Source organism: Bufo gargarizans, chromosome 6, assembly GCF_014858855.1.
Source record: "Bufo gargarizans isolate SCDJY-AF-19 chromosome 6, ASM1485885v1, whole genome shotgun sequence".
NCBI lineage: Eukaryota > Metazoa > Chordata > Amphibia > Anura > Bufonidae > Bufo > Bufo gargarizans.
The window spans coordinates 244891320-244963408 of record NC_058085.1 but is presented as its reverse complement, the minus strand read 5'-3'; the positions used below and the strand labels follow the sequence as shown (position 1 = coordinate 244963408).

The 72089-nt window shown below is 45.3% G+C and overlaps 1 protein-coding gene across 1 annotated transcript; it reads right to left on the bottom strand.

The window, feature by feature from the left end:
- Positions 1-22457: 22457 nt before the first annotated feature.
- LOC122939831 lies at positions 22458-54195 on the bottom strand. The gene is made up of 7 exons (XM_044296010.1): positions 54069-54195; positions 39595-39807; positions 38097-38210; positions 30055-30111; positions 29463-29675; positions 24875-24991; positions 22458-22907 (listed from the first exon to the last, which is right to left on the bottom strand). Exons 2-7 carry the CDS (start codon positions 39796-39798, stop codon positions 22842-22844), a joined length of 771 nt encoding a protein of 256 aa, XP_044151945.1. The 5' UTR covers positions 39799-39807; positions 54069-54195; the 3' UTR covers positions 22458-22841.
- Between the last annotated feature and the right edge of the window lie 17894 nt (positions 54196-72089).

Here is a 72089-nt window from a genome sequence, read left to right as displayed (position 1 = left end):
CACAAATTCATATCTGATCTCATAGTGTCATATCTGCCAGATACTCCTGGGTCAGAACTGATTATAGATAGAGTACACTGTGTACCAAAACCTAAGTCCCTACCAGTATCTGCAGTAAGCCGGATTGTGACTAATGCACACTGGCGCAAAATTAATAGTTTTTAGTTTGTGACGCCAATTGCAATGTACGCAGGTTATAGTCTCAGGGCCCTTTAAGATGTTATAGCTCACGTACCAGGTAAGGAATGCCAGAGGGGGATAATGTCTCTATGTAGTGTCAACGGTGTCTCCTACCTTGGTACGGCTGGACTCCTGGATCCTGGCTCACTTGCAATAAATTGAGTGTTGTTAATAGGAGTAATGGAGGAATAAATGAGATCCAGACTTATATGTATAATGCAACTTGTCTTTACTGGATGGCAACAGAAATCCATACGAGTTACAGCGATAGTCTTTAGGTCCCAGCAGGTATCGGCAATGTATGGCAGGGATCAATATCTCTTCTGCTCCTGTACTATATGCCTGAAGAATCTGGCAGGTATCTATCTTCTGCTCTGTCTGTCTTCTGCTTAGTGTGGGCCTGACTAGCTGAGGAGGAATTTGGCTTCTCCTGGACTCTGGATAAGTACTGACAGGACTGCTCGCAGGGAATGATTCTTCCTGGAGATCTGTAGTTCTGGAGGTGTAGCTTGGTTGTCCACACTCGAGGCTGAAGGGCTCAGACTGGGAAGAGTGATCCTTGGCCTCAGCCGAGGCTGGATCCTAGGTTGGGATCCCTGTAACTGGGAGCTCCTATTAACACATCCTGCCCCACACACCTGACATGTTGTAACGGGGAAACAGGAATTTAGTGACATACTCCAGGATGTTACATACCCCCTTACTTTAAGTTAAGCCGTCCTTGGCTTATGCTAGGAGGGTGAAGAAATCAGCTCTGGGTACCCAATAAAATACAAAGTGCTGCGTGAAATACATATAATGACATACTTAGACGAAACATTAAACGGCTTTCTCAAGGTTCCTGCCCTCTAGAGTATGGTGTCCAACACACAGTTTCCTTCTCTTGGTATAACCAGGTAACCTAAATACTGCACAAAGCAAACATCACTGACTGACTTTGTATGTTCTGGCCCTAAAACATCAAAGAAAGCATGGGGGTGTCTTTACTCCGTAATCCTGCCATTGTGTAATGCAATGCCCGCAAATAGAAGGGTGGCTTTATCCTGTATTCCCTTCCCTGCACCATAGCGTGAAGAAATTTGGCTTGTAGCACGATCACTATGATGACTGAGGGGAAGCTAAAATATGGCTCTAAGGTTTGAGGCACCTTACCTTAGGCAAAAGCTCAGAAGGGGAGGTACTTATCATCTCCGTATCTTCTGGCAATGTCACAGGAGGAGGGTAGCTTAATCCCGTCGCTCTCCTGGAAATGAGACACCTCTGGATGGGAACAATCCTGAACATTTAACAAGCGGGAAGGAGCAGCCTAGGGCTTCTAACGATTCCCGAAGCAGCAGGGGTACCTGTGAAGTAACTGGATCTGCCTGGACTTACCATTTGGTCCTACCCTGTGTACCTATGGGTATATATCACCGGGTGTAGGCCATTAGTTTACACGTCCCTATGAAGACAGTCCGTACAAGGAGGGGAGAGAACAAGAGCTGTAAAAAAGGCACACTTTAAGTAAGTTGCTACATTTTTGTTAAGTGCAATGGTTAAGTGCAATAGTTACAATTAGTGCATAAATTCACATTGTGGCACCTAAAAGGAAAATACACACAATGGGCATGTTATCTTAAACGTTGCATAACTTGCAAACTGGTACTTAGTGCAAAATATTAAATAGCATAAAAATCACAAAGAGCTCAGGTATCACGTTTGAGTATTTTCCTTGGGTGCAAGCTTTTATGTTGAAATAAAATATTTTATAAAAGGTAGTGCAAATTTTAATACAAGATGAGGCTCAACAATAACTTGAGTCCTTTTTCCTGGAAGTGCTTAAAGTTGTAGAATCCTCTGGAAACTGATAAAAGTCAATTTGTAATCCACAGGGATAAAAGTTAATTGTAATCCAAAGGTGGTATAAAATGTCATATAAGAGCAACAAAAGGCTATCAAGTAACCTGAGAAAGGGGATAACGATGAACTTGGACATGAGGAGGTTAAGTGCTGTTGGGGGGAGTTCTAACGGAGCATGACCATCAGGGTGAGGACTAACCAGGCAACCTGAAACAAAAACGTTAAAACCACAAAAGGCCAACAGGTCCTCACCCGTCAGGAATCAGTCCACGGAGTGCTCCCAAATGTCACTGTTATTTTTTTTTTCTTATAGGGGACACCTTTTACAGAAAGGTATCCAGCTCCTCCTCACTACTGGAACTGCTGAACCTCATGAGAGGATTCTCCTGCCTCTGGTGGTAGCTCATGGTAGCTGCCGTTGTGGTACGCCACTGCCCTCTGCTGGTGGCTGGCTGGAAAACGTGGCAGTGACACGCCGTAGTCCGGAATCTCCAGCTGGCACAGAGGAGGATAAAACCTCTGGCTGAAGGGGCTCGGGACGGGTTGGAGCGGCTGCCTGGGGATGCTTCCAGGGCAGGACGTATGGTGGCATGACATACGGCTGTACCTTGGGGTTAAATGGAAGGACAGAATTGTTTATCTGTCCTACCCTCAGGGTTGGTGGTGTGGCCAAATCTGGTATGAGCGGTGCTGGCTCAGGTTGGGGTTTCTCCTTAAATTGCATACGGCCGTCCGGGGCTTCTTGGAGGCATCTCACCTTGCCAACAGAGCCTGGATCTTCCTGCCAGGTCTCTGAGACGATGGCAGGGGTGAGCAGCTTTTCCAGCAGGGTCACGCCGGCAGAAAATGAACCCTGGATGGAACGCATAGGAGTGTATTCGACCTGGTCTCCCACGTATAAGTTGTGCCGGGCCTGTGGCAGGTAGTGTCGCTTGACCGAGTGACGGCCCACAAACACTTCCGAACCGGAGTAATTGTCCTGGAGGAAACCGACTCCTCGTTCCACTGAGAACTACAGGACGTTTCCGGTTCGGCAAATCAACTTGGGATCCCCTGGCTGGGGGTCATCCACCACTTGTTTGACCCACTCCTCGACGGCGGACTTGTATTCCCAAGCCGTCTGGGCGAAAGCGGTAATTTCGTGGGGCACCTCGGGGTTCAGGCTTGCAAGCTTGGCAGAAGGAGCACTGGGCAGCGGAGTGGATACGCCAGCCGCCTCCGCTGCACCAGTAGGCGACGTCAGCCGTGCAGGCCTGGGCCTGGTGGCAGTTGCTGGGGTCGCAGGACGCGGTGCAGGGCCGACATGGACCGGGCCGGGGCCTCAGAGAGCGTGGCAGCTCCTACCTCTAGTTGCGGCCGGGCGGCCGGTTCCGATGCCTTCTGGGAGCCGTCAGGGGGTGTGTCATCTCCGTCTGGATCACCGTCTTGTCGATGGCTGTGGTAACTGTGTCAGAGGCGTCCTCTGCGGGAACAGGCTTGACGTTGACTTCCATCTTCACTAGCACGTCGTCTTCCGCGGGGGCGCTTGACTTGGCGGAGGGATATGCGGCCTCCGGGAACTCAATCAAGTCCGATTCTTTCTCCGCAGGGACTGGGATGTCATCAGCGGCGGCCTTCTCTGGACCCTCAGGGATTCTGGTCAGGGTAGGTGACACAGACTCTTTAGCCGCGGAGGGATCCACTGCCTCCGGGCCGGTACCAAAGATAGAAGGTCCGTGTCGCTTTAGCAGCTGGGAGACCTGGATCTCCAACGGGAATTCTGGGTAGACTGGCTCTCCCCAATGGACATCTGGTTCCACTTAGAACGGGGGTACGCAATTACTGCCTCTTTGGATGAGCAAACTGCCAGATCTAAAGGTGGAGCCCAGAGGGAGGAGTCTTTATCACCTCGGCTCACAATAGAAAGTTCACTGGGGGCAGTCTCTATTTTTCCCGCTTCCAGGGGGGCGTATTCGACATCTTCACGCTCTTGAGGGAGAGTTACTAGGTTTTCCCGCTTCTGGGGGCCGTATTCACAATTTTCGCACTCTTGACAGGGCATTCTTTTCTTTCGCCACCTCTGGGCATGAAGAAGAAGCGCCATTTTAATGAATATGGCGAATTTCACAATGACGAATTAACCCTTTGAATGCTGGAGCGCCCGTTTAGTGCTTTCTGGCATAGCAATACAGCAATACAATCACTTCTCAGGGTCGTTGCACAAGCGGCAGGTCCTGCAATACTGTGGAACATGCGGTCGGGTCCGTTTTAACACACAATTGGATCCGGTTCTGTAGAACAGGGGTGGCACGCAATTCAATCTGATCCTGTTCCCAGTGATGCCAAATATGCAGTAAGCCGGATTGTGACTAATGCACACTGGCGCAAAATTAATAGTTTTTAGTTTGTGACGCCAATTGCAATGTGCACAGGTTATAGTCTCAGGGCCCTTAAAGTGTTATAACTCACGTACCAGGTAAGGAATGCCAGAGGGGGATAATGTCTCTATGTAGTGTCAACGGTGTCTCCTACCTTGGTACGGCTGGACTCCTGGATGGATCCTGGCTCACTTGCAATAAATTGAGTGTTGTTAATAATGGAGGAATGAATGAGATCCAGACTTGGAGTATAATGCAACTTGTCTTTACTGGATGGCAACAGAAATCCATACGAGATAATCTTTAGGTCCCAGCAGGTATCGGCAATGTATGACAGGGATCAATATCTCTTCTGCTCCTGTACTATATGCCTGAAGAATCTGGCAGGTATCTATCTTCTGCTCTGTCTGTCTTCTGCTTAGTGTGGGCCTGACTAGCTGAGGAGGAATTTGGCTTCTCCTGGACTCTGGATAAGTACTCACAGGACTGCTCGCAGGGAATGATTCTTCCTGGAGATCTGTAGTTCTGGAGGTGTTGCTTGGTTGTCCACACTCAAAGCTGAAGGGCTCAGACTGGGAGGAGTGATCCTTGGCCTCAGCCGAGGCTGGATCCTAGTTTGGGATCCCTGTAACTGGGAGCTTCTATTAACACAGCCTGCCCCTGGCAGGGGTGGCTGGTACACTAACTTAACTTCCTTCTCCTCCTCATGAGACAGGACATGGGAACAGCCCACTTCTGCTCACACAGGGGAGACAAGACAGGAATGAACTATTTCAGCCTAGATATACTAAACTGGCTAAGGTCTGCTGAACACATTGCTGCCACCTGCTGGTGTACATGGAAGTTACAGCATAATATATCAAACAGGCCTGGAAAATACATATACAGGGAAATGCAATGTTAGATTACACCAGATGACAATAAATATACACCTGACATGTTGTAGCGGTGAAACAGGAATTTAGTGACATACTCCAGGATGTTACATATCTACCCCCAGGGACGTGCTTGCCAGGATTCATTTCTACCACCTGAAAGAATCCCTTATGAAGGAAGCTCAAAAGAAAAGAAGCGTCATCCCCCTGAAAGATTCCGCAATGTACTCTTATTTACAGATCTTTCCTCAGCGACACTAAATAGAAGGAAGGGGTTTCAAAGATACACCAAAGCTTTGCGGGATAACAATTTCCCTTATAAATGGGGATATCCCGTAAAACTAATTGTGAGACACCTCAGCTCATCACACGTGTTAGTATCCCCACAAGAAGCTCTGAAAGGAACATTTCCCTACCACCAGAGGGCGCCAAAGACAAAGCTTCTGATTCTTCTCTCAACAACTCTCCAGCAAGGAGAAAACAATCCAACCTGTCTCAAGGATGGACCAAAGTAGGAAAATCTCCGTCTTGAACTCTCTCAAAAGGCAATGACTCTATTCCTTTGTTCTTTCAATATAGGGGTTACACACCCTAAATCTTAGAGCCCATTTGCCACCTAAGTGCTCTTATTCCCTAATCCACTTATATACTCCCGCCTTCCAAACCAAGTGAAAGGCTTTACATGATTAAGGTCCCAGTTGGGCCGATTACTATGTTAATTTCCTTTGTTATTGTTCTTATGTTTCTTAATAATCTCTACTTAGGTTACATCCATGGGGACTACCTTCTATATCCAGATCGCTTGAACATCTCCATTCATATACTCGCCCCCCAACACCTTCACTATGTATCGCTTGGGTATTGTACTCTATACTTTCTACGCTCAATTACTCTATAGTATACAACCATACATGTATATGTTTCACATAGTTGGTCTCAGCTTCAGTTTTGTGAATTAACAATATGGCTGATATGGGTATAAAAATACTTTCTGCAAATGTTAAAGGTGTTAATAGTCCTTTTAAAAGCTCTACATGCTGGGCAGATGTGAAGAGACAGAAAGCTGACATGATCAGCTTACAAGAATCTCACCTCAACGTGGCTAATTCTCGCTGATTTTATAACCCCTCTTTCCAACATATTTTCTACTCATCGGCTGTAAATAAAAAAAGAGGAGTTATATTGGGTTTCAAGAATACTATAGCCTTCCAATGTCATAACAAACTAATAGACTAAGATGGTAGATTCATTATCATTGTATGTGATATCAACAACACTAGATATACAATATTGAATCTTTGCGCCCCGAACACTGACCAGCTTAGATTCATTAAACGCACTATTAATCTAGCCCTTGATATTAAGCAAGGTGCTTTGCTAATCTGTGGTGATTTTAATATGTGCCCAGACTCTTCTATAGATAAACTCCCCTCTTCTCCTCCTTCTCACAAAAGCACCTTACTTCAAGACTACCTTTTTAAAGAAGGATTACATGACACGTGGAGAACTTTTCACGCTAATGAGAAAGATTTTACTTTTTTTTTAAACCCTCACAATATCTATTCTAGAATAGATTTTTTGTGATGGATAAGTGGCTCCTTCAAAGGGTGGTGTCTGTGTCTATTGGCAGTATTACTTGGTCTGATCACGCTTTCTCCACTCTCATACTGAATGATAAATATAACAACAGAGTTTATTCTCCTTGGAGACTTAACAACTCCTGGTTGAAGAACACAGAAATGCGCTTAGATATTGAGAAGTCTCTAAAGGTTTATTTCGAGAGTAATGACAATAATGCGGTATCAGATACCACCCTTTGGAGTGCTCACAAAGCCTACATTAGTGGTATTTTGTTAAAACACGCGGCTTTCCAGAAAAAAACCAGAATGAAAATTCTAGATACATTACTGTCCAATATTCAAAACCTTGAAAAGCCCTCCAAATCATCTCTAGACCCCAGCATAACTAGCAAATTAAAATCAGCTAGACATCAGTTATACTTGCATCTACACGACAAATATGAGTTCCACCTTCGCAAAATTAAGACTGACCATTACTTCCACGGTAATAAAGCCTCAAAAATACTAGCAAACAGGATTAAAAAAAGAGAGGCTAAAACTAAAATCCCTTATTTGTTTAACTCCCAAGGGGAAAAGTTATTCAATCCCAAACATATTGCGAGGAATTCGCCAAATATTACACTGACTTATATAATTTGGGAGCCTCCAAAGAAACCTTCCAACCCACGACTGAATCTATTGATGCTTTCCTTAACGGCATTTCCTTACCTGTCTTATCTCCATCTCATCGGCAATTACTTAATTCAAAAATTTCCTCTTCTGAGATATATGAGGCGATACAATCCCTCAAGCATAAAAAATCCCCTCGCCCAGATGGGCTTACAAATGAGTACTAAAAAATATTCTCCCCTATTTTGACCCCCTTCTTGAATAGAACTTTTAACCTGATCGCCACTCAGGGTTACATTCCTAAAGATATGCTGAATGCTCTAATTATCACTTTACCGAAACCCAGAAAATCCCGAGATAGACCAGCCAATTTTAGACCAATATCTTTATTAAATTCTGATGTCAAAATATTCAAAAAATTTTAGCCAAAAGATTCGTAAACATTCTTCCCTCCTTGATCTCAAATGATCAAATAGATTTCATACTCAACAGGCAATCTTCAGACGGAACAAGAAGATTTATAGATCTTATAGATGTGGCTCATATATCTCGAACGCCTTCTCTGCTCCTATCTCTAAATGCGGAGAAGACGTTTGATAGGATCCAATTGGGATTACATTTATAAAACCCTGAAAAAATTTGGCTTTGGAGACTTCTATCTATCTGCAGTCATGTCCCTTTACTCTAATCCTTGTGCCTCAGTATACTCCTCTAGTTTCTTATCCGCCCTATTCAACATTAAAAACGGCACCAGACAGGGATGCCCCATGTCCCCTCTAATTTTTGCCCTCGCAATGGAACCATTTGCGGAAAATATTAGAACTTCTCCGCACATCATGGGCTTATAAATTGGGAACACAGATCACCGTATAGGACTATTTGCAGACGATGTATTAATCGTCACATCTAATCCTATTTCGGCATTGCCTACAATAAACGAAATCATATCCAAATTTGGCGAAGCTTCATTCTATAAAGAAAATGTCAATAAATCCCAAATGCTGGACCTAGGCCTTCCTCCAACTGTCAAACGGCAAATTTCCAGTTCATATCAATTTCCATGGGCTAGCGATTCTTTAACCTATCTAGGTATAAAATTAACCTACCCCACCAATAAACTTTTCAAAGCCAATTTCTGGCTTTTATTCAATAAAGTAAAAGATTCACTTAATAACTTGCATATGAAATCTTTATCTTGGCTAGGCAGAGTGGCCGCAATTAAAATGGTTATTCTCCCCAAGATAATTTATATGTTCCTTAATATTCCAATTGCAATCCCCAACTTCTTTCTAGCAAAACTCCAAACGCTAATCAACAATCACATTTGGGGCAAACTAAAACCTAGGGTGAAAGCAAATATCCTGTACAAACCCCTTTCATCAGAGGTCTAAATGTCCCTTCAATTAGACACTACTATTTCTCCTAAATTCTAGACCAATTTAGATACCTAATAAGAGAAGATCCAACTAAAAAGTGGGTCCTCTTGGAAAAACAATTCTTGGGCGTATCCAATGTCCTATTACATCTATCCTCTGTAGCCGCTTTTGGTTCCAAGTATATCCTCCCCTCATCTACTCTAACAGCGATATCTAAATTATGGTATTCCCTTGCCAGAATAGAAAAGAAAGTTTCAACTTCTATCGCTTCAGCCCCCGTGAAAAAGCATTACCAGATCTATACATTGGTAACTGGGTCGCTTCAGGTATTACAAACGTCTCACAGCTATGGAAGGATGGCTCATTTGTAAACTTCTCCCATATCCATAAATCCTTTGGTATTCCTAATAGAGACTTTTACAAGTTTTTAAGAATTAGACACTTACTACAATCCCCAAAAACCTTTACATTTTCGCCACCTAACTATTCCCTCTATGATTGGCTTCTGTCGTCCAAATCATCAGACAAGGGTATAACAAAAGGATACAATTTTTTAAAAGAATCTCAACCAGACCCTTTGGATTGTATTATAGCGTTGTGTAATTCTGAAATAGGTCCTAACTTATCCGACTCTGATTGGTGTGAATCATTCACAATTACCTCTAAACTTTCTAGATGTGCTGAGCATCTTGAAGGAGCTAGAAAAATTCTCTATAGATGGTATAGAACACCTAATTTATTAAGCAAAATTTTTCATGACCATTCACCTTATTGTTGGAGATGCAATCAAGTCATAGGTGCCTATTTACATATGTGGTGGGAATGTCCCCCGAGTTTCAAGTTTTTGAATTCTTATCCAGCTTTAGCTCATTATCAATCAATCCATCGCCAAAGCTAGCTTTACTGTCCATGGGTTTGGGAGACCTCCCTTTAGATATTAGATCTGTTGTAGGCCACACCATTTTTGCCACCCGTTCCAAAATTGCATCTTGTTGGAAATCTTCCGAAATCCTTAACATCAATAGAATACTTAGAGAATTAGACAACAGCTGCATGTATGAAGGGTCATGGGCCTCTTCCAGGAACGCCAAAGCTCCCTTTACTCTCAAATGGGAAAGATGAATTAACCATAAGTTGTGTAAGATCCCTTTAAACTCATCCATTAGATCGGGAATGCTTTCTACATAGCTGAGTCCTGTTACATTCCTTTATTTATTACCAATCTCAGTTGGATATTGTTTCTTAAATGTGTCTGCTAAATTACTACAAATTACAACTACTGTATCTATGTAATTATTGTAATCTTTTTATATTAATGATTGTCATATTGATTGTCAATACCCTACATTCTTGTACTACCTCAATTTGTACTTGTAACCTTTTCTATAACTGAATAAAAACCTATTGTTAAAAAAAAACAAAAAAACGTATAGGATCGTACATGACATAAGGGAAATCAACAAGGTCCCTGTCCTACAGACCCTGATTAACCCCAATCCACATACCTTGCTGTTACAAGTGCCTTCAAAGGCTTTATGTTAGACTGTGATTGATCTTGCAAATGCATTTTTCCTCTCCACAAGGACTGTCAATATCTGTTTGCATTCAACTTTAAGGGTACACAGTATACCTGGACAGTACTGCCACAGGGTGCCCAGAATTCACCCACCGTGTATACTCAAGCCCTTCAGTCCGTGTTGACAGGGTGGTCAGTTCCAGATGGTATAGTCCTTTTCTTCGGAGAGAAATTACGATACTGGAAACCGAAAATTACTGGCCATAAAATGGGCATTTGAGGAATGGAGGCTTTTTTTTTAGAAGGAGCTTTACTTGAGGCAGCCAAACGCCTTAATCCTAGACAAGCCAGATGGGCCCTGTTTTTTACTCGTTTAAATTTTTCTGTTACTTTCAGACCAGGAAGTAAAAATATTAAGGCAGATGCCTTGTCCAGGAGTTTTAATGCCTTTCAACCTCCTGACACCCCCCCGAAACCCATCTTGCCGGCAAGCATCTTTTTGGCAGTAGTTTCTGTGGATCTTTTCTCTGAGATTCAATGGGCTCAGCAACTTGCTCCTCCACAAACACTGGTAGATAAGTATTTTGTTCCTGAGTGCTTACGTTTTCAATTATTGGGTAAATGTCATGACTCTGTGCTCTCTGGTCATCCAGGTATTGCTGCCACTAAGGAATTGCTGCTGAGGTCTTTCTGGTGGCCCACTTTGTCTAAGGATGTACGGTCTTATGTTTTGGCTTGTGATGTTTGTGCCAGGTCTAAGACCCTGAGAACACATCCTGCTGGTGAACTACAACCACTACCCATTCCCTGCAAGCCATGGTCTCAAATTTCCATGGATTTTATTTCTGATCTGCCCCCTTCTGAGGGAAAATCAGTGGTGTGGGTAGTGGTTGACCGTTTTAGCAAGATGGTGCACTTTGTTCCTTTAAGTAAGCTCCCTGATGCGAAGACCTTAGCATCCTTATTCATTGAAAATGTGGTACGTCTGCATGGTGTCCCTGAGAATATCGTCTCTGATAGAGGCATTCAGTTTGTTTCTGGTTTCTGGAGGGCTTTTTGTCGAAGATGCGACATCTCTTTATCCTTTTCGTCTGCTTTCCATCCACAGACCAATGGGCAGACGGAACGGTTCAAATCAGGCAGTGGAGCTTTTTCTAAGGTGCTATGTATCACATAATCAACTCTTATGGGTGAGATACCTCCCGTTGGCAGAATTTGCTATTAACAATCGAGTTAATTCTTTCACGGGGGTGTCTACTTTTTTTTGTAACAGTGCTTTGCATCCTCGCTTTTTTTCTAGTCCCTCTGTATCCTCACTCAACCCGCAGGCAGATTTTTTTACCTCTAGACTGTGCACAGTCTGGGCACAGGTTTAAATGAACCTGCAAAAGGCCCAGGAAACCCAGTGTAAACATAAGAGACGTTCCAAGGGGGTAAATTTTGTACTCGGCGATAAGGTGTGGTTGTCGACTAAGAATCTTGCTTTGAAACGGTGTTCTAGGAAATTCTCTCCGCGTTTCATTGGACCATACAATATTATTGAGGTTGTTAACCCAGTGTCCTTTAGACTTAAGCTACCCGACTCCTTTTGTATACATGTTGTGTTTCATAAGTCGTTGCTTAAGAGATATGTGTCACCAGTAGTTCCGGTTAAAAAACCTCCTCCACCTGTGGAGGTTGAAGGTCAGGAGGAATTCATCATCTCTAGAATTATTGATGTTAGAAAAGTTAGGAACTCCTTTCAATACCTGGTCCACTGGAAGGGCTATGGACCCGAGGAGAGGTCTTGGGTCCCAGCTACTGAGATCCACGCCCCGAGGCTCATCAAGAAGTTTCATGATGAGCATCCTGGGAGATTTGTACCCAAGGGCTTGGGTCCGGTGGCCCCTGGTAAAAGGGGGGGGGGGGGTACTGTAACGGGGCGGCGAAGGCACACTCGGTCTCCCATCAGCCGCAGACCTGCTGCTTAGCTTCGGGAGCGAGGATCTGTGTTCAGCCTTGTTCCCAGGGAACTGGGAGGCTAGCTGGGAGGCTCTCTGCTCCTAGGTCTGCCTTGAGCGCTGAGCTGATCACTCGGTGCTCAACTTGTCTGTCTGTCGGTCATGTGACGCTGGCCACGTCACATGACCCTCACTCCCTACTATAAATACAGGCAACCTGCTGGCTACAGGTTGCCTGTGATTTTGGTCCCTTAGGCTGTGCATTATTATTGTTATTTAGCTTACCTTTGGATTTGACCCTTGACCCTGCTTCCTGAAACCTCTTCTGCCTACTCCCTGAACCTTGACGCTACCTCTCGGATTTTGACCTCGGCTTGCTTTTGTATTTCGTCTTTGCCTCTTCCCTCGTACTGACGTGACCTCCTGGACTGACCCCGGCTAGTTGACCCGCCTCGCCCTTCCGTTTTTGGTGGTTCCTTGCTTGTTCCACCTCTCTGTCCGCTCGAGTGCTACCTCTCATTGGCTGTCCACTTCCCTGCTGTCTCTATGTCTCTGCTTGCACTTACTCAGGTCAGGAACTGTCGCCCAGTTGCGCCCCGTCACCTAGGGCAGGTGGTGCAAGTAGGCAGGGACCGGGTGGCAGCTCAGGGGGTGCACCTCTGCTCTATCTTTATACCCGTGATGCTACCCCGTGACACTCTCAAATTGGCAATTTTGTCAGCACCTGCACTGGGCATACTCAACTATGACCAGCTTATTAATCTATTCTGCTCAGAGCTGAGGGGCCATCGCACCTCAGTCCTGACACAGAAACATGGAGACAGGCAGCGTCCGGTTGCCTACTTTTCTGCCAGATTAGATCCTGTAGCGCGCGGCGCCCCTTCCTGTGTCAGGACAGTAACGGCAGTGCAACTCATGGTGGAAAAAGCATTATAAATTGTGCTTGATTACCCCCTGGTGGTACAGACTCATGACATTCAAGGAATTCTCAGTCAAGTACAGCCAAAGCACATATCAATGGGCCATCAACTTAGTTTGCAGTGCTTCCTCCTTATGCCTGACTCAATTACATTCAAAAGATATACAATTCTGAATCCTGCAACTTTGCTGCCCATTACAGATTCAGAAATGCGAGAGGGAGGTACAGGGTCTCTCCAGGGAGGTACAGGGTCTCTTTTAAATGGTTTAAATGAAGATGATTCACATGACTGTGTACAATTGATGCAACAAGAAACGTCTGTATTTTCTCATGTACATGATCAACCTTTGTCTAATCCAGATCTTTTTTTTTTTTTGTAGATGGCAGCAGATACATGGGTTAGGATGGCCGATTTCATACTGGATATGCAGTGGTCACGCAACATGAGGTAGTATTGGCTGAACTACTCCCTATTCACATGTCAGCACAGGAGGCTGAGTTGAAGATACTAGCTGAAGCGTGTAAAATGGCAGATGATAAAAGAGCAAATAACTTCACAGATTCCAGGTATGGCTTCGGTATTGCACAAGACTATGGCCCCATCTGGAGGGCCAGAGACTTCCTCACTTCAGCAGGGCAACCAATTAAAAACAAAGATGCTGTGTTTGAACTAATAAACTCACTGTTGCTTCCAGAGGAAGTAGCCATTGTAAAGGTAAAAGCACATACAAGGCATGAAACTGGTGAGGCTAGGGGCAATAACAGGGCAGATCAAGCTGCCAAACAGGCGGGATTGAAGCCTTGGAACTCCGAGGTCATCCCTGTGAACGTCCTGAAGCCGCTGTCTGCACAGGCAGATGAAAGAGAGAGACTCTTGGGTACAGAAAGGAGCAGCCCTGAATGAGCAAGGTCTCTGGGAGGTCTCAGGTAAAATCTGCCCCTATGATGGCACAAGAGGCCCACGAGCCCACACACCGGGCCAAAGGGCCAATGGTGGACACTGTGCTGAAGAAATGGTTTCTCCACAACTGCCAGCAGGTTTGTACAGGGTTGCACGATCTGTGCTCTGAATAACCCAGGACAGGTAGTAAAAACACCCAAGAAACACACACCTAGGCCATTTTACCCATTTCAGAGATTGCTAGATTATATACAACTACCAAAAGAGGGAGTATACAAATATGTGCTTGTGTGTCTTTTCAGGATGGCCGGAAGGCTATTCAATATCGGCTGCAAATGCTAAGAATACAGCAAATAAATTGCTCAGTGAACTTGTCTGCAAGTATGGGGTTCCAGAGGTCATAGAATCTGACAGAGAAAGCCATTTCACTGGGGAGATGATGAGGGAGATAATGGGAGCTCTGGGAGTCACTCAGGCTTTCCACATGGCCTATCACCCCCAAAGCAGCGGCCGTGTCAAAAGATTGAATGGCACGGTAAAACTAAAAATCCAGAAGGCCATGATAGAGACTAGAAAGGCCCTGGACAGAGAGCCTCCCACTGGCCCTGTACTCCATCAGAACCACCCCTGGAAAAGGGTCTGGCTTATCCCCTTTTGAGATATTATTTGAATCTGTGTCCAGACTAGGACTGTATTTTCCTCAACAGTTGCAGCTCCAGACTGACAGCATGGTCAGTTACATAAAGGCCCTCACCCGCAGGTTGGAGCACAATCATAAACAAGTGTTTGCTTCCATTCCAGATCCAGACTCAGTGGGACACACCCCCTGGTGCCTGGTGATTGGGTTGTCATAAAAAGGCACGTGAGAAAGATATTTGAGCCCAGATTTGATGGTCCTTTCCAAGTTTTACTAAAGACTGAGACTGCTGTAAAAGTTGAAGGAAGGACGAGTTGGGTCCATGCTTCTCACTGCAAGAAAATCTTGGAACCACAGAATGAGGGTCCTTCTGTTGGCAGTGGCTCTGACCTTGAGCGTGTTTCGTCCACTAAATGATGAATGGAATAATGCTTTGCTAAGGCACCAGCAGTTGCCGTTTGAAGGATTGAATGACATTGAAATATTGAGAGACTGTTGGATCTGTACTCACAGTCCTGTGAGTTCAGCCAGTATGCCCTATTTCGCCGTGCCCCTCAGTTTTCTGAATTGACTGAACTGGCCAACTCTACTATCTTTTTCACAAGCATGAAGCAGCTTAAGTCCAAAACTAAAAACAAGCAGGTACCCTTACCCATTGCAAGATGGACTGAGCCCCCCTGGCTCCTGGTTAACAGATCAGGGCCAACAGTTGATTATAGCTCTACCCCCTGGAACGATAACATGTGGTGCAATGTGTCATGTTTTCCAAGTTGGTCACACTGTTATTGTTTGCAGATACAGTCGAAAGGTATGTTTTTTAGTCCTCATGACAAATACGGCTACAATGACTCGAACAGCCTGGTGCAGTGTGTTGATGTAGAGCCTGTAAAGGGTGAGAATCTGGCCTGCAACAACCGTACTTTAGTTGATTTAATATCTAGAATAACCTTTTAACTCCTCAGAGAGTCAGGAAAAGGGATCAAAACTGGCAGCAAGTGTCCTACTGGCCAAATTAATAACTTGTTGTTTTATAGTACAGTACGGTGGTTGCAGTCCCATAAAGTATATTCCTAGTCTTTGGGCATAAGGCATACAAGTGGTTGCCCGACTTACTCCTGCAACCTTTCACTGATTGTTGTTATAATCTTGCTTGTAATAGTGGTATATTGTATTCTGCCGTGTATTAGAAGACTGCTTGAAAAGACTGCAGACAGAAGTAACTTTTTACCAATTCCGTAGTGAGACTATGGATGAGCTCGGAACCCCGGTTCAACTGAGCTTTGCACGACTACCAGCAGATGTATATTTCATCCATAAGGTGGAACATCTGGGGTATGTCCGGCCGGATCTTACGGACTCACCATAGTCTCAAATGGGGGAGATGTGAGGGATGAGACTCCATCTTTGTGTCTACAGCAGCTATTTTACATTGTATGACCTTTTTTGAAGTTAAGAGATCAGTGACTTTTATGTGTGTCTGCAGACAAGGGAAGGAGTAACTTAGCCCTCACCTTTGATATTCTCGAGAAATGGAAACTGCTTGGTGTGCTATACCTCTACTTCCTCTATTCTGATAAATGTATTTTGTATAGAAAGTATGCGGTTAACTGACATTTTACACCTTCTGCTTCAAAAGCATTTCTATATGTCCAGATGTTTCATGATAAGTGTGTGGGTGTATAACCGGAACTGGCCTCAATGTGGTATAAGTATTTGCTTTCCATAAGAAATAAACAGAGACTTGCTTGGATACAACCTAGATATTTGTATTAATAAATTCTCCCGAGTACTCGTTACCTATTTGCCATACTAATTTGGAACTCAGCATAAATCAGAGTAGGGGTCTTTGCCCTGACAGGCGCATAGCCAGCACCTTAGCCAATATCTTTATGTCTGTGGGCAACAATGATATAGGCCGGTATGACTCCGGGAGGATAGGGTCTTTTCTCAGTTTAGGGAGAACAACTATAATAGCCTCCTGCATGGATGCCGGGAGCGACCCCACCTCCGAGGCCTCCTGGTAAACCTTCAACAACTGAGATAGTAAAATATCTCCAAACTTCTTATAAATTTCCACTGGTAACCCGTCAGTTTCTGGCAATTTATTATTTGCCATGGAAGACACTGCCGCCTTAATTTCTAGCAGTTGTAGCGGACCGTTAAGTCATTCTCTATCTGCCTCTGACAACCTAGGCAAGGATACCCCCTGTAGATATGATGATATATCTTCCCCATTTCAAATGAGGCGTGACTGATACAAATCAGCATAAAAAGAGCCAAAGACAGACACTATTGCCTGGCTATCAAAAATTTCCCTCCGATCCACCCCCTGTAAGGCAGTGACATACGCCAAAGTGGACTGAGCCCTAGCCACAAGGGCTAGTAGGTGGACCTTCTCCCCCTCGTCATAATACTTTTGCAGCTGAAAAGATTGCTTTGTGCGAGCAAGTTCCCCAACATGCGAGTTATATGCATCCTGTGCCTCCTTGCAGATAGATAAAGACATCTGATCACCCTTTCCCACAAAGTTCACCTCTGTCACCTCTACCCGCTCCCTCAAATTTCCCCAAACTGTCGACTTTTAAGTTTGGCTCTACTAATTCCCTGAATAAGCATTCCCCTTAGACAAGTCTTCATGGCGTCCCACACCACCCCCATCCGCAGCCAAGCCTGCATTCAGATCAAAATATTCCTGTATAGTAGAACTGATATATGGACAGTCAATTATCTGTAGCCAGAATTAAATGTCCATAGCCGCTGAGAAATGGGAACCACGGGTGAGGTGGACAGACGCAGGAACAAGGGGGAATGGTCAGACAGAGCCCTAGCCAAGTATTTCACATCCACCACTCGTCCACTCACCAACAAAGATCCCAGTGCCAAATCAATGCGTGACAAAGCCTCGTATGACCTGGTATAACAAGATAACTAATGTACATTGGGATGTCCGGTGCACCACAAATCCACCAAAGATACCTCCTCCAATAATCTACCAAAGGCTGATACAGGACCATCAGCGTCTGCCCGTATCCCCCCATATCTATCCCAGTAGGGGTGAATAGTATTGTTAAAATACCCCACCATAATAACGGGTATATCTGGGTTATCATTAATAAATGCTAGGGCACCTCTTAACGCTGCACTGCTATAAGGTGGAGGTATATATAGTGATATTAACAGATACTCCTGTGTAAAGATAGTACAGTGTAAGCAAATAAAGCGGCCTTCTGGGTCAACGTTAGACGACTGCACCTAAAAGGGGATGGATTTATGGACCAAGACACTAACCCCTCAGGAATGGCTCGATAATGCAGAATGAAAAGTATGGCTCATCTATGACCTATGAAACGCCTACGCCCCTTCCTTCGTGAAGTGGGTTTCCTGCAAGCATACAATAGCGGGGAAATATGGGTGTAGATAATCCATTACGGCAAACAGCTTCGTTGGATCACCCAGGCCACGCACATTCCAGCTCACTAAATTAAATGCACCACCCATACCTAAACATTAAAAATATGACCCAGCTGATAACATAACATATTAGGGGCATTGCAGATAAAAGCAATACAATGGCAGTACAGTACCAGTATGTAAGCATGGCAGCACAGATACAGAGCATCAATACAGACAAGGTATAAAAAATCCCCTGAAAAAGAAAACAAAAACTAAAACCAGAACCGAAAAATCGTGTCTGCCTAGCATCACCTAACTGGCCGAGGCACAAGTCCTCCATGAAACCAGACATAAAAAACAGCAAAATTCCAAGCTCTCTACTTCTGTTGAACGAGACTATCTCCCGCTGAAAAAGGATACACTTGCTCCGTGGGCAGTTCAGTAGTAGAACAGTAGAGGGATAACGTCCCAACAGGTCACTCTGTGAAAACCGAGGGTGCAAACTTAAAATAAACAAGCGGCTATCATCTCTCCTCCTGTCGCAGCTGTCGTTCGTGCTGGTCAATCCACTAGCTGCATCTTTCTGTGCAGTGAATAAATGGACAGATCCCAGAGCAGCTGTCACCACCAGACATCTGAGAAGCTCTGACAGACGTCCTTCAGAACCTCCTCCTTGAGGTTCCTTTTGTTTTGCTTTCATTTTCTCATCTCGTTAGCCTCTCTCAGCTGTCATGTAGTTGCACTGATTGCATGCCTTTAAATCACTCCCCATACTGCATCACTTTGCGGTTTATATTACTTCCTGGAGTGTGTGCATGCTGATGCTACTACTGAGTCTTCTACAGATAAGTTTTGTCTGTTCATTTGTGTTTTCCTGTTTGCTGGATCCCAGGTGACCCTGACTCCCTCCGTATCAAGTGTAGGGAGCCGGTGGTCATGTCCCCTCACTATTATAGGGTGTTCAGGTGTTATACAGTCGAGGTACGAGGATATGCGATCATCTACCATTGGGATTTTCGCATAGGCTGAGCAGTTAGGGAGAGAGCCAGGTCTGATGCAGGGCTCTCCCTTTTGTTCCTTAGTTTTGGATCCAGTCAGTCGGATCTTCATTTTGTGTCTTCTAGTTTTCTGTACACCTTCCGTGACAGCAGCTACCCGCAGACGTTTCGGGTACATCATAGAATAGGGCACTTGCAGAGAACGAAGTCGCCGCTTGACATCCAAGAACTGGCTCCGCTTCTTTTGGACTTCTGAAAGAACTAAATTTTTTGCCCATTAATGGTGATGTCAGGGCGGTTTCTGGCAGCCTGCAGAATAGCATCCTGGTCCCTGTAGTGAAGTAACTTAATCAGAACAGGACATGGAGCCGCTCCAGGCGGCAACGGTCTGGTGGGGACTCGGTGCGCCCGTTCCACCGCATATAATGGGGAAAGCACCGCTGTGCCAAAAACTTCTTTAAGTCAATTCTCAAAGTAGGGCGTAGGATCCTGTCCCTCAATTTTTTCAGGGATCCCCATAAGTCACACATTGTTACATCTAAGGCGGTTCTCTTGATCGTCATTCTTGGCTATCATACTAAGTTATTGCCTAGAAAACATCTTTCAGTATTGGCTCTGCACTCTGGGGGAATATGGCTCCTCTCCTCCTCTGCCATAACCCCCTCCTCTGCCACACCAACTTCCATCTTGGTCTCCTCCTGCAGTGGTCTTCTCCTTTGCCTGGACTGACTCCTCCACCTCCAGATCCTCCTCCATGCAGGGCCCCTTCATCTCCGGCATCTTCTGTGATGCCCTGGAGTTTATCACAGCTTGCGCTGCTGCCGGCACACCTACTGCCCTGCTCGTCTTCTTCACACTCAGGAGCGTGCCGTCACCATCTTGCACACCGCGCTCGGCACCTCCTGCCGCCTCCTTACACTTTTTTGCGGCTCCTCCAGTCATGGGACCTCTGCAGAGGGTTGCAGGCTAGGTAGGACAATGATATTGAAGCGATAATCGGGCCCAAAAAGGCAGCTGGAAGCCCACAGAGCTGGATTTCAGGCTACTTTGCGGGAGCTCGCACTCACTGCTGCCGCTCACATCTCCGGCCAAGCCACGCCCCGACACCATCATTCCTAGCGAATGCGTTCTATTATCTAAAAATTTGAGTCCATGTCACTCAGTCATGGGGCCACTTTTGTCATGGTTACTGCCACTGCTACCGTCTCCACTCTGTCATGGGACCACTGCTGTCATGGTTACTGCCCCTACTCTGTCATGGAGCCACTGCTTGAATCTTGGGGCACTGCACGGTTAAGTCCATGGCAATAAAATAGACCTGATGCTTTTATTGACCTGTAATACTGACGCACAGTAATTCCACAGCTAACAGAAAGGATTAGCTATGAATCTTGGTGCCCTGCACAGTGATGTTGGCAGCAATAAATTACTACTGCATGTAATACTGATGGCACAGTAACTACAGAACTATGAATGTGGGTGCACTAGAACGTAATGCACACAGCGATACCCTCTCCCTGCACTCTTAAGTTCCAAGACTTAACACTGAGATTGGGCCACCAAGTGGGATGTGTATGATTAGGCATAGTGGACTGGATGTATCAGATTTATTGCCATTAGTGACAAATTAAATTGAATTTCTTGAAGAACTTAAACAAATCTTCCGAATCAAATTTTTCCAAACTTTGCTCATTTTGTATAACCAGGCCCAGGCTGTGCAGTAGTTAGCAGTGATTACATTATTTTAAGTGTGCCAACAATATTTATTTTTGCAACATCATCACTATTGTTCATTGATAAACAATAGTTTTATCATCGATCTTCTGCTTTGTTAACACTGACCATTTTATTATTATACTTGTGCAGAAACTAGCAATTCATGGCGGTATTTCTCCTATGTGCTAATTTATATAACCTAATGTGCTTCATGTCATCTTCTCATAATGTGCATATTTATGTTCATGAAACTGGTTATGTTCATGTAATCGCCTGGTCTACCAGCAGATGGCGGCAACATTGGCAAGGTTAGTTTCCCTGGAGAGGAACCTCCTATTTACATTCCAGCCCTCTCTAGAGGAAGGCAGCAGGCCTGGTCCTGTCTGGACAGGTTCTGTTAGTCCTATGCCAGCCTTATCATTGGAGTTTGTGCACACCCAAGCATAAGTGAACTTGAGGTACTCCAAAGCCAGGACAAGAAGTTCCTAGGATTAAAGAAAGAGACAGACTACAGCTAAACTAAGTTCCAGCAGAAGACGAAAGTTCCTATTTACTCTAGCTAGCATAGCAGACTGAGATTGTTGCAGATAAGTATTTGCCTGCCAGATTAAGCCAATACCTGCTGATGACCAAGATAGCATTTGGAAACGGTTTGGATTACCGTTTATGCCAAGTAAAGCTGTGTTCAACGTTACTACAAGTCTGGACTCCATTCATTCTGCTTATTCATTATCCAAGTTCAACTACCCCTTTTTGCACTGCTTAGGACCACTTCACATCTGGGATTCAACCATATCCAGGTAGGAACAACGTGACACGTGTATACAACATCTACAGAGACATTGTAGGCCACTCTACACCACTCTGGCAATCCTACCCTGGGTACCAACATTACTATCTACAAAGGGGACTCCATGTCCTCATTGCTTAACTGCAACTGGCGTCACGTTTACTTGCTCTATAAGAGAGACATATTTTGTAGAAACCTCCTAAGGGGCAAGGGATCCCCCAAGGTGCTTAGTGGGGCCTTTGCAGCATGACCTCTGACTAAGGCCCTGCTGCCAGGCACACTCAGCCTCATCTCTTCACTTCTCAGCTTTCCCTGTCTTTCCCTATTCTACACAATTATTCTTATTTCTAGCCTTTCCCTTCACTGTCCCTGACACTAGATGAGAAGCTTAATTGCGACTGTCCACTGTCCCTAAGATCGGTTTCTGTCATAGCATAGACCCATCCACACTCATTCACAGCCCAACAGAGAATGACGATCTGCTCGTTCTGCTAGGACACCTCCTTGCCTGCTGAAGAACTGATTGGCTCATCCAGACTGTCAACCTGTGAGCCAATCATGGCAAGCCCTCCCCCTACTTCCATTCAGGGTCACGTGAGCATCCTTCTTCCTCCCTCATGCTTTTTCCAACCAACATGTTCAGTAAAATGGTGCTGCATGCTGTTTTACTGGATTTGTCCGAAGCAAACCTGAAATTCTTCAGGTTCGTCTGGCGGATGAAATTTTGGAAAGATTATAATGAACCTGGTTTTTTTATGGACTGATTTGCTCATCTCTAGTCCTAATCATAAAAATCGGTTCTTTAAATCAATGGCAAAAATTAAAGGCATGTGAAATGGAGATTTGCTTTATTATGTAGTGGGATTACACATCAGTATGTAGCGAAACAAGTGGCAAGTAACAATTATTTATTTGATTATGACAAAACAGAAATGCTACATAATCAGAAACACCAGACTAGTGGAAATGAACCACACTGGATTCCATGACATGGAGAGGAATGATTCAGTGGTATAGCAGGGTAGGTGTATTCTGCAGTGCACATTCTGTAATCATCTTATTGCGATTATATGGTATAATAGTAAACACAATGCTAATGTTGGCACCAACATGCATATATCCCAGCCTTTAAAAAAATTATAATAATCCAACTGCTTTCCCCTTACATTATATGATTTTACAACTATCCCTTAGATCAGTGGATTTTACCACTCTTTAGGCAATGATGATATCATCAGAAGGATTTGGTTTTATCAGAGCATCCTCGTTCTCATCAGTTTTCTGTAAAAGATAACACATGTATGAAACATTATTAACAGTATATCTAATGCATCAAAGAACAGTACAGAGATAAAGCTAATGACGTTTTTATACCTAGGCCTGTAATCATGACAAAACTGAGGGTCCTAATGCAAGAACAATGGGAGACATTTACAAACATTTTTACATTATTTTTTTGGCGTAAAAAACGTTGCATGATCCCTTTTGTGACTATTTGAACACCAGTGTGACAATATTTTCTCAAGGGTATAGTGGGGGGCCTGCTGGGGGCCAGAACATTGGCCCTGACAAATTTACCAACATTTACGCCTGAAAACAGGTGTAAATGTTGGAAAAAGACTACTCCAGCCAGGGCCTGGTCTAGGTTTTCTACCAGGCGCACAGACTGCTGAAGGCATGTGCCTCATCATAAATTGGGCACATCTTCCGCCAGCAAAGCCAACACAAAAGGGGAGTAAAAGATCTGAGTAAAAAGCTGGTCTTTGTAAAAGACCCCCACTCTCTCAGTGTAAAGGCCTCTTTACACTGCTAGATAGAGCAGACGATTGTTGGTTCCGTTGTGGCAAATACCTGCTTGTTCATAAAGGAGACCTTTGCATTTAAATGCAGAGATCTCCTCCACAGTATGGGAGGAACAATCGCTAATGCTATCAAACACCCCTATACAGAATCATTGTTTGCCGGCTTCAGAGTGATGTTTAGATGAAGCGATCTGCTGCCTGCAAACAAAGATTTAGGTGACTGCACAAGTGATCATATTACCCGATGAAAGAGGGTTTCGCTCATTAAATAGGGTAAAGGGCGGCACTTTACACCAGCAGATCATGATTAACGAACATTCCTACGAATGCTTGCTAGTGATTATCTGGCTGATGATCAGCCAGTGCAAAGGGCCTTAAAGTCTGCCTTTGTAATATTGATGACCTAGGATAGGTCTATTATCACTGGTCTGGGTGGGCTCAGCCCAGTTCATTTCAATGGGGCTAAGCCACGTCCAGGCCAGTGAAAGTAGTTGTAACATCACTGGCCTGTGGCAAACAGCGACAAGGCCGTGGCACTACTGTTCTCAAACAGCTGATCAGATGCTGATGATCTATCCAAAGGATAGATCATCAGTAATCAAAAGGTGTAGAACCCCTTAAACTGTGCTGCAGGCACAACTTAATCAGGCAATCTGCTATGGCAGGCCTGGGAGCCTTAACAAAGTCAAGACTGCTATAGCAACCAATCAGATCTCCACAATTTCACTGCAGGGGCTCCGATCAAAAGACAGAGGGAGCCCCCTCCCTCTAACACCTCAGAAGCTGTGGTCACTATTGATTGTGGCATCTGAGGGGTCAAATTACTGGGATTGGAGTAATCTCTGATCCCAGTCATTGCTGGCAGGTGTCTGTTGTATTATATAGTTATGGAGTGCGCTCAGCTTGTGAGTCATCTACATACATCCCTTTAATGCAAATCATGTACATGTATGAGATTTTGCATTACAAGGTTAAAGGAGTTGTCCAACCTTTAACAATTTACCTACTGCCATATGACTATATACTGTACGTTGTAGTGGCAGGTTAACTGTAACCAGATGTATTAAAACATCCGTTCACTTCAATGGGGCTGATCTGATCCTAAGGCTGTGTGACTAATGAACATAAAGACCAAGACCACCTAGACCAAACTGCGAGAAGGTCATGGTGCTCAGACAGCTGATCGGTGAGGGTCCCAGGTGTTGGACCCCCACCAATCAAATACAGATGACCTATCCAGAGTATAGGTCATCAGTTTAAAAAACTCGGAAAACCATTTTAATTATGTCCTAGTACTGTATCACTATGATCACAATGCTGCCATACTGTGAAGATGACATGTAATATGTATATCATGAAGCTGCTCATAAAGGATTGATATTTGCATAACCCATTACTGAATCATCACCAGTAAGTACTGTATTAATATGACATTCTGTCACTTACTTCTAATTTGCAAGAACAGCAAAATGACTTCACTCTGATGCCCACGCTTAGGATTGCCATGCAGAGACCCCAGATCATTATCACCAAGGTCATATATGTCAAGCATTTTATTAGAAACTGAAAATGAGAAAATATATATTATTTTGAGACACATAAAAAGGGGAAATGAACAATAGGATTTTACAGAAATATATATACATACAGTTGCAAAAAAAAGTATGTGAACCCTTTGGATTGATATGGATTTCTGCACAAATTGGTCATAAAATGTGATCTGATCTTCATCTAAGTCACAACAATAGAAAATCACAGTCTGATTAAACTAATAACACTCAAAAAGAATTAAATGTTACCATGTTTTTATTGAACACATCATGTAAACATTCACAGTTCAGGTGGAAAAAGTATGTGAACCCCTAGACTAATGACATCTCCAAGAGCTAATTGGAGTGAGATGTCAGCCAACTGGAGTCCAATCAATGGTATGAGATTGGAGGTGTTTGTTACAGCTGCCCTGCCATATAAAAAAAACTGTTCTGAGTTTGCTTTTCACGAAAAGCATTGCCTGATGTGAATGATGCCTCGCACAAAAGAGCTCTCAGAAGACCTAAGATAAAGAATTGTTGTCTTGCATAATGCTGGAAAGGGTTATAAAAGTATCTCCAAAAGCCTTGCTGTTCATCAGTCCATGGTAAGACAAATTGTCTATAAATGGAGAAAGTTCAGCACTGCTGCTACTCTCCCTAGGAGTGGCTGTCCTGTAAAGATGACTGCAAGAGCACAGCGCAGACTGCTCAATGAGGTGAAGAAGAATCCTAGAGTGTCAGCTAAAGACTTACAAAAGTCTCTGGCATATGCTAACATCACTGTTAGCGAATCTACAATACTTAAAACACTAAACAAGAATGGATTTCATGGGAGGATACTACAGAGGAAGCCACTGCTGCCCAAAAAACACTTTGCTGCACGTTTACAGTTTGCACAAAAGCACCTAGATGTTCCACAGCAGTACTGGAAAAATATTCTGTGGACAGATGAAACCAAAGTTCAGATGTTTGAAAGAAACACACAACACTATGTGTGGAGAAAAAGAGGCACAACACACCAACATCAAAACCTTATCCCAACTGTGAAGTATGGTGGTGGGGGCATCATGGTTTGGGGCTGCTTTGCTGCGTCAGAGCGTGGACGGATTGCTATCATCAAAGGAAAACTGAATTCCCAAGTTTATCAAGACATTTTACAGGAGAACTTAAGGCCATCTGTCCGCCAGCTGAAGCTCAACAGAAGATGGGTGTTGCAACAGGACAAAGACCCAAAGCATAGAAGTAAATCAACAACAGAATGGCTTAAACTGAAGAAAATACGCCTTCTGGAGTGTCCCAGTCAGAGTCCTGACCTCAACCCGATTGAGATCCTGTGGCATGACCTCAAGAAAGTGATTCACACCAGACATCCCAAAAATATTGCTGAACTGAAACAGTTCTGTAAAGAGGAATGGTCAAGAATTACTCCTGACCGTTGTGCACGTCTGATCGGCAACTACAGGAAATGTTTGGTTGAAGTTATTGCTGCCAAAGGAGGTTCAACCAGTTATTAAATCCAAGGGTTCACATACTTTTTCCACCTGCACTGTGAATGTTTACATGGTGTGTTCAATAAAAACATGGTAACATTTAATTCTTTGTGTGTTATTAGTTTAAGCAGACTGTGATTGTCTATTGTTGTGACTTAGATGAAGATCAGATCACATTTTATGACCAATTTGTGCAGAAATCCATATAATTCCAAAGGGTTCACATACTTTTTCTTGCAACTGTATAACAAAAAAAAAAATGAAGTGTACTTTGTTCGTCATACATTGTCACTAGTGATGAGCGAAGGGAGCTTTGGATGTTACATCCGAAGTCGCTTCGTTCATAACTTTGGATCAAAACTGTACGGCGATCCATCTCTGTACCAGTCAGAACTGAAGCCAAGTTCGGTTTCAAGTCTTAAAGCGGTTTTCCACTTTAAAGGGTTTCTGTCACCAGAAATTCCTCAATTAAACTGGCTGACATTAGCAATGTGCTAATGTCAGCTGAACCTAACTAGCCTATTCCTAGATATTGCTACTGCTTCTATAGGCTCCGTTCTCCCACCTCGGTCACCTCCCTCCAAGTCTTGATTGACAGGGCCAGGCAGCGTTCGCATCCTCCTGCCGGGCCTAAATGCATGTTAAATCTCATGCCTGCGCCGTTTAGTATTTGGTGCAGGCATAGTGAAGGAAGGATGCTCCTTGGCTGCCGAGTTCCTTACTGCGCCGAATACTTAACGGCACGGCGAAGGCGTAAGATTTACCAGGGCCAGGAGGATGTGAACGCTGCCTGGCCCTGTCAATCAAGACTTGGAGGGAGGTGACAGAGGTGGGAAAACGGAGCCTGTAAGAGCAATGCCCCCCTCCTGTTCCTAGAGGCTAATTAGCATATTTTAAAAGTAACATTTATGGAGTAACGGGGCATGGATAAAACTAGGAATAGGCTAGTTAGGTTCAGCTGACATTAGCACATCGCTAATGTCAGACTGTTTAATTTAGGTATTTCTGGTGGCAGAAACCCTTAAAAAAATTAATTACCAAAGTTATTCAACAAAGTCACGTGCAACTTCGCGAATAACTTACTTCAGCCCCATGTACAAAAGACCTCAAATTTGACCTAGTCTATGCTTCAGGTAGGGAAATTAGACTGGGGCTGACGTGAACGGTCAATCTTTGTACAGCAAGGTAAGATATGTTGCTGCTATACAAGCAATAGGAAATACCGGTATATAGATAATATTCACTCCTTTTAATTTGTTTTACCTTTGGGTCTGAAATTCATCGTATGAAAGGATATGTAGCAAACCAATATCAATTTACATTTCTAAGAAGGAATATTACAGGATATTATACAGACGTGGACAAAATTGTTGGTACCCTTTGGTCAATGAAAGAAAAAGTCACAATGGTCACAGAAATAACTTTAATCTGACAAAAGTAATAATAAATTAAAATTCTATAAATGTTAACCAATGAAAGTCAGACATTGTTTTTCAACCATGCTTCAACAGAATTATGTAAAAAAATAAACTCATGAAACAGGCATGGACAAAAATGATGGTACCCCTAACTTAATATTTTGTTGCGCAACCTTTTGAGGCAATCACTGCAATCAAACGCTTCCTGTAACTGTCAATGAGACATCTGCACCTCTCAGCAGGTATTTTGGCCCACTCCTCATGAGCAAACTGCTCCAGTTGTGTCCGGTTTGAAGGGTGCCTTTTCCAGACTGCATGTTTCAGCTCCTTCCAAAGATGCTCAATAGGATTGAGGTCAGGGCTCATAGAAGGCCACTTTAGAATAGTCCAATTTTTTCCTCTTAGCCATTCTTGGGTGTTTTTAGCGGTGTGTTTTGGGTCATTGTCCTGTTGCAAGACCCATGACCTGCGACTGAGACCAAGCTTTCTGACACTGGCTAGTACATTTCTCTCTAGAATTCCTTGATAGTCTTGAGATTTCATTGTACCCTGCACAGATTCAAGACACCCTGTGCCAGACGCAGCAAAGCAGCCCCAGAACATAACAGAGCCTCCTCCATGTTTCACAGTAGGGACAGTGTTCTTTTCTTGATATGCTTCATTTTTTCGTCTGTGAACATACAGCTGATGTGCCTTGGCAAAAACTTCGATTTTTGTCTCATCTGTCCACAGGACATTCTCCCAGAAGCTTTGTGGCTTGTCAACATGTAGTTTGGCATATTCCAGTCTTGCTTTTTTATGATTCGTTTTCAACAATGGTGTCCTCCTTGGTCGTCTCCCATGTAGTCCACTTTGGCTCAAACAACGACGGATGGTGCGATCTGACACTGATGTTCCTTGAGCATGAAGTTCACCTTGAATCTCTTTAGAAGTCTTTCTAGGCTCTTTTGTTACCATTCGGATTATCCGTCTCTTAGATTTGTCATCAATTTTCCTCCTGCGGCCACGTCCAGGGAGGTTGGCTACAGTCCCATGGATCTTAAACTTATGAATAATATGTGCAACTGTACTCACAGGAACATCTAGTTGCTTGGAGATGGTCTTATAGCCTTTACCTTTAACATGCTTGTCTATAATTTTCTTTCTGATCTCTTGAGACAGCTCTTTCCTTTGCTTCCTCTGGTCCATGTCGAGTGTGGTACACACCATATCACCAAACAACACAGTGATTACCTGGAGCCATATATATAGGCCCAATGGCTGATTACAAGGTTGTAGACACCTGTGATGCTAATTAGTGGACACACCTTGAATTAACATGTCCCTTTGGTCACATTATGTTCTGTGTTTTCTAGGGGTACCATCATTTTTGTCCATGCCTGTTTCATGAGTTTATTTTTTTACATAATTCTGTTGAAGCATGGTTGAAAAACAATGTCTGACTTTCATTGGTTAACATTTATAGAATTTTAATTTATTATTACTTTTGTCAGATTAAAGTTATTTCTGTGACCATTGTGACTTTTTCTTTCATTGACCAAAGGGTACCAACAATTTTGTCCACGTCTGTAACAATGAAAGTAGAAGTGGTAACCTTGTATTTCCGGATTCCATCTAGGCATCTCTGCAGCTCATAATCATTGTAGCCGCTTGTTGCTCTGTAATATCCACGTCCATTAACAAGATTATAACAGGCTTGTTCATCAGGTTCCATCCAGTAGAAACGATGAGTATCATCAACTGTAATGACCAGTCCCCCAATAGACACACCAAAGTTGACTAAAAGGGAAATTAAGGCAAGTGTCCTCTATGTGGGTAAATTAGAAAAGAGAAAAAAGTAAGTATTACAGAACACACAATAAGGTACCAATAACCTTACTAATATACAGGCCTAAACTAAGCCCCCTAATTATGGGCTTTTTGGGGGTCATTTATGAAACTGATGTAAAGTAGAACTGGCTTAGTTACCCATAGCAACCAATCAGATTACACATTTCATTTTCTAAAGGAGCTGTCCAAAATGAAAAGTGAATCTGATTGGTTGCTATGGGCAACTAAACCAGTTCTACTTTACGCCAGTTTGATAAATGACCCCCTTTATCTCTATTTCCTCACATTTGTGTTCTTAAGCAGTAATGCAGCACTAACTCTGGATACCTACTTTGGAAAGAAAGGCCAACACTTACCCACCATATGTTTGGGAACCTGTAAGCCACAAGATTCAGTAGTCCAGACACAAGAAACTATGAAGAAATAAGCCATAAATAAAATAATGAGGTTTTCAATAACATGACAGGAGAAAAAAAAAAGCTGGTGAATGAATTCTGTCTCATGTGTACGGTGCTGTGTTAATGGTTTATACATCCAGCAATAAGTACAATGACCACATCCTGGTCGCCAGGGTATGTCCTATAACACTGATGTCCATGTTATATAAAATATACAGTACAGACCAAAAGTTTGGACACACCTTCTCATTCAAAGAGTTTTCTTTATTTTCATCACTATGAAAATTGTAGATTCACACTGAAGGCATCAAAACTATGAATTAACACATGTGGAATTATATACATAAAAATATGTGAAACAACTGAAAATATGTCATATTCTAGGTTCTTCAAAGTAGCCACCTTTTGCTTTGATTACTGCTTTGCACACTCTTGGCATTCTCTTGATGAGCTTCAAGAGGTAGTCACCTGAAATGGTTTTCACTTCACAGGTGTGCCTTGGTTGGTTTAATAAGTGGGATTTCTTGCCTTATAAATGGGGTTGGGACCATCAGTTGCGTTGTGGAGAAGTCAGGTGGATACACAGCTGACAGTCCTACTGAATAGACTGTTAGAATTTGCATTATGGCAAGAAAAAAGAAGCTAAGTAAAGAAAAACGAGTGGCCATCATTACTTTAAGAAATGAAGGTCAGTCAGTCCGAAAAATTGGGAAAACTTTGAAAGTGTCCCCAAGTGCAGTCACAAAAACCATCAAGCGCTACAAAGAAACTGGCTCACATGTGGACCGCCCCAGGAAAGGAAGACCAAGAGTCACCTCTGATGCGGAGGAAGACCAAGAGTCACCAGCCTCAGAAATCGCAGGTTAACAGCAGCTCAGATTAGAGACCAGGTCAATGCCACACAGAGTTCTAGCAGCAGACACATCTCTAGAACAACTGTTAAGAGGAGACTGTGTGAATCAAGCCTTCATGGTAGAATATCTGCTAGGAAACCACTGCTAAGGACAGGCAACAAGCAGAAGAGACTTGTTTGGGCTAAAGAACACAAGGAATGGACATTAGACCAGTGGAAATCTGTGCTTTGGTCTGATGAGTCCAAATTTTTGATCTTTGGTTCCAACCACCGTGTCTTTGTGCGATGCAGAAAAGGTGAACGGATGGACTCTACATGCCTGGTTCCCACCGTGAAGCATGGAGAAGGAGGTGTGATGGTGTGGGGGTGCTTTGCTGGTGACACTGTTGGGGATTTATTCAAAATTGAAGGCATACTGAACCAGCATGGCTACCACAGCATCTTGCAGCAGCATGCTATTCCATCTCGTTTGCGTTTAGTTGGACCATCATTTATTTTTCAACAGGACAATGACCCCAAACACACCTCCAGGCTGTGTAAGGGCTATTTGACCATGAAGGAGAGTGATGTCGTGCTGCGCCAGATGACCTGGCCTCCAGTCACCGGACCTGAACCCAATCGAGATGGTTTGGGGTGAGCTGGACCGCAGAGTGAAGGCAAAAGGGCCAACAAGTGCTAAGCATCTCTGGGAACTCCTTCAAGACTGTTGGAAGACCATTTCAGGTGACTACCTCTTTAATCTCATCAAGAGAATGCCAAGAGTGTGCAAAGCAGTAATCAAAGCAAAAGGTGGCTACTTTGAAGAACCTAGAATATGACATATTTTCAGTTGTTTCAGACTTTTTTGTTATGTATATAATTCCACATGTGTTAATTCATAGTTTTGATGCCTTCAGTGTAAATCTACAATTTTCATAGTCATGAAAATAAAGAAAACTCTTTGAATGAGAAGGTGTGTCCAAACTTTTGGTCTGTACTATATATATATATATATATATATATATATATATATATATATATATATATATATATATATATATATATATATATATATATATATATATAGTAGGAGAGTCCCCGGAATAATAATGGACGGACGATACGTGCCACCAGAGGTCCTGGCCTCGGTGGAGTAAGAACCGGATCATTGCGGTTACAGCGGCGAATGCTGCTGGCGCAGCGTGTCCGGGCCGGTTCTTACTGGGATCAGGTAAAGAGTGGGGGGGTGCCTGTTCCCGACGGCCAGCCCAGGTTTTTGGTGGAGCTGGGCCTTTAAAGAACCCAGCCTGCTGATGATGGGGGTGGGGTGTGTCTTGCTGTGCTGGAGATTTCCACAGACAGAGTGAGTGCTGATGAAGGAGAGTCTGGGCGCAGCACACATTGAAGGATAGCCCTGGGACCTGTGGTGCTACAAGCCGAAGGGGCTCTGGCCTGAGGGAGACAAAGGCAGATAGCCTAGAAACCTGCAGAACTGCTGTGGTCTGTCCAAAACAAGGTGACTCAAACCTGCTGTTTATTTTCTATGGAAGGACTTTTGTTCTATGCACTATGTGGATATGCACCTGTGTGGTCTGCACATTGCCTGTTATGCCTTTGGTGTGAATAAAGTCACGGTGTATCACAAAGACTGTCTATGATTGCCTCAATACTGCTGCCGCTACCGTAGCCTACCACGAGCACATCCCCACAATTGGTGGCTTGGAGCGGGCATTCCTGCAGTGAGGCAGGCCTGAGGCAAGAGTTGTGTTGGACTGCATGTCATATATCAGGCCTGCAAGTTTTATGGTTCCTGACAAGATGGAGGAGGCCATTAAGCACCTGATTCAGAGTAATGTACAGCAGCAACAGGCATTGCAGGCTCAGAGGGAAAGTAATGAGCTACAGCAAAAAAGACATGAGGAGGCTATGTGTGCACAGCAGCAAACAAACACTCTCCTAATGCAGCAGCTGGTAGCCATGCAAGAGTCGGTGCGAACATCCCTGCAAGGAGTTTCAACTGCGACAACCCCAACTGTGTCTACCGCCAGGGACAAAGTCCGATCCGCCCTGAGGAAAATGGGTCCGGGAGATGATATAGAGGCATTCCTGATGGTATTCGAAAGAACCGCGGAGCAAGAGAGGCTGCCGTTGGAGCAGTGGGCCGAGGTGGTGGCGCCTTTTCTGGTGGGGGACGTACAAAAGGCCTATTTTGATCTCAGCTGCGATGAGGCCAAGGACTATGAGAGGCTAAAAGCTGAGGTGTTGGCCAGGTTGGGGGTAAACACCTATGTGCGAGCGCACAGGGTGTATCAGTGGGTGTTTGCCGAGTCCCGACCCGCCCGGTCACAAGCCTATGACTTACTTCACCTAGTAAAAAAAATGGCTTCAGCCTGAGATATTGAGCCCTTCTCAGATGGTTGAAAGGGTCGTGGTCGACAGGTTCGTGCGTACCCTCCCGAGAGCCATACAGCGCTGGGTGGGACAAGGCGATCCAGGCAACCTGGAACAACTGGTTAGCCTGGTGGAGAGGTATATGGCCACTCAGGATTTGGGGCGGGACTCAGCGGTACTACCGAAGTCACGTCAGTCCCCGCTGCCGACCCGGGATCCTGAAAAAGGGATCCCACCACATAAGGAGGGGAGTGGATCTCCAGTCCGTGGGAGGAATACCCTGGGGAGGAGGGAGGCTGCAAGGATCAGATGTTGGCATTGTCAGGACTGGGGACATGTGGCATCCAACTGCCCTAGGGCATCCGAACCCATGGACTGCGGGTTCGCTCGCCGGTCCTCTTTTTATGCCCAACCGGTGTATATAGCTGACCCCCTGCTGGCGGCGGACAACCCTCCGGTGTGTGATGTCGTTGTTAATGGACACTCCGTGCAGGCCCTGCTGGACTCTGGGAGCCTGGTAACTCTGGTCCATGAGTCGCTGGTAACGGAAAAACTCCCAGAAAGGCAAACCCTTACCATTGTCTGTATACATGGGGATCGCAGGGAGTATCCCACCACTAAGGTTACCCTGGCAGTGTGTGGAAAGGAGGTACCACATGTCGTCGGGGTGGGGAGACGGCTCCCTTATGTTGCAATATTGGGGAGGGACTTTCCCCTGTTCTGGACTTTGTGGAGGAACGGGTTGCCTACCTATAGGGAAGGAAAATGTCCAGGTCCCGAGCCCGAGGACCCCGAGGCAGGGACCCTAGCTGTAGGGGTCACCGTAGAGGAGGTAGAGTGTAACCCTGACCAGTTTCCCCTAGAAGTATTGGCGGGTGAGACAGTAGAAAGTTCGTCCATCCTGGATCTGGAGGTACCCCGAGAAACCTTCGGGACCGCACAGCTCCAGGATTCGACGTTATTGCGGGCTAGAGAAGGTGTGTCGGTGGTTAATGGTGTTGCCCAGCGTCCCGGCGCCGATACCGTATTTCCTCACCTGGCCTATAACCAGGATCTGTTATATAGGGTAGACAAGGTGAGGCAGGAGGTGGTGGAACAACTGGTGGTGCCCCAGCCTTACCGGCGAATGGTCTTGGATTTAGCGCATGCGCATGTGTTGGGTGGTCATCTGGGGGTTAAGAAAACGCTGGAGCGAATTCTACAACGGTTCTATTGGCCTGGGATATATGAGGAAGTCCGGAGGTTCTGTCAGTCCTGTCCAGTGTGTCAGCTGACTAGCCCCCAACCTCACTATCGCAGTCCACTGGTACCTATGCCCATTATAGAGGTGCCCTTCGAAAGGATCGCCATGGATCTGGTAGGCCCCATTATTAAGTCAGCCCAAGGTCACCAACACATCCTGGTAGTGTTAGACTATGCCACTCGCTATCCGGAGGCGGTCCCATTGCGCCATACCTCGGCCAAGGTAATAGCTAAAGAGCTCATGAGTATGTTTGCCCGGGTGGGGATACCAAAGGAGACTCTGACGGACCAGGGGACACCCTTTATGTCCAAAATAACAAAGGAATTGTGTAAGCTATTAAATATTAAACACCTGCACACGTCCGTCTACCATCCCCAAACCGATGGGTTAGTAGAACGGTTTAATAAGACCCTGAAGTCCATGCTAAAAAGAGTCATGGCTAAGGACGGGAGGGATTGGGACTTATTGTTGCCCTATGTTTTGTTTGCGGTACGGGAGGTGCCCCAGGCGTCCACGGGGTTCTCGCCCTTTGAGTTGTTATATGGGCGACATCCCCGTGGGCTACTGGATATCGCTAAGGAAGCATGGGAGCAACAGCCTACGCCTCATAAAAGTGTGATAGAGCACATAGGAAAAATGCAGGACCGAATAGTGTGATAGAGCACATGGAAGCGGCACAACTGGCCCAGAGTCGGGTATATAACCGAACCGCCCGGGTAAGGACATTTCACCCGGGGGACCGAGTTCTTGTACTCGTGCCCACGGTCGAGAGTAAATTCTTGGCCCGGTGGCAAGGACCCTATGAAGTTAAGGAGAAGGTGGGCCCAGTTGATTACAGGATATACCAGCCAGGGAGGCGGAAGCCCGAACAGGTATATCATGTGAATCTACTAAAACCTTGGAGAGACAGAGAGAATTTGTTTGCAGACAGCCCGCCCTCTGTCGGGACGTCAGGGAGTGACCCGGGGTCACCAGGTGTTCCGGAGAACGCCGCTGGGGTGACGATAGGGGACGGACTGTCGACCAAACAAGCACAAGAGGTGAAAGAATTTGTTAGTCGGAATAGGGACGTATTCTCTGACCTTCCTGGACGTACCACCTTGATCGAGCATGACATTGTCACCGAGCCCCGGGTGAAAGTCCGCCTAAGACCATACCGAGTACCGGAGGCTCGGCGACAGGCCATTTCGCAGGAGGTAAGATCGATGCTACGTCTAGGGGTCATAGAAGAGTCAAAGAGCGAGTGGGCTAGCCCGATTGTCCTTATTCCCAAACCGGATGGTTCATTACGGTTCTGTAATGATTTTAGGAAATTGAATGAGGTATCAAAATTTGACGCCTATCCCATGCCTCGGGTAGACGAGTTGATAGAGCGGCTGGGAAAAGCCCGGTATTTTTCGATCCTAGATCTCACGAAGGGCTACTGGCAGGTACCTCTGACGGAGGCGGCAAAGGAGAAGACGGCCTTTGTCACCCCGGAGGGGCTTTTTCAGTATAGGGTGTTGCCTTTTGGGTTGCATGGCGCTCCGGCTACGTTCCAGCGTCTGATGGATGTCGTCCTCAAGCCCCATCACCAGTATACCTCCGCGTATCTGGATGATATAGTCGTGTTTAGCCCAGACTGGGAGGGTCATTTGTCAAAACTTCAGGCAGTGATAGATTCTCTAAGGAAGGCGGGGTTAACTGCCAACCCAAAAAAATGCTCGGTGGGACTAGAGGAAGCTCGCTATTTGGGGTATGTGATTGGACGCAGAGTCATTAGGCCCCAAGTAAATAAAGTTGAAGCAGTCCGGAATTGGCCCAGGCCTCGTACGTCCAAGCAAGTACGGTCATTTTTGGGCCTGATTGGGTACTACATGAGGTTCATTCCCCATTTTGCCACGTTGGCAGCCCCGTTAACCGGCCTCTTGAAGGGTAGAAAGTCGGTGATGGTTTGCTGGGGGGAGAAGGAGGAGGAGGCGTTCTCCCGTTTGAAGTCGGCCCTATGTGAGTCCCCAGTTCTGGTGACGCCCGACTTCAAGCGGGAGTTTGTAGTTCAAACAGATGCCTCGGGAGTAGGACTAGGGGCTGTGCTTTCCCAAGAGCTCAACGGGGAAGAGCACCCCGTGGTTTTTCTAAGCCGCAAGCTTACCCCAGCAGAAACCCGGTATAGCATTGTGGAGAGAGAGTGCCTCGCCATCAAGTGGGCACTCGAGTCTCTCAGATATTACCTTCTGGGGAAAAGATTCCGTCTGGTGACCGACCACTCCCCTCTCCAGTGGATGAGTCGGGCTAAGGAGGGGAGCGCTCGGGTTACCAGGTGGTTCTTGTCCCTCCAGAACTTTAAGTTCACTGTTGAGCACAGGGCCGGCCGCTTACAGGGGAACGCAGATGCCCTGTCCCGGGTACACTGCTGTGCGTGTGTTCACCCCCTCAGGCTTGAACAGTATGTTCAAGCCCTCAGGGGTGAACAAAGGGGGGGGGATATGTAGGAGAGTCCCCGGAATAATAATGGACGGACGATACGTGCCACCAGAGGTCCTGGCCTCGGTGGAGTAAGAACCGGATCATTGCGGTTACAGCGGCGAATGCTGCTGGCGCAGCGTGTCCGGGCCGGTTCTTACTGGGATCAGGTAAAGAGTGGGGGGGGGGGGGGGGGGTGCCTGTTCCCGACGGCCAGCCCAGGTTTTTGGTGGAGCTGGGCCTTTAAAGAACCCAGCCTGCTGATGATGGGGGTGGGGTGTGTCTTGCTGTGCTGGAGATTTCCACAGACAGAGTGAGTGCTGATGAAGGAGAGTCTGGGCGCAGCACACATTGAAGGATAGCCCTGGGACCTGTGGTGCTACAAGCCGAAGGGGCTCTGGCCTGAGGGAGACAAAGGCAGATAGCCTAGAAACCTGCAGAACTGCTGTGGTCTGTCCAAAACAAGGTGACTCAAACCTGCTGTTTATTTTCTATGGAAGGACTTTTGTTCTATGCACTATGTGGATATGCACCTGTGTGGTCTGCACATTGCCTGTTATGCCTTTGGTGTGAATAAAGTCACGGTGTATCACAAAGACTGTCTATGATTGCCTCAATACTGCTGCCGCTACCGTAGCCTACCACGAGCACATCCCCACAATATATATATATATAAAGCCCTATAATTTCACATAATTTCACCCAGGCAGTCCCCTTGATGTTAGCAGCCTCCTCCTGGCAGCCCTAAGGAGAGCCCGGTTTGTCACCGAAACTCTAGAAAAGGGACTGTAACATGAAGACAATCCTTGTCTATGATTACTAATATGGCCGTCATAGAGGAGGGTCCATTAGAGCAGGTCCTGCACCAGGAAACTTGTCTATACAGTAGTTGTGAAGTCTTTCCTAGTCATCTAAAATTAACAACAGAGGAACATAGAACTCTACCAAGTTATAACAGATAATCTGCAAAGTACTGTGTAACCTGGAGGGTCAGTGTAAGGAAGTTGGGCTACAAAAACAATGTTAGCAACCTTAATTAGGTAACTGACCAAGAGAGACAGGGGTAGAGTAACATAGTTTAGCAATACTTACCGGAAAGCCTACCCAGAAGTGGACCCCTGAATAGAAGATTCTCAAGTCCGGCTGTGTAATGCTGAAAATAATGGCCAACATGACAGACACCAAACCCAAGGAAAAATAGGCAACCTAGATAAAAGGGAGCACATATAATTATGTAAAGTATGCACTATGAAAATTTGTCTCCTGATGACTTGAGCTGGGTTCACTTTAGTCCCCATATACCAGTCTGGAAAAGAACTAACCCTTCAGCAAATAAGGCAACTACAATTCTACAGAGCTACAAGTTTACTTCAGGCCCCTCACACATTGGGCCATCTAAGGCTACTTTCACATCAGCGCTTTTTTATTCAGGTTATGAGATCCGGCACAGGATCTCAAAACCTGAATAAAACGCATCAGTTTCATTTAATACATCCAGATGCATCAGTTTCGTCCTGATCCAATTGTATTAAATAGAAAGTGAACAAACCGGATCCGGCATGAAAATCAATAAAGTCAATGGTGCCGGATTTGAGATCCTCTGCCGGAAACGCATAAGTGAAAGTAGCCTAGACTGGTTATATATTCAGAGTTTTAAAGGGAACATGTCATCAGAAAATGACCTACTGTTTAAATCATGTTTTTATGCTAAACATATTTTAAAGAATTTTGGTGTTATTTTTAATTTTCCATGTAAATGTCTATTAAAATAAAACTTAAATTCTTGCAGTTTTCACGCTGGCCACTAAGCCTAATAATGGGCGCCACTTCTTAGTCTGTACACTTTACTTTACACCAGGGGTAGGCAACCTCCAGCACTCCGGCTGTTGTGAAACTACAACTCCCACTTGCTCTGTTCTTTTAAGAACTATCATAGAAATGAATGGAGCATGCTGGGAATTGTAGTTTCTCAACAGCTGGAGTGACGAAGGTTGATGATCCCTGCTCTACACTTTACTGTAGTTATCTACTGATCATTACATGCAGTATTAGAATGACAGGTAATATATATTTAGAGAACACTGCTCCAACATTTACAATAATTGATATCACAGCTTATCTTCTCCCTCCTGACCGCTGCACAGCTCAAAGAGCATGCTGAGAAAACTCTATTGCAGAAGTCAATGAGTCAGCTGTCCATTGGTTGGGGGCCGCACAGAATGGTATCGAGGGCCGCATTTGGCCCCTGGGCCGCAGTTTGTGCACCCCTACTGTAGAGGTTAGCTGCCAAACCTGACCCAAGGAACTGACTAGATTTTTTTCTTGCATCCACTTATAATCTTTTTAGGCACTGATAAGCAGTTCGCCTAGTATGGCCTATTATCATCAAGCTTCTTTATTACTGGCCATTTAGTACATATTGATGTAAAGAAATAGTATAATGTACTTGTTAGACCAAGAACTCTGAAGGACCTCATGAATTCGGCAGAACTTACAAGATGCTTCTACTTGATCTCTGCATTTACAAAAAGTTTCTGAATATAAAAGATAATTGGTCACCGATAGTAAAAAGTGGGGAAAAAAACCTTACCCCAAACCCTAAGTCGGCTGCAGAACAAGACATACGGGAGGGCTTGGTCTTTTGCCCACTTCTCTTCATGTCCCGGAAGAACTGGAAGGTATCCAACAAACAATCCAAGGCAGAACGCTGGTTAATAGTAACGTTTACCACAGTTCCCTCTGGAGTCTCACAGGAGACTTTGCCATTTTCAGTCTTTATGGAGCTGAGATCCATTGTGTCAAGCTTAAAAAGAGATAAAGATGAGAAAAGGATTGTATCAAAGAGGCTGGCAAGGATTTTTACATTAAAGGAGTTATCCCATAATTCATGTAAAAAATTAAAATCAGACAACATACAGTACATGACATGGCAATCATACAGCATATACAGTACAGACCAAAAGTTTGGACACACCTTCTCATTCAAAGAGTTTTCTTTATTTTCATGACTATGAAAATTGTAGATTCACACTGAAGGCATCAAAACTATGAATTAACACATGTGGAATTATATACATAACAAAAACGTGTGAAACAACTAAAAATATGTCATATTCTAGGTTCTTCAAAGTAGCCACCTTTTGCTTTGATTACCGCTTTGCACACTCTTGGCATTCTCTTGATGAGCTTCAAGAGGTAGTCACCTGAAATGGTTTTCACTTCACAGGTGTGCCCTGTCAGGTTTAATAAGTGGGATTTCTTATGGGGTTGGGACCATCAGTTGCGTTGTGGAGAAGTCAGGTGGATACACAGCTGATAGTTCTACTTAATAGACTGTTAAAATTTGTATTATGGCAATAAAAAATCAGCTAAGTAAAGAAAAACGAGTGGCCATCATTACTTTAAGAAATGAAGGTCAGTCAGTCCGAAAAATTTTGAAAACTTTGAAAGTGTCCTCAAGTGCAGTCACAAAAACCATCAAGCGCTACAAAGAAACTGGCTCACATGCGGACTGCCCCAGAAAAGGAAGACCAAGAGTCACCTCTGCTGCGGAGGATAAGTTCATCCGAGTCACCAGCCTCAGAAATCGCAGGTTAACAGCAGCTCAGATTAGAGACCAGGTCAATGCCACACAGAGTTCTAGCAGTAGACACATCTCTGGAACAACTGTTAAGAGGAGACTGTGTGAATCAGGCCTTCATGGTAGAATATCTGCTAGGAAACCACTGCTAAGGACAGGCAACAAGCAGAAGAGACTTGTTTTGGCTAAAGAACACAAGGAATGAACATTAGACCAGTGGAAATCTGTGCTTTGGTCTGATAAGTCCAAATTTGAGATCTTTAGTTCCAACCACCGTGTCTTTGTGCGACGCAGAAAAGGTGAACGGATGGACTCTACATGCCTGGTTCCCACCGTGAAGCATGGAGGAGGAGGTGTGATGGTGCTTTGCTGGTGACACTGTTGGGGATTTATTCAAAATTGAAGGCATACTGAACCAGCATGGCTTCCACAGCATCTTGCAGCGGCATGCTATTCCATCCGGTTTGCGTTTAGTTGGACCATCATTTATTTTTCAACAGGACAATGACCCCAAACACACCTCCAGGCTGTGTAAGGGCTATTTGACCATGAAGGAGAGTGATGGCGTGCTGCGCCAGATGACCTGGCCTCCACAGTCACCGGACCTGAACCCAATCGAGATGGTTTGGGGTGAGCTGGACCGCAGAGTGAAGGCAAAAGGGCCAACAAGTGCTAAGCATCTCTGGGAACTCCTTCAAGACTGTTGGAAGACCATTTCAGGTGACTACTTCTTGAAGCTCATCAAGAGAATGCCAAGAGTGTGCAAAGCAGTAATAAAAGCAAAGATGGCTACTTTGAAGAACCTAGAATATGACATTTTCAGTTGTTTCACAATTTTTTGTTATGTATATAATTCCACATGTGTTAATTCATAGTTTTGATGCCTTCAGTGTGAATCTACAATTTTCATAGTCATGAAAATAAAGAAAACTCTTTGAATGAGAAGGTGTGTCCAAACTTTTGGTCTGTACTGTATGTCCCATACACACCACACATTCAAAATATATATGTTAATATAAATAAAACATAACATAAGAGAGTGGAGATAAACCAATGTTCAAGGCATGTTTATTAACTCATAACTAACCATAACACATTTTAGAGCCTAGTCATAAACTCAGACTGAAACCATAATAATAACATCAGAGTCCATCCTATACACAGGGTGACCTATGTAAAACCACTCAGACAGGCCAATGACCAAATTATTCTAACAGGGAGGGTGGGCGGGCACGCGGATCCAGGCTCCCTGGGATGGTGCAGACAAAAGGCAAGCCAGCCAGCGAAGCCAGGACAATTATAGCCCCACTTCTGAACCAAACCACCAATCAGGCACCTGTTGCCAGGGTCCGGGTATCTCTATCCGAAACCCTGCAACAAGACAGGCCCTCAACATCAGCCAAATACGGCCATCACTGGGCAGAATAACCACTCTGCTCAGTGACCACTGCAAAAACGGCGGGAAATTTTCCCTCCAAAACCCACTCTAAAAATAGCATCACAATCACTGGGCAGAAATCAACCTCTGCCCAGTGAAGAAAATAACCTTAACATGGGACAATGCTGATATAGCCATGTGGAACCCTCCTTTATGTCCAGGATCCGGCAAATCTCCAACAAAGCTAGAACCATCCCTGTACCTCACATGTTACCAGAGATCTCCACATTTATTGCCCTATTTGTTCTGCTTGATTCCCTTTAGGCCCCTTTCACACGGGCGAGTTTTCCGTTCGGGTGCGATGCGTGCGGTGAACGTATTGCACCCGCACTGAATCCTGACCCATTCATTTCTATGGGCTGTGCACATGAGCGGTGATTTTCACGCATCACTTGTGCGTTGAGTGAAAATCACAGCATGCTCTATATTGTCCGATTTTCACGCGACGCAGGCCCCATAGAAGTGAATGGGAAGCGTGAAAATCGCATAGCATCCGCAAGCAAGTACGGATGCGGTGCGATTTTCACGCACGGTTGCTAGGAGACGATCGGGATGGAGACCCGATCATTATTATTTTCCCTTATAACATGGTTATAAGGGAAAATAATAGCATTCTGAATACAGAATGCATAGTAAAACAGCACTAGAGGGGTTAAAAAAAATAAAAATAAAAATTTAACTCACCTTAGTCCACTTGATCGCGAAGCCGGCATCTCCTTGTGTCTCCTCTGCGCTGAACAGGACCTGGGGTGAGCTGCTGCATTAAATACCGGTTAAGGACCTTTGATGATGTCACTCCGGTCATCACATGGTACGTCACATGATCTTTAACCATGGTCATTCACCATGGTAAAAGACCATGTGATGACCGGAGTGACGTCATCAAAGGTCCTTAACCGGTATTTAATGCAGCAGCTCACCCCAGGTCCTGTTCAGCGCAGAGGAGACACAAGGAGATGCCGGCTTCGCGATCAAGTGGACTAAGGTGAGTTAATTTTTTTTTATTTTTTTTTTAACCCCTCTAGCGCTGTTTTACTATGCATTCTGTATCCAGAATGCTATTATTTTCCCTTATAACCATGTTATAAGGGAAAATAATACAATCTTCAGAACATCAATCCCAAGCCCGAACTTCTGTGAAGAAGTTTGGGTACCAAACATGCGCAATTTTTCTCACGCGAGTGCAACGCATGACAATGTTTTGCACTCGCGCGGAAAAATCGCGCATTTTCCCGCAACGCACCCGGCTCTTATCCGGGCAAAAAAACTGACGCCCGTGTGAAAGAGGCCTTAGGCTGGCAGATCAGTTGGTGTGTTCTATCTGCTGCAGCTCTTTCCCTGTAACGGCCACAGCTTCTAACAGACGATATGGCTGGTGACAACTGAAGTATTAAACTGAGCGCGTTCGACCAGCTCAGTGAGGTGGACAAGAAAGAAGGAAAATAACAAACAGCAGGTGGCGCTATAAAGATAGATTTTATTGAATAGCTTCTGGCTATGCAAATGTTTAATTATTTGCAATTACAAAAATATTTATAGCCAGGAACTGGTTTGAAAAATGTAGAACCCCTTTAATGTGAAAAACACCAATTACCTGGTAATAATCCCATATGTAATAATCTGAATCTGCATGCATAACCAAAGATATACAATCTATAGAGAAACCAACATGCTGGACAAAATTCCATGCAAAGATTTATTTTTAGGCCTCATGCACATAACATTATCCATTTTGTGGTCTGCAAAGGCCCCTTTCATTCAAATGACACAGATTGTGTCAGGACGCGTTCAGGATGGGTTCAATGAAACTCGCACCATTTTACAAGCAAGCTCAGTTTTGTCTCCAATTGCGTTCAGTTGTTTCCGCACGGGTGCAATCTGTTTTGATGTGTTTTTCACGCGTGTGAAAAACACTGAAGGTTTACAAACAACGTCTCCTAGCGAACATCAGTGAAAAATGCATTACATCTGGATGGAATGCATTTTTCACTGAATCCCTATTCACTTCTTTGGGGCCAGGGCTGCGTGAAAAATGCTGAATATAGAACATGCTGCGATTTTTTATGAAACGCAGAACTTATTAGTGAAAAAAAAAAAAAAAAAAAAAAAAAAAAAAAAAACATCTGGATATGAATACAGATCCATTGAAATGAATGAAATGAATGGGTCAAGATTCAGTGCAGGTGCAGGTTCATCTCACACATCACACCTGCGCGGAAAACTCGCTCTTGTGAAAGGGGCCTTAGGGACTGTATTATGTACTAATTATGATTTATTGTATTATAAACTGCAATATCAGGCTATTAATTGACATCCTATTACATCCTGCCACAGGCAACATGACAGACATGGGGGCCTTCAGAAAGCCTCTCAGCTGCCTTGACAACTACTTGGCAGCCCACATTTGGATTAACAGGGTGCTGATTGCGCCAGCGAGAGCAGGATGCCAGCTGAATAATAGTAGGCAGTGCAGCTGATGGCACGGTCTAAGCTCCTACGTCTGCACCATCACAGCATGGTACTATTATGGCGCTGAATGTTTACCCAATTCTTACAGTGACCTAATATTACGGTGCTGAACGGGAAACGGTTATTAATACTTGTGGTCATGGCTACGGCCAAGAGGTATCCGAAGAACCCTAGGGAGAAAACAACGGGAACAACCTAACCCAGCTAGGCGTGTCTTAGCTGACCTGACTAAATGGCTTGTTGTGTGCCCTAAGCCATGATCGTGGGTAGGCCTATAAGTGGGCAAAAACCAAGCCAAGTAGGGTAGAAAAGGAATTTGAATGGCATGTACAAACTAATCCCCAAGCCAACTGCAAGGCATCCGGGATCTAGAGCAAAAATTCAGGGTATGTGAGGCAAGACCAGTAGGAAACCTACAACCCATCTTGTGGATGACAAGGCCAGAGACATGATGCTCAATATTGCGGATACTGCACCAAAGCGGAATGGAGGACCGAGAATACGTTGTGAAATGGATCATAAACCAACTGAAACTTGTAAAGTTTGGTTCTAGTGCGAGTACTGGCAAAGCCCTAGCGTCAGGAGATCGTGGGACCAAAGCCTAATTGCCTAGACTATGCAGGAATGAGGGCCAAAAAGAACCAGGTAGATAGGAAGAGAATCCTTGAATAGTTACCCAGACAACAGCTATCCGCACTTTGTTCTACTGTGCGCCCCTGAGAATTGTTTTTACGCTTGAGACGTGAAGACCGACCTACTATCTGAATCTTCTACCGTGAGGAAATGCTGAACCTTGTCCAAAACCCGATTCAACATGGTTGTAGGGAGTCTGAGGTTAGTGCGGCAAGAAGCTATGAAGCCATAATATACAAGATTCTGTCTATGCCCTCCCATGAGTGAGGGAATGCAATGCAATGAAGCTACTGGCGAAAATGAATTCCTGGTCGTGGTAAAAAGGCAAAGACTTTGTGCGGGGACCTGGTTGACAAGATATGATCGACTACGATCAGAGACTGAAATGCTAGAGCGAATTGCCCTACTTGTTCTTCCTCTGGCAGGACCTGAACAAAAGCATGAACAATTAAAGAAAGACAAAATATCTGCGTAAGACATGACAATAATGCTGTAGGGCGAACCGGACCAGTTTGCGGTCAAAACATAAAATGAGCGATCAACATGGATTATTAGGAAATTAGGGAAGCAGGTATGTATGCGATACATAGGGGCCAAATCAGCCTAGATGCGCAGATGGTCAACCAACCAGGCAATCAGCCCAGCAGGTTTGAAAACAGTAGTCGGGCCCCCAAAGCCATGGGGCCGAAGCAGTCGTCGGGCCCCCAAAGCCATGGGGCCGAAGCAGTCGTCGGGCCCCCAAAGCCATGGGGCCGAAGCAGTCGTCGGGCCCCCAAAGCCATGGGGCCGAAGCAGTCGTCGGGCCCCCAAAGCCATGGGGCCGAAGCAGTCGTCGGGCCCCCAAAGCCATGGGGCCGAAGCAGTCGTCGGGCCCCCAAAGCCATGGGGCCGAAGCAGTCGTCGGGCCCCCAAAGCCATGGGGCCGAAGCAGTCGTCGGGCCCCCAAAGCCATGGGGCCGAAGCAGTCGTCGGGCCCCCAAAGCCATGGGGCCGAAGCAGTCGTCGGGCCCCCAAAGCCATGGGGCCGAAGCAGTCGTCGGGCCCCCAAAGCCATGGGGCCGAAGCAGTCGTCGGGCCCCCAAAGCCATGGGGCCGAAGCAGTCGTCGGGCCCCCAAAGCCATGGGGCCGAAGCAGTCGTCGGGCCCCCAAAGCCATGGGGCCGAAGCAGTCGTCGGGCCCCCAAAGCCATGGATCAACATGGAGCAATCAACATGGATTATTAGGAAATTAGGGAAGCAGGTATGTGTGCGATACATAGGGGCCAAATCAGCCTAGAAGCACAGATGGACAACCAACCAGGCAATTAGCCCAGCAGGTTTGAAAACAGTCGTCGGGCCCCCGAAGCCATGGGGCCGAGTTTTTTTTTTTTTTTTTTTTTTTTTTTTAAGAATTATAACTATGAAAAGTGACATGAATAAGGTGCACGTGAAATTAAACCATGAGCCTGACCAATGTGGCAGGCGATACCCAAGATAAACTACGTGGCCTGAATAACATGCAAGGCGAAATATCGTTAGGAACGAGACCTGACCGACGTGGAAGGTGACCCCAATAGTTCAACTGCATGACCTGAAAAGACGAAGGGAAACGTGACAGAAAATGGAGATAATAACGGACATTAACTAAAATTAATAACATAAGCTGGCAAGCAGGTAAAGATATGAGTCATTCAAAAGCATAGCTGCACAGGTGGACAGACACCCATTGGTCAGACCCCTGAAGCCATGGGGCTGAAGCAACCACCAGGGGCCCATGGGGCCAGGCAGCCGCCGGGATGCGAACCTTAGAATTAAGGACGGCTGGGGAAAAGATTGGGCCTTAACCCAATGGGTTTAGTAAGCAACCGGGACTCGATAACCTAGAAAGACAAAGACATGGACTCGCATAACCTCCAACAGAAACCTGGGACACTAAACAGCCTACAACCATGTCATACCCTTAACAAACAAAACATGAAAAGCGGTCAAGGGGCCCCCGGAGCCATGAGGCCGGATTGGTCATAGGGCCCCCGAAGCCAGAGGGATGACGTTGCGGTGACTATGAGTAATTAAAACGTAAGCCGGACCTGATGGCATATGAAGCGACTTGAATGATTGGATTGGCTAGAAGGTGGCCTAAGGAATATGACTGCCAACAGGCGTTAAAAATATAGACATTAGTAATCCGAAGCACGTGCATACATAAAACACTAACCACAGCAAACCATAAACGTAAACATGAAATGCCTGGGGCATTGCAAGTTCGCTAAGAGAAGTCTCTTATCGTGACAAACAAATGAACAGCTTGTGAAAACATAGCAGGAAACTTTCTGGCCCACTGACCTCCGCTGAGGAGCTGTTTGGTGAACTAGGGCAGGAGACCAATCTAAGTGAATACGAACCAGAAGTAACAGGAGACCAGTCTGAGTGAATACGAACCAGGATTAAAAATAAACTAGGCCTATGGAATGTGACAGACCACCGAGGAAGGGAACGTAAGCCTGAAAAGAACGCAGTTATGTTTGTCAGGAGAGAGGTACCAGAGCGGTGGGTGCAGACTGCCCCGGTGACATTGAGCAAAACCATGATGTAGCAATAAACAGGAGAATGCAGCTTTGAGTGGGAGCAGAGTACAACACATGATGTAACAACAAATGGGTGAATGCAGCTTTGGATGTGAGTACCTAAAAACATGGTATAGGCGCAGCTTTGAGTATGGGTAGCGCATGAAAAGCATGGTATAAAGCAGATGTATAAATGCAACCTGAAAGTGAGCAGAGTATTGACGTGATGCGAAAGCAGACATGTGGACGCAGCTCTAGTAGTGAAAGGAGTATAGGACAAGATTTAAAAGCAGACATGTAGACGCAGCTCTAGTAGTGAAAGGAGTATAGGACAAGATGTGAAAAGCAGATATGCGGACGCAGCTTTGGATGTAAACGGAATATTAACTTGATGTGACAGCAGACATGGAAAGCGGCTTTGGTGAGTGGGGTATGCGAACTGGTGTAGCAGTAGAACTGTGAACACAACTTTGGGTATAAGCAGAGCATTAAAATTGGAATAAACGCAGCTCTGGTTGTGAGTGGAGCAAGGTGGGAACACCAGGGTGGTGCGTCCAGAGCATGAAAACGGAGTAACAGTAGCCGCTATGGCTGTAAGCCGAGTATACAACATGTAATAACAGGCATGTAATACGGATCCGGCTGTCGGCTGGTGACGGAATGAGATGTAACAGCCAACAGGTGAGCGCAGCTTGAATGTGAGACCAATCTGAGTGAATGCGAACCAAGAGTAGAAAAGTGCAGTACAGTAAGGACGTGCGGATGCAGCATAAGACATTAAATAAAAGCCGAAAGTGTAAATGCCGCTCAGGATAACAGCGGAGCATGAAAGTATGAGATTGTGGAGAAGCTCTGCCTGTATATTTATGTTTAAATTGTATTGGAGCCGTCATTTGGTTTTCTGGGCACTAGAGGCCGCTGTTTTGCAGCACAGTCAGCATGCTTCTGGGTGAACCAGTAAGTGTTGATCTGACATGGTGGAAGGATTGTGCTGTGAGGGACTGAATCCGATTCCATCCTGGCTTGCAGATGTCCGGCAGTGAATGGATACTCAAAGGAAGGAGCGCATCTGCTGTCCCCTGTCTGGATCCAGCACTTTGAAAGAGAGGTTGTCCCAGGAAGACCAGTTCCAGTGTATGGACAGAAAACCTTAGCATCAAGCAAGGCCGCACGGTTGCTGAGAGCTTGGTGGCGGCATCCTACGGCTCAGAACGGACGCAGGTCAGTACACCTGATTACCAATTGTACTTCACTGTTTGGCGCTTAAAGTAACAAAGACTAGCCTAGGCCTTGTATGCGCTAGTTAGATAGGGTTATAGCTTTGTTAGGCTTTACTGTACTGGACTGCAGCGCAGTAATTGACTTGCAGGCTCTGCTGCGTCTGCCACCGGTTAGGTGTGTCTTCTATAGCGGCACAGTGCGACTTGTAGGCTCTGCTGTGTACGCCAGCAGGCTAGGCCTGTCCCTCGGACAGGGACGGTGACTGTGGGCCTGGGGTATTACTTATACTGTTTGTACTTGTGTTAATACTGTTTCCAAAGTAAAGTATATATTCTTCCATATAAAGCTGGTGTCAGTGTTGCTTCCATGTCTGTGACTTTGCTGTATCCTGGGGAGCCCACCCCGGTACACGGCTTACGAAAGTGAAATACATGAAGTTTAAAGATGGTGGTAGCGGGGGAAGGGGGGGGGGGAGGAGACACATGGCAAGGAACAGCTACAGCAAAAGGCATAAACAATAAACGCTGCGTCCGATCTCCAAACATGACGTCAGGTGCAGCCCGGGTAACTCTTACTTCAGCCGGATTGCTGTAAAGAAACTTTTCATACGAGATGAACGAAGCAAAGTGAAACTTGTAAGATTTATAGGAACCAACTCTTCTTACCAACAACCAAATGGAAGTATTTAGGCCCAAACGAGCAAACCTGAGGTGGCAGATTCTGAGGTGAAGCCTCCCGTTCGCTAGCAAAGTCGGATCCGACCGGCCTGGAGAGACGGCCCCGGCCCAACCTACTTACGTAATATGGCGCGTGCATGCTATGGTAGCAGAGAGCAAAATAACAAGCTCCATGCTGCAAAGAAAGACTCCTACCACCAGAGAAGCTAGTGTGCTAATGGCACCTGAAAACACACACCTGAGAGTGAGGGTGTGGCTCGTATATGAAGAGCCTCCGCCCCTCCCACAAATGCAGGCTGACTAATCAGCCTTACCAACATATATAGAACCATTTATATAAAAAACAGAAACTCATAGGAGTCCACTCAGAATATGACAAAGACAAATGGGACACCTAATGGGCAAAAACAGTTACTCCCATACACTGCTGACAGAACCCTAATCCAGCAATCATCCTTTCCTTACGGTCAGCTACTAATGGAAAATATATGAATCTGTGTTCCTGAGGCTCAGACAAGAAAGGGATGCAAATGAGCTCTTAACAAGCTCTGCCTCTAATGCCACCAGATGTAAGGCAGTTGTCCTATAAGTCAGTGTTCAATCCTTTAAGGCTGACTTCACACGGGCGAGATTTCCGCGCGGGTGCAATGCGGTAGGTGAACGTATTGCACCCGCACTGAATCCGGCACCATTCATTTCAATGGGGCTGTGCACATGAGCGTTTTTTTTCACGCATCTCTTCTGCAATGCTTTAAAATCGCAGCATGCTCTATATTCTGCGTTTGTAACGCAGGACAGGCCCCATAGAAGTGAATGGGGCTGCATGAAAAACGCATTGCATCCGCAAGCAAGTGCGGGTGCGATGCGTTTTTCACTGATGGTTGCTCAGAGATGTTGTTTGTAAACCTTCAGTTTTTTATCACGCGTGTGAAAAACGCATCAAAGCGCGGAAAAAACTGAACAACTAAACGCCATTGCAGACAAAACTGACTGAACTTGCTTGCAAAATGGTGCGAGTTTAACTGAACGCACTCTGAACGCATCCGGACCTAATCCGTCACACGGGCGAGATTTCAACGCATTGCACCCGCACTGAATCCGGACCCATTCATTTCTATGGGGCTGTGCACATGAGCGGTGATTTTCACGCATCACTTGTGCGTTGCATGAAAATCGCAGCATGCTATATATTGTGCGTTTTACACGCAACGCAGGTCCCGTAGAAGTGAATGGGGCTGTGTGAAAATCGCAAGCATCTGCAAGTAAATGCGGATGCGGTGGGATTTTCACGCACGGTTGCTGGGAGACGATCGGGATGGGGACCCGATCATTATTATTTTCCCTTATAACATGGTTATAAGGGAAAATAATAGCATTCTGAATACAGAATGCTAAGTAAAATAGGGCTGGAGGGGTTGAAAAAAATTTAAATAATTTAACTCACCTTAATCCACTTGTTTGCGCAGCCGGCATCTCTTCTGTCTTCATCTGTGAGGTAAGGGACTTGTGACGACGTCACTGCGCTCATCACATGGTCCATCACATGATCCATCACCATGGAGATGGATCATGTGACGGACCATGTGATAAGCGCAGTGACATCACCACAGGTCCTTTACCTCACAGATGAAGACAGAAGAGATGCCGGCTGCGCGAAAAAGTGGATTAAGGTGAGTTAAATTATTTTAATTTTTTTTCAACCATGTTATAAGGGAAAATAATACAATCTACACAACACCTAACCCAAACCTGAACTTCTGTGAAGAAGTTCAGGTTCTGGCACCACATTAATTTTTTTATCACACACGTGCAAAACACATTGCACCTGCGCGATAAAAACTGAACAACGGAACGCAATCGCAGTCAAAACTGACTGCAATTGCGTACCTACTTGTGCGGGTTTGCTGCAATGCACCCGGGACGCATCCTGAACAAATCCGTCACGCCAGTGTGAACCCAGCCTTAAAGTGTTTCCGTCACCAGATTTTACCCGATTAAGCTAGCTGACATTAGCAATGTGCTAATGTCAGCTAAACCTAGCTAGCCTATTCCTACCTTCATCTCTGCCCCCATTTCGCCATAAATCAAACTTTTATAATATGCTAATTAGCCTCTAGGAGTAGAGGGGCGTTGTTCCTGCTCCTAGAGGCTCCGTTCTCCCACCTTTGTCGCCTCCCTCCAAGTCCTGATTGACAGGGCCAGGCAGCGTTCGCATCTGTCTGCCAGCCCTGTGCTCTGGTGAAATCTCGTGCCGTTCAGTGCGGTGAGGAAGCCGGCAGCCTGCGAGCGTCTTTCCCTCACCGCGCCTGCGCCGAATGCTGAACGGCGCGATATTTCACCAGAGCACAGGGCTGGCAGACAGATGTGAGCGCTGCCTGGCTCTGTCACTTGGAGGGAGGTGACAAAGGTGGGAGAACGGAGGCTCTAGGAGCAGGAACAACGCCCTCCCCTGCTCCTAGAGGTTAATTAGCATATTATAAAAGTTAGATTTCTGGCGAAACGGGGGCATAGATAAAAGTAGGAATAGGCTAGTTAGGTTTAGCTGACATTAGCACATCGCTAATGTCAGCTAGCCTAATAGGGTAAAATCTGGTGACAGAATCCCTTTAAATAGGCTTTGAGACATGACTTGGATAATAAAAGAAGTCAGCACCTCATCTGCAGACAGCTGTTTCAGGGTGCCTCTCATTAGTGCAGAGCAGAGAGTACTGGCTTAACTGCGTGAGAGGCCTAAATCCGGATTTTGGGGTTACTATCTCTCCTTGGGGAGGGAGCGCCTTAATTGGTGTGAGGAGGCTTATACGTCTTATATGCTCCTCTGGAATTCTGGGTAGAAAGGGATGCAAATGAGCTCTGGTGGCATTAGAGTCAATAAATATGTGTGCTGTTCGTGGAGATGTGTGAAAGAGGCCTTCATATGATCAAAATTAGCACTATAGAGGGCAGAAAAACACTTAGGCCTCTTTCAGACGGGCGTTGCGGGAAAATGTGCGGGTGCGTTGCGGGAACACCCGCGATTTTTCCGCTCGAGTGCAAAACATTGTAATGTGTTTTGCACTCGCGTGAGAAAAATCGCACATGTTTGGTACCCAAACCCGAACTTCTTCATAGAAGTTCGGGTCTGGGATCGGTGTTCTGTAGATTGTATTATTTTCCATTATAACATGGTTATAAAGGAAAATAATAGCATTCTGAATACAGAATGCATAGTAAAATAGCGCTGGAGGGGTTAAAAAAATAAATAAATAAAAAATGTAACTCACCTTAGTCCACTTGATCGCGTAGCCCGGCATCTCTTCTGTCTCCTTTGCTGAACAGGACCTGTGGTAAGCATTCATTGCAGGAACAGGACCTGTGGTGATGTCACTCCGGTCATCACATGATCCATCACCATGGTAAAAGATCATGTGATGGAACATGTGATGACCGGAGTGACAGACGAGATGCCGGGCAGCGCGATCAAGTGGACTTAGGTGAGTTAAATTTTTTATTTTATTTTTTAACCCCTTCAGCGCTATTGTACTATGCATTCTATATTCAGAATGCTATTATTTTCCCTTATAACCATGATGCGATTTTCACGCAACCCCATTAATTTCTATGGGGCCTGCGTTACGTGAAAAACGCACAAAATAGAGCATGCTGCGATTTTCACGCAACGCATAAGTGAACAGACCCATAGAAATGAATGGGTCAGGATTCAGTGCGGGTGCAATGCGTTCAACTCACGCATCGCATCCGCGCGGAATACTCGCCCGTGTGAAAGGGGCCTTAGGGCTCATGCACCACATCACGGATGTGGACCCATTTCTTTGAATGGGACCGCAATCCTGAAGGTCCAGTGTGGAACAGAGGCACGGAAGCACTACGGTGTGCTTCATGGGCTTTCCCTCCGTGCCTCAACACCGCAAAGAAATAGAACATGTTCTATTATATTTGCAATGCGGAAGGATCATGGACCCATTCAAATTGAATTGATCTGGATCCGTTTGTGGAATCCGCAAATTGTGGTCGCCAATGCATGTAACGGCCGGGCAACCGAGACCTTAGGGCTCATGCACACGGCCGCAAACAGCGGGTCTGCAATATACGGGCACCAGCCATGTGCACACCATATCATAGATGTGGACCCATGCACTATGGAGTGCTTCCGGAGTGCATGCATTAAGTTTTTGCAGTGCAGACCGCATTCGCAAATGGTGGCCACACGGTCGGTGCCTGTGGAAATCTCCTGAGCCCTAATGCAAAATACATAACATGCCCTGGAGCCACTACAGCCTCTGCACCCCTGTAGCTACACCCCTGATAATATCCTTCATCTATGTGAATGGAGCTTGGGGCCAGTGACTAGGGAGAGACCTGCTTGGTTATATGAGCCATGTACTTTAAACTTCAGGATACGCAATGTATATAACATTCTATATACTGGGACATTAGTACGAGTTTCCTCTGATCTTTATATATAATCACATAATTATTTCCAGCGGCTGTCCGCGTACTTACCTCCTCTCTCAGCTCGCACGCAGCCAGAAATTCTAAGCCTCAGGAAGACAGAGCAGCTCTGCCAGAAAAACACACTGTAAACTCCACAGACGAGAGGGAGGTGTGCCAGGAGAGGACGTCTGCCCTGCCTACAGTGGGCAGCCACATTTCCTAGTGGGCTAAACAACCTCATGATGTCATGCCCACGTCACCAGACTTACTTTCTGTGAGAGGAGCAACACTATGGAGTTTGTTAGAAAGCATGTTTTACCAAGCTTCTGGTCAGTGCCAGCAGACACCCACACTGTATACTGCAATATCAGCAGGAGAACCACATCCACAGCAGCAACGCTCTGCAGGGACTGGGAACTCTAGGGTGCACTGAGATGCAATGCTCTGCAGGACTGGGAACTCTGGGTGAACTGAGATGCAATGCTCTGCAGAGACTGGGAACTTTGGGTACACTGGGATGCAATTGTAACACCCCAGAGGTGGATTACCACTTTTGCACTCCGCTACTATCTCCTATGGTTAACCTAATGTCATTCTATGTATTAATTTCCAGGTCCTGCAAAATGTGTATTCATATTTCTTATTTATGTAACTGTTAACATGTAATTTTCCTGGTTCACCAGCAGATGGCAGCAAACATAGCAGGGCTATCTTAGGGCTCTTTCACACTTGCCTTGTCCGGATCCGGCGTGTACTCCATTTGCCGGAATTACACTCCGGATCCGGAAAAACGCAAGTGAACTGAAAGCATTTGAAGACGTCTTCAAAATGCGTTCAGTGTTACTATGGCAGCCAGGACGCTATTAAAGTCTTGGTTGCCATAGTAGCAGTGGGGAGCGGGGGAGCAGTATATTTACAGTCCGTGCGGCTCCCGGGCGCTCCAGAATGGCGTCAGAGCGCCCCATGCGCATGGATGACGTGCCATGCGATCACGTCATCCATGCGCGTGGGGCGCCCTGACGTCACTCTGGAGCGCCCCGGGAGCCGCACGGACGGTAAGTATACTGCTCCCCCGCTCCCCACTACACTTTACCATGGCTGCCAGGACTTTAGCATCTTGGCAGCCATGGTAACCATTCAGAAAAAGCTAAACGTCGGATCCGGCAATGCGCCGAAACAACGTTTAGCTTAAGGCCGGATCTGAATTAATGCCTTTCAGGATTTTGGGCCGGAGCAAAAAGCGCAGCATGCTGCGGTATTTTCTCCGGCCCAAAAACGTTCCGGTCCGGAACTGAAGACATCCTGATGCATCCTGAACGGATTTCTCTCCATTCAGAATGCATTAGGATAAAACTGATCAGGATTCTTCCGGCATAGAGCCCCGACGACGGAACTCTATGCCGGAAGACAAGAATGCAAGTGTGAAAGAGCCCAGAGAATGGAGCTTTCTATTCCATTATAACACCCACCTCTACAGGGAGGGTGTTCTAGTTAGGGGAAGGCAGAAGGAGCCTGGCCCTGTTGGACCAGCCCTTGCCAAACCAGCTGGAGCACCTGGATATGGAGGCAGAAGCTTGAAGCCTTTGAAACCAGGAGTAAAGTGTTCCCTGGACAAAGCTAGAGACAGACCAGATTACAAAGTTAAGTACAGCATAAAGAAGAAGCTGAGTTTTATAGCCAGCCTGTCAGCACAGCAGAGCCACAGAGCAACAGATGTAGAAGAGAGGAGTTTGCCTGCCACAGTTAATCCAAACGCCTGCTGAAACCAAGACAAAGCCTGAAACAGTTTGGAGAGAGGTTTATGCAAATTAAAGCTGTTATCAACTTCATCACAAGGTCTGGACTCCATTTATTTCCTCATCCCCGCTCATCAGCTGTAGAGCCAACGCCTAGGGTCCAGCGTATCCAGGTAGGAGCACAGTGACACGTGCACCAACACAGGGGCGGACACAAACAGCAGAGGGCCCCTGTGCAAGGAATCTACCTGCCCCCCCCCCCAAAAAAAAAACAAAAAAACACACATACAAATATAAATATACACATGCAAATAAAAAACATCTTGTGAATATGGATCAATATGTTTACAGTATGTATATTTATATTTTTTATACTAGGTCACGCCTCTAACTCTGCCCAAAGCATAACTGTACACAACCAGTCCCCTTAATGTCCCCACATAGTAATTATTCCCCCTTTGTAGCTGCATATAGTAGTAATGCCCACACTGTGCCCCCTTCACAGTAGCTATGCCCAGATGTGCCCCCTTCACAGTAGTTATTCCCAGGGTGCCCCCCTTCACAGTAGGTATGCCCAGAGATGCCCCCTTTCATAGCAGTTATGCCCAGATCTGTGCCCATTTCACAGTAGTTATGCCCAAATATGTGCCCCCTGCACAGTAGCTATGCCAGATATGTGCCCCTTCCCAGCAGTTATGTCCAGATATGTGCCCGCATTGCTGAGAAAAATGTTTTATTATATGCAAAAGGGGGTTTTACGATTACTCCTAGAGACTTCGCTCTCTCTGTAACTGCCGCGCCCTCTGTACTTTGACATTGCCAGTTGTGATGACATTTTCACTGCCAGTCCCTGTCAAAGTAGACAGGGAGCAGAAGTTGCAAAGAAACCGGAGCCTCTAGTGTAATAGCAATGCCCCTGTTGCTCCTACAGGCTAATTTTCTCAGCAATGCAGGCACATATGAACATGGGACCAACACAGATGTATTCAGCTGCCAAGCGCACATGTAACAAGTCAGTCAGTGGCATAGGTACAGAACTGCTGACAGATGCCCTTTAAAGCAGTTGTCCGGGTTCAGAGCTGACCCTTACATATCCCCTTCTCCCCCCGCTCAGCCCCTATAACATTTCATACTCCGATGCTCTCCCTTGGCCGGAGCTGTAAAGTGTAGGGCAAGGGCTGTGAAGTTTACATCCCTAGCAGTGTTCCCAGTGACGTCGCCAGGCTTTACAGGCTAAGGCAGGGCTAAAGCCTGTCCATTAGTGCCGGTGACGTCACCGGGCTCACTGCTAGACGGAACCCCCCCTCCCCCCCATAGCACCCCTACAGTTCCCTCAGTACTAATAAGGAACCCTGTAATAGAAATAAGGTCAATCTATAAGGCACCCCTTTGGAGCCCTCAGTAGTAATGCCGCCATCACTGCCTACAGAATTGATAATGCCTGTCCATGTAGTCCCATGTAAATAACACCAGTCCTCTCCCACCAGTCTTCTATATGATACAGTCCCATGTAAATAACCTCTCTTCCTTACAGTCTTCTATAACATACAGTCCCATGTAAATAACTTAAAGGGGTTGTCCGGGTTCAGAGCCGAACCCATATAAACTCATAATTGCACCCCCCCTGATGTTAGCATCGGAGTATGTCATGCTCCAATGCTCTCCTTTGCCCTGTGCTGGATAGCGCAGGGCAAGAGATCTTTTATTTACAATAACACAGTGTTTTACAGGATAGGTGAGCGCTAGAGCCCGCCCATCAGTGCCGGTGACATCACCGGGCTCAGTGCTGGGATGAAGCCTCCGCTTGGCAGCCCTATGGAGAGCCCGGTACGTCACCGGAACGCCACAAAATGCCTTTGCCCTGCCTGATTTAGCACAGGGCAAAGGAGAGCATCGGAGCATGAACTGCTCCGATGCTCTTGTCAGAGGGGCTGCCTGGGTGAAAATGGGGATATGTCCAGGTTCAGCTCTGAACCCAGACAACCCCTTTAAATCCCCTTCTTCAGCCCCTTCAACACACAGTCCAATGTAAATGCATCACCCCTTACCCTCCAGTCCTCTATAATATCCAGTCCCATGTAAATAACACCAGTCATCTCCCCCCAATCTTCTGTAACATACGGTCCCATGTAAGTAACAGCCACCTCCTCCCTTCAGCCCTTCTAACATACAGTCCCAGTTAAATAACATATTTCCCTACCACTAAGCAGGGAGGAGGTATAATGGGAGAACATCTCCCAGCATTTCTCTGGCACTTACATTCATTCTATCGCATCACAGGCTTCCACTGCTGAACGCTGCCTCTTTCTGCACTGGTCACATGATGGTGACCTCATCACCGGTCCTACCACCACTTCCAGTGTTGAAAAGGGTCACATGACTATGATGTCATCGCAGGTCCTTCAACTATGGAGTATAGGCAGCAGATTCACAGTAAGTCCAGATCAGCCCACCGCCCCCCTCCACCCCAAGGCGACCAGGTTACTCTGGCAGAGGAAGGGAGGAAAAAAAAAAAACACCTTGGCAATGAGAAGGGCCCCCCCTCCCTCTCTGGGCCCCTGTGCAGCTGAACCAGCTGCACAGGCGATATGTCTGCCCCTGCACCAACATTAAGGGACATTATAGGCTACCCTACACCACTCTGGCATTCCTACACCTACGTACCATCCACACAGTATCACTAAAAGGGGCCCTGCGCCCTTGTTGCTTCATTGCAACTGGCGTCACGAAACAAGTACTTTTTTCTCTTAAAGGGCCCTGGAGGGAGGCGTCCACTGCACAATGCTCTGCAGAAACTGGGAATCTTGGGTGCACTGGGATGCAATGCACTGTATGGGTGCCCTCTCATCCTAGGGATGCAATGTTCTGCAGGAGGTCAGTGCCCTCTGGGACCCCTACTGATATTCAGAATGAAGGATCCTCACCCCTCAGTGCCAATTTATCACTATGTCCTCTTTACTGTCACACCAGCATGCATCATCACTTTAAGAATGCGGCCTATTTTGGACTTTGGATTGCAGCTGTTTTTTTTTTTGTTTCCTCTTTAAATTTCAAAAGCCATTACTTTTGTCTGTTGACATAGCCGTATGAGCAGGAGTGTCGCTGCGCCTATGACCTTGATTGTAAGCTCATTGCACCACACCTAGCTAACGCCAACAAACAGTACACGATGACACTGCTGCTGCCTGCTGCCGTACACAGTACACCCACTGCAGCGGGGAGTGGTCAGCACCGCAGGGTTCACAGTTGTATCAGTGGCTTTCTAAGGCCAAGTTTGCACATAGTTTTAGTGTTGATTTTTAAAACTCATTGCAAAAAAAAACAGCCTTTTACTATGATTGCATTTTGTTTTGCAGGTGAAATATGTCAAATCAATATGGTAATTGCCTGTGTTTTTACAGGTGACGCACATTCATTTAACCGTTTTATGACCTAAGATGCATATGTGCGGTGTATGGAGCAGCCTCTCTGGCTGTGTTATTAAACTGACACCAGGGCACAATGACCAGGATTGGGGCTACTCTGATGCCAGGCTCCATTTGTCCTGTACTCTAATTGGAGCCCAGTGGTGAAATTGTGGGGCACTGATCGTTTGCTATGACAGCCTGGGGTCTTGGGAAGGCTCCCAGGCCTGCCACAGTAAACTGCCTGTTAAAATTCATGTCAGCAGATTTGCACCTACGAAACTTATTGCATGTGCCATTGGCAGCTGGAGGCATCTGTGTTGGTCCCATATTCATATATATTTTTTTATATGCAAATGAGCCTATAGGAGCAATGGGGTGCCGTTGCCTTCGCACCTACAGGCTCTGCTCTCTCAGCAGCTGCCACACCCTCTGTACTTTATTGACAGGGCCTGGTGTGGCAATGTTGTCACTGCCTGGTCCTAACGTGTAGAGGTTGTAGCAGTTGCAGGGAGCAGAACCTCTAGGTGTAATGGCAACACCCCTGTTGCTCCTAAAGGCTCATTTGCATTTATTAAAAATCATTTTTCTCAGCAATGTGGACACATATGAACATGATACCAACAAAGATGCCTTCAGCTTCTAAGTGCACATGTAACAGGTCAGCCAGTTTCATAGGTACAAATCTGCTGACAGATAGCCTTTAAGCTTTGCTTGTGTCATGGCTTAATTTGTAGCCTGTGAAAATTGCATAGATTTCAATTGTATTTTATTGCAGTCTATGATACAAGTAGGGATGAACGAAGCGACTTCGGATGAAACATCCAAAGTCGATTCACATAAAACTTCATTCTAATACTGTACGGAGCAGGAGCTCCGTACAGTATTAGAATGTATTGGCTCCGATGAGCCGAAGTTATTGCTCTGTGAAGTCTCGCGAGACTTCGCATAATAACTTCATAAATTAATTTGTACTGTAAAAAAAAACATTTCCCGAACTCGGGTTTGGTTCCAAGGTACCATTTGGAACCGAAACCGAGTTTGGGAAACTTTTTTTTTACAGTACAAATTAATTTATGAAGTTATTGCGCGAAGTCTTGAGAGACTTCGTGAAGCAAAAACTTCAGCTCATTGGAGCCAATACATTCTAATACTGTATGCGAATAGACTTCGGATGTTGAAAGTCTCCTAAGGGGACCAAAAATTACAGTAAGAAAAATGCAAACTTTTTGAAATATGAAACAAATCACCCACCTTTCTCAGCTTTACAGATACAAATAAGCAATAGAAAACATCTGAACAGTCTGAATATCTCCAAGTTATTAAAATATTTATCTGCGCGGTGAATGCCGTAACAGAAAAAAGATGGCTTGTTTGATGATCCCTTCGCCCCTCCAAAAAAGCTTAAGAAAAAGTGATCAAAAACTCGTATGTACCTGAAAATGGTACTAATAAAAACTACAGCTCAACCCTCAAAAATACACCAGAAATAGATTAAAGAAAAACGAAACCTGGAAAGCTTAATGCGATTGAGCTGAGACTGACAAAGTATAAACTTGGTCAATGGTCACACAACCAAGGTCGGCGCAGCGTTAGGCCTCATGCACACGGCCGTTGTGTGGCCGTTCTGTGCATTGGGGACTGCAATTTGAGGTCCCCAATGCATGGGCAACGTCCCTGCGGCAGTCGGGATGGATTGAGACCCATTCAACTTGAATAGGTCCGTGATCCGTCCGCACCTCAAAAAATATAGAACATGTTCTATTTTTTTGCTGTCTGGAGGCACGGACAGAAACACCACAGAAGCACTCCGTAGTGCTTCCGTGGGGTTCCGTGCCTCCGTTCCGCACTGCAGCTCCGGATTGCGGACCCATTCAAGTGAATGGGTCCGCATCTGTGATGCGGGGAGCATACGGCTGGTGCCTGCATAATGCGGACCTGCTCTTTGCGGGCGCAATACGGACACGTCCGGGCAATGGTCGTGTGCATGAGGCCTTAATTTGGGGTTCTTCAGCACGATATATGTAGTTAGCCCTGTTTCTTGCTAACCCTTGCCATCCATTTCCTTAACTGGAACAAAGCCAAAAAAACAATTGGAAAACAATACACAATATATACAATTGTAGTACCCCCACTATTATAATTTTCCACTCTTTGCTCAGTCGCATTGTTTTCCAGGTGTTTATTTTCATTTTCCGGTAATGTATTTTATAATCTCAAGATCTCATAATGCAAAATAGGGGCTTCACTTCTCGTATATGTCCAGTAATGTGTGTAATATAAAGGTCTTATAATACACAGTAGTGTTGAGCGGGAGGTGCCATATTCGATTTCGACGAAATTCGCAAATATTCGCTAGAATATTCATCTCATATTCGTCGAAATCGAATATTCATCATTATTCTAGTTATCGCGATTAATATGCGATTTAAATAATGGCGTTCTGTGATTATAGCTTAAGGCTACTTTCCTATTGGTTTGACATCTAGAATTAGCGAAGATGATGAATATGACGAATTCTAGTAATCAAATAGGAAAGTTGACTATAGAGACAGCTGTTTTTAATTCGCTATGCGATTATATTATTTTTTTCTTTTTTTTATAAATAGAATAATTATAATTATCAAGTATTATAATATTCTATTTATAAAAAAAAAAGCAAAGTAATATAATCGCATAGCGAATTAAACCTAGCTGTTTCTATAGTCAACTTTCCAATTTGATTGCTAGAATTAGCGACGTTGACGAATATGGAGCTAAAACGAAGATGGAGAATACTTTGTTATCTTCGTTTTGAGGAATATGACAAATACATTCGTCATATTCGTCATCTTTGCTAATTCTACCAAGCCAACCATAGTAAACCAGGTCTAAGTTGAAATTAATTCAAGTTATAATAATCTAATTGCGATTTCAACTTGGACCTGGTTTACTATGGTTGGCTTGGTAGAATTAGCGAATATGGCGAATGTATTCGTCATATTCCTCAAAACGAAGATAACGAAGTATTCTCCATCTTCGTTTTAGCTACCTATTCGTCAACTTCGCTAATTCTAGCAATCAAATAGGAAAGTTGACTATAGAGACAGCTAAGTATAGAGACAGCTGTTTTTAATTCGCTATGCGATTATAATATTATATTTTCTTTTTTTATAAATAGAATAATTATAATAATTATCAAGTATTATAATTATTCTATTTATAAAAAAAAGCTAAGTAATATAATCGCATATCGAATTAAACTTACCTGTCTCTATACTCAACTTTCCTATTTGATTGCTAGAATTAGCTTAGAATTAGTTGACGAATAGGTAGCTAAAATGAAGATGGAGAATACTTTGTTATCTTCGTTTTGAGGAATATGACGAAAACATTCGTCATATTCGCTAATTCTGCAGAAGATCAATCTGTCCCTGATGTTTTTTGGGGAGAGAAGTGGCTTATTTGCTACCCTTCTTGACACCAGGCCATCTTCCAAAAGTCTTCGCCTCACTTGCGTGCAGATGCGCTCACACCTGCCTGCTACCATTCCTGAGCAAGCTCTGCACTGGTGGCACTCCGATCCCGCAGCTGAATCCTCTTTAGAAGACAATCCTGGCACTTGCTGGACTTTCTTGGACGCCCTGAAGCCTTCTTAACAAGAATTGAATCTCTTTCCTTGAAGTTCTTGATGATCCTATAAATTGTTGATTGAGGTGCAATCTTAGTAGCCACAATATCCTTGCCTGTGAAGCCATTTTTATGCAACGATGATGGCTGCACATTTTTCTTTGCAGGTCACCATGGTTAACAATGGAAGAGCAATGATTTCAAGCATCACCCTCCTTTTAACAGGTCAAGTCTGCCATTTTAACCCAATCAGCCTGACATAATGATCTCCAGCCTTGTGCTAGTCAACATTCTCACCTGAGTTAACAAGACGATTACTGAAATGATCTCAGCAGGTCCTTTAATGACAGCAATGAAATGCAGTGGAAAGATTTTTTTGGGATTAAGTAAATTTTCATGGCAAAGAAGGACTATGCAATTCATCTGATCACTCTTCATAACATTCTGGAGTATATGCAAATTGCATATAAAAACTTAAGCAGCAACTTTTCCGATTTCCAATATTTATGTAATTATCAAAACTTTTGGCCACGACTGTACACAGACCCATTGAAATGAATGGGTCCGGATTCAGTGCATGCGCAATGCGTTCGCATCACGCATTGCACCCGTGCGGAAAACTCGCTCGTCTGAAAGGGGCCTAAGGGATAGCTCTCTCTCAGGGGGTTGCAATCACAGACATCTTTGCAGACAAGAGGTTTTAACCCCTTAAGGACCCTGCCATTTCTCACCTTAAGGACGAGGCCATTTTTCTTCATGACAGTGGTAAATTTGAGTCAAAATATTTCATTTTTATTTATATTAAAAAAAAAGACATTTTGCAAAAAAGAAAGAAAAATTAGCAATTATCAAAATTTATGTTTCTCTGCTTTTAAAACAGATAGTGATACCTCCTAAAATAGTTATTACTTTACATTTCCCATATGTCTACTTCATGTTTGGATCATTTTGTAAATGATATTTTATTTTTTGGGATGTTACAAGGCTTAGAAGTTTAGAAGGAAATCTTGAAATTTTTCATAACATTTCCAAAACCCACTATTTTAAGGACCAGTTCAGGTCTGAAGTCACTTTGTGAGGCTTAGGCCCCATGCACACGGCCGTGTTTCACAGCCGTGTGCGGGCCGTGGAACCGCGGCCTGGATCCCTCCTGAGAGCAGGAGCGCACAGCGTCACTGGTTGCTATGACGCCGTGCGCTCCCTGCTGCCGGCACAGTACAGTAATACACTGGTATAGATCATACCAGTGTATTACTGTATTGCGGCGGCAGCAGGGAGCGCACGGCGTCATAGCAACCAGTGACGCCGTGCGCTCCTGCTCTCAGGAGGGATCCAGGCCGCGGTTCCACGGCCCGCACACGGCTGTGAAACACGGCCGTGTGCATGGGGCCTTACATAATAGAAACCACCCAAAAATGACCCCATTTTAGAAACTACACCTCTCAAGGTATTCAAAACTGATTTTACTAACTTTGTTAACCCTTTAAGTGTTCCACAAGAATTAAAGGAATATGTATATACATTTAAGTTTTTAGGCAGATTTTCCATTGTAATCCATTTTTTTTCTCTAACAAAGCAAGGGTTAACAGCCAAACAAAACTAAATATTTATTGCCCTGATTCTGTAGTTTACAGAAACACCCCATATGTGGTCGTAAACTGCTGTATGGGCACACAGAATGGCGCAGAAAAAAAGGAGCCATATGGTTTTTGGAAGGCAGATTTCACTGGGATCATTTGAATTTGCCATGTCACATTTGAATATACACCCCTAGAGTAGAAACTCCCCAAAAATGACCCCATTTTGGAAACTACAGGATAGGGTGGCAGTTTTTTTGGTACTATTTTAGGGTACATATGATTTTTACCGTTTACCATATATTTTTTGTTATTTACAATGTTCATCTGACAGGTTAGGTCATGTGGTATTTTTATGGATCAGGTTGTTATGGACACGACAATACCAAATATGATTTGTTGTTTGTTTCAGTTTTACATAATAAAGCATTTGAAAAAAAATATATTTTTTTGTTTATCCATATTCTGAAAGCCATAGTTCATTTTAATTTTTTGGGCGATTGTCCTGAGTAGGGTCTAATTTTTATGCTGGATGAGATGACGGTTTGATTAGTATGATTTTGGGGTGCATATGACTTTTTGATTGCTTGGTATTACTCTTTTTGTGATGTAAGGTGATAATGGATTTTTTTTCACAGTTTTTATTTTACTTTTTTACGGCGTTCACCTAAGGGATTAGTTCATGTGATATTTTTATAGAGCAGGTTATTATAGGGAACCTGTCACCGGGATTTTGCGTATGGAGCTAAGGAAATGGGTTGCTAGATTGCCTCTAGCACATCCGCAATACCCAGTCCCCATAGCTCTGTGTGCTTTTATTGTGTAAAAAAAACGACTCATCTCAGGTCAATTTGCATATGTATCAAATCGTTTTTTTTACACAATAAAGGCACACAGAGCTATGGGGACTGGGTATTGCGGATGTGCTAGAAGTGATCTAGCAACCCATGTCCTCAGCTCTAAACACAAAATCCTGATGACAGGTTTCCTTTAAGGATGCGGCGAATATAATATGTATACTTTTTTATTTAAGTTTTACACAATAACAGCAAGTAGAGGCGGTAGTAGATTGGATGGCTGACCGTGCCTCCAGTTCCTTCACATGGTCTCCCACCTGATCCCCTGCTGAAACCGCAGAGTTGGCACATGCAGCCCATGGGCATCTGTCTTGCACTTCGGAGGTAGATGTGGTGATCACACAGCGCCAGCCGCACAACAAAAGAGGGGGCAGGGAGCAAAAGCAGAGTCGCTGTCCCCTAGCTAGTATGCCTGCTACTGCCCACCGCACCCAGGGACTGAGCACACCAAAGCCAGCTCCAAGGAGTTCCCTGGCATGGCTGTTCTTCAGACAATGTGCTGAAGACAAGACGTGAGTGGTTTGAACACTGTGCAATCCGAGCCTGAAGCATAAATGTTCTAAACCTGAGCATCACCTGCATGACCAGGCATCTAAATGCAAAGCATGAGCTGCAGTGGAGTACACACCTGAAAAACCACAAAAGATCTCAGGCTCCTCTTGCTCCCTCTTCTGCTGCCGTCTCGGCCTCTTCCACTCCCTTTGGAGTGACAGTGGCACCTGCCACCCCACAAACAACGGATGTGGCAGCAACACCACCACCTCCACTACCGTCACTCAGCATGTCCACACTGTCTCATGGAAGTGTTCAGCTGTCCATCCCTGAAATACTAGAGACAAAGAGGAAGTACCCCCCCTACCGATCCGTGGTCCTGAATGCCTGCATTTCAAAATTCCTGGCCTTTGAAATGCTGTCATTCCATCTGGTGAGAACAGAGACTTTTAAAAACCTTATGGCAGTGGCTGTCCCACAGTATGTGGTTCCCAGCCGCCACTACTTTTCCAAGCAAGCTATCCCTGCCCTGCACAACCAAGTCGCGGACAAAATCGTGTGTGCACTGCCCAACACCATATGTGGCAAAGTCCACATAACTACCAATACGGGAATTAGTAAGTATGGACAGGGACGTTATATCTCCCTTACTGCACACTGGGTAAAGGCAGTGACGGCTGGGCCTGAGGTGGATAGCAGTTTGGCGCATGTCCTACCGCCACGGAGGATTGCAGGACATTTCTCGTTTCCTTCTCCTACTCTGTAACACCTTCACCAACCAGCACAGCCAGGGGGAAACGACAGCAGGCTGTTTTGAAACTCATCTGTTTGGGTGAAAAACCCCACACCGCGCAGGAGCTGTGGATGGGCATGGACCAACAGACCGATGAGTGGTTGGTGCCGTTGAGCCTCAAGCATGGCCTGGTGGTTTGCAATAATGGTTGAAATCTCGTAGCAGCTCTGGGGCTAGCCGGTTTGACGCACATCCCTTGCCTGGCGCATGTGCTGAATTTGGTGGTACAGAGGTTCCTGAAAAATTTCCCCAATATGTCAGAGCTGCTGCAGAAAGTGCGGGCTGTCTGTGTGCACTTTCGGCGTTCTCACCCTGCTGCTGCTCGCCTGTCTGCGCTGCATCGTTACTTCGGCCTTCCAGCTCAATGACTCATATGCGACGTACCCACACAGTGGAACTCCACCTTGCACATGCTGGCGAGACTGTGCGAGCAGTAGCAGATGATAGTGGAGTTTCAGCTGCAGCACGCACAGGTGAGTCGCTCTGCAGAACAGCACCACTTCACCACCAATGAGTGGGCCCCCATGTAGGACGTGTGTGCCGTGTTTTGCTGTTTCGAGCACTCCACCAACATGGCCAGTGCTGATGACGCAGTCCTCAGTGTTACTATCCCACTTCTATGTCTCCTTGAAAAAACACTTCGGGCGATGATGGAAGAGGATGTGGCACAGGAGAAAGAGGGATCATTTTCACTGTTATCAGGCCAGTCATCCACAAGTGGCTCAGAGGGTGGGTTCCTGCATCAACAGAGGCCAGGTACACAACTATCCAGCCAGGGCACAGTTCTGCAGGATGAGGAGGATGAAGAGGAGAAGGTTCACAGCAGGGTGGCACTTAAAGCAGCTTATTGGCATCAATGGAGTGTGGCTGGAGGCATACAGAGAACACAGACAATACACCTCCCACAGAGGACAGCTTCTCCTTGTCTCTGGGCAGCCTGGCACACATGAGCGACTACATGCTGCAGTGCCTGCACAACAACCACCTAGTTGCCCACATTCTAACCAATGCTGCTTACTGGGTGGCCATTCTGCTGGATTCCCGCTACAAGGACAATGTGCTGTCCTTAATTCCGTCACTGGAGCGTGATCGGAAGATGCGCGAGTACAATGCATGCTGGTAGACGCGCTGCTGGTGGCATTCACACCTGACAGCATGGACTAAGTGGAAGCACAAGGCGAAGGCAGAGGAGGAGGAAGAAGAAGTCGCCAACACAGCTGGGGCACCGTTAGCCCCTCAGAAGGGAGGGTTAGCATGGCCGAAATGTGGAAAAGCTTTGTCAGCACGCCACAACAACCAGCACCATCAGCTGATACGGAACGTCTTAGGCAGCATTTCAGCAACATGGTGGAACAGTACGTGTGCACATGACTACACGTACTGAATGACAGGTCTGCCCCATTCAACTTCTGGGTCTCCAAATTGGGCACATTGCCTGAGCTTGCCCTTTACACCTTCCCTGCAGCAAGTGTATTGTTCGAACGTGTGTTTAGCATAGCAGGGGGGTAATCACAGACAAGTGCAGCCGCCTGTCCACAGCCAACGTGGACAAGCTCACGTTCATTAAAATGAAGCAGGCATGGTCCCACAGGACTTGTCCGTACCTTGTGCTGAGTAGACAAGTATACCGGCCGCACCCGGTCATTGTTATACTGCAGTGCATTTTCTCTTTGTATTCTATTTCCCAATGTTTTGGGGTCTTCCCAAATTTAACATTAACAAGGAAGGTGCACTACTGTGGATGATGCTGCATGCTGGAGGTAACTGGGAGTTTGCTGTGAGTCGGACCCTACACTCCTGTAATTTTCCCACTGGCTCCTGGTATTTTCCATACGGCACAGGTAAGTTAGTGTTAGGTCCCTAGCTACTTGAGATACCTTGGTGCGGTGCTCGGGCTCAGATATGTCCTTCATAAAACGATATATTGGCTACATTCTCAATTTTAACACCAGTTTGAGGGTTTAGTCAAACTTGTTTGTTTGCATCCACAGTAGTACACCTTCCTTATTAATGTTTATTTCATATAGCTATTTACATCCACAAATTTTTCTGTGTGTAGGATGTTTTTTTGTGGTGCTTGTGGTCCGCAGCAGGGATTTTCCACTGTATGCATTTTTGCTGGGGATCGCCATTAGCAACGGGCCACAAGTGCAGGATCTGCTCCTCTGGGTATAGATGCATAACTGCATATGGGGTTGAGCACTTCCTGCCTTTTGACACCACGCAATTTTTTGTAGTTTCTTCCCAAATTTATAAAAATAAATAAAGAAAAAAAATATATAAAGAAAAATAACAAAAGCAATGTTGGCTACTTCCTCATCCTCCTCTGCCGCTTCCACCTACACCGCCATGCCCACTGCCTCCTCAACCTCCTACTCCACTTTGACCTCCGCCTCCTAGTTCAAGATTATTATTTAAAATTATTTTCTATTCTATGTTTTTTTAAGTCATTTCCCTATCCACATTTGTTTGCAGGGCAACTGTCCTGTTCTTACCCCCATTGTGCTTCATTTTTCAGCGCTCTAGCCTTTACTATGACTATTTTACAGCCATTTTAGTGCACCAAAGTTCAGGTCCTCCACCTTGACCTCAGCCTCCATTGTAGGCACAGTTCAGAGTGGTCATCCAGCATACCACCTATGCAAAGCATGGTATTGTCACGCGGTCCTGCACCTGGTCAGCCTGGGCTAACAGAGTCAGACTGGGGAGGAACCAAGAAATGGAATCCTGGCTGTCTCCTCACCAACTGGAGATAGGAACCATGGTCACTGATAATGGGAAGAACATCCTGCTCTGTGTCAGGGAGAGATGACCCATGCACCCTGCATGGCACACTTCTTTAATCTAGTTGTCACCCGGTTTCTAAAGTCTTCCACCCAACTGCAAGACATCTTTTAAATGTCAAGGAAACTGTGCATGCATTTCAGCCACTTTTACCATGCAAAAGACACACTCCGTGACCTGCAAAGGCAGAATGGTGTTCCCCAACATCGCCTCATATGCGACTTTTCCACATGTTGGTACTCCACTCTCCACATGTTGGACCGACTGTATGAGCAGAGGAAACCTGTAACTGATTTGAGTAACTTTGACGTTAGAAAGTGATAGCTCATTCATGAGACCTGCCATTTGCTTAGGTCCTTTGAGGAGGCCACTTTATTTGTCAGTCGCCAGGACTATGTAATGAATGATGTACTTCCACTCCTTCATGTCCTGGAGGGTATACTGATTAATCTGACTGGCAAGAATACAAAATATGTGGCACCTACATCGAACTGCCACCTGAACTCTGAGGAGGCTGAACTGGCACATGAGGAGGATGAGGACAAGGAGGGTGACATAAACACCCAGGAATTCTATATAGAACTAGGTGGTTTATCTGCCCAAGCGATATAAGAGGAGCATAAGGAACAGGAGGAGCATGAGGATCTAGACAACGAAGATGACACAGATGACACTGACAGACCGTGGCTGTATGCAGTGGAGATGGAGGCAGGAAGTCCCTCCAAGTTCTTTGCGCAAATGGCCAGATGCAAGCTGAATTGCTTGCTTAGTGACAGCGGCTTTATCACCATTCGGCAGAGGGATGACTACTGGCTCTCCACAATGTTAGACCCTCACTACCGGTTCAAAATGGAGTCCTTTTTTACACCTTCTGAGAGGGATGTAAAACTCAACTACTATCGAAACATCCTTTGTAGTCAGTTGGTCGCCACTTACCTGAGCCATCGCCTGTCACAAATAAAGGGGAGGGGAGGAACACAGATCTAGGCCTCAAGGCTAGGGAGAGGGAAAAGGTCACCTCCTATAGAAAACCCCTAAACCTGGCCCTGACTACTGTCAGTATGTATAGACCCCAAAAGTGGGAAATACATATGCCGGAACCTAGAACCTGGGAACCCTGAAATGCCATTGAGGTAGTGAAAGGGAGTGAGACTACTGGTTCTTTCCCAGGTGAACGAACCAGCATCTCCCTGAGGCCTAGTAATAACAAGCACAGGAGAACATCCAAATACAAAAGCAGTACAACTTAACTTAGGGAAAATGGATGAGCAGGAACACAGGAAAGGTTCACACACCAACTCTTCCAAATCCAAGCAGAGAATATCAACCACATGGTATGAAGTGTGAGACCAAACTAAATAGGAAATGCAGTAATGACCACAGTTGCACCTGACAAAAGGTGTGGTCATTACCAAGCAACAACACTGAGAATCAAGAGATTGTTAGTTAACCCCGCATGCAGCCAGTCTCTCAGATTTTCTAACCTCTGTCACAGGAGGTTCCGTGACAGTACCCCCCCTTCTACGGGTGACCTCCGGACACCCAGGACCGACCTTATCTGGATTAGCCCAGTGAAAGGCTTGGCATTAAAGGGGACTGGCATTAAAGTCGGCCGCTTGAACCCACATTCTCTTCTCTGGAGCGTAACCCTTCCAGTAAACCAGATACTGGAGGGATCTTCTGAGAAGTTTGGGAGTCCACTATCTTGGTGATCTGAAATTCAAGATTACCGTCCACCATGACAGGAGGGGTGGCAGGGAGGACAGTTCAGCAGGTTCGACATATATCTTCAGTAATGATTTGTGGAAAACATTATGAATCTTTAAAGCCTGCGGAAGGTCAAGACAAAAGGCTACTGGGTTAATAATGGCAGAGATCTTATATAGACCAATAAACCTTGGGCCCAACTTCCACAAAGGTACCTTCAATTTACTGTTTCTTGCGGACAGCCACACAGAATCACCCACTCTCAGGTCCAGACCACTCATACGTCTCTTGTCAGCCATTCGTTTATACTTCTTGCCCATCTTTTTCAGATTATTTTGAATTTTCCGCCAAATAAATGACAAAGAACAGGAAAATCTTTCCTCTTTAGGTATACCAGTAGTCTCAGTACCAGAAAATATACCAAACCGTGGATGGAACCCATATGCCCCAAAAAACGGCGACTTATCAGCGGACTCCTGCCTACAGTTATTTTTGGCGAACTCGGCCAAAGACAAAAAAAGAAGACCACTTCTCCTGATTCTCTGAGACAAAACATCTCAGATAAGTCTCCAGATTCTGGTTAGTGCGTTCAGTCTGTCCGTTCGACTGAGGATGAAAGGCCGAATAGAAGTCCAATTGTACCCCCAAGTGAGTGCAAAACGCCTTTCAGAATCTGAAAACAAACTGAGTCCCCATATCAGACACCACATCAGAAGGAATACCATGTATCTTCACGATCTCGTCAACAAACACTTGTGCTAGAGTTTTAGCATTAAGTAGCCCTTGAAGCGATCAACAACCACCAGAATAACAGTTTTACCTGAGGAAATTCGGCAAATCTGTGATAAAGTCCATGGACAAATGAGTCCAAGGTCTGGATGGGATGGACAGCGGAAGTAGAGATCCTGAAGGCCGAGTATGTGTCACCTTAGCATGTGCAAAAGTACTACAGGCTGACACATAGCCCTCCACACATTTATGCAACCCCAGCCACCAGAATCTATGAGAGATGAGATCGACCGTGGATCTGCTCCCAGGGTGTCCTGTAAGAACTGTACAATGATGTTCCTCAAACACCTTATGCTGTAATTCAGAAGGAACAAACAACTTTCCTGGAGGACAAGAATCCGG

Coding starts and splice junctions, on each gene's coding strand:
- LOC122939831 (XM_044296010.1), bottom strand. CDS start 39,798: ATGGATCTCAGCTCCATAAAGACTGAAAATGGCAAAGTCTCCTGTGAG. Junction 30,112..38,096: donor ACTTCTGGGTAGGCTTTCCG/GTAAGTATTGCT, acceptor ATTTCTTCATAG/TTTCTTGTGTCTGGACTACT. Junction 29,676..30,054: donor GGTTCCCAAACATATGGTGG/GTAAGTGTTGGC, acceptor TTACCCACATAG/AGGACACTTGCCTTAATTTC.